The following is a 60,933-nucleotide window of genomic DNA, read 5'->3' as shown; positions in this document are numbered from 1 at the left end:
AACCATAAGAGTATTTTAAGAAATTTGCCCTATATTTTATTACTTAAATGGATTTATTGAAACATATATAACTATAGTTCAATAGTTCAAGAGCATTAAAACACGAAAGTTCAAAATATTGCAATATATTGATGTGTATTGTATGACATGTATCGGTTTTTGAACCCAGTGAAATGCAATTTATATGGATTTGGGACATGTCTTTGTATTTAAATATAGAACCCCTCTTCACATTCTTAACCCTAAAACATTAGTCTGAAAATTTAAAGATAAAAAAAAAGAATATCACCCTGTAGAAAAAACGTACTAAACACAAATTTTGACTTGGGTGAGTAACTAATTCACGTGGAGGTGAATTAGGTTGCATTTGTCTTTTCTAAGTCTTTTTCCTCTAAGGAGAAAATGTAGGTAAATTTTGTTTGGTAAATAACAACTCTCCTTATCCATCTAGGTGGGTAAAAGGAGTTTTGGTAGATAAGTTTCAAGGATTTTATGATCTTTTTTTTCCATGAAAACTCATTCAACTAAAAACATTAATAAATTTTAAAATGTCTTTAATACCCTCCTATAAATAAGTTTTCATGACCATTAAACCCTTGTAAGTGATTTTAAACTGCATGAATAACCCTAAACAATTTTAAATCACCAGATTATCCCTTGCTTTATCAAAGAACTTATTTTACCCACATTAGTACCCATTTAAAACCAACTTTATCCATAAGATGCAAAGCTTACTTATCCATATGATGATAATTCATGGATGATTTATTTCAAATGCCTTACTTGAACTATTTTTATCCATTAAAATTTATGTCTTAGCCAAGGTTCAAAATATCACAATGTGAACCTTGCAATACACATTTAGAGAGATTTAGGGTGGGAGGGGGCCTTTGTTCTTAGGCAGATCAAAGACTGAAGAATGGAAGTTTCTAATTGATGAGTTCGGATCTGTTCCTCACAGAGCGTGCCTCACACACGTTTAGCCATGCATATGTAACATCTCCGTACTTAAAATATTTATTTATGGGCAGATGTTCCCACTGCACGGCTGAAATGTGCTTTGAGGCCAGTGCACGATGTGCTCTGTGAGAAACATATCTGAACTCCTAATTGATAGGTTGGAAGAAAGGAAGTTTCCCATTTTTCTACAAAATAATCCTCCTCTAGTCCTCTCCTTCCACACAACTTGTGCACAACATTTGAAGGAGACATTAGCATTTTGCCCAGGAATTTCTAAAACAAAACTATTTTTACTTTTCTGAGCAATCCATGGAACAAGAGCTAAAAGCAACAGTAGGGAAAAAGGAAAGGAAACCAAACACAACCTAAAAGATTTGTGCAAATCTATCCAAAAGGCGAACCAATCAGCAAAAGAATTGAAGTGCTCAAAGTGCAATGATTTGCAGTTTATAACACTACCAAACCAAACCCAATGGGCATGATCACATAAAAGCATTCTTCAAGAGAAGATTGGATATATAGCAGAATAGTAAACCTTTTACTGAGTAGTGGCTCAGTTGGTATGTTAGCTAGTTTGTTCTAGTGGAATGAGGATTTGATTCCCACTACCACTGGCTTTGGGAGTATGACTAAATATCGAAAAGAAAAGGATAGGTAAACCCTCTTTTTTCAACGTTTTTCTTTAAATTATTAATGCAGTCCAATGGCATTTCAAATGAAAATTTTATTTTTTGGTGGACTTTCATTGTCCACAGCTCTATCCAATGCTCTGAATTCTTTAGATATTTCACCTCACCAACCAGATCTCTTTTGTGACCAGAGACCAACCTATTGATAGATAAACTTTCTACTTGCACTCAGTCTATCTAATAAACTTATCTTCCCACGATATTGTTGGAGGGTTTATATTTAGGATACTATTGAGTATTGACAATATCTTCCACAAAGCTGCTCCTTCTACAATCTAAGCTTATCTTCCCATATGATCCTGTTGTAAAATTGTAGTGGATATAGTTTCCATTACCTTTATATAGTCAATGCCCACAACTGAAAATTCTTTCTTTTTAATATTTTGATGGGCCTTTAGAAAGAATTTAGCCGATCAAAAAAATAAAATAAAGTTGACAAAGAGATAGGTTTAGCTAAACGTGATAGCTGTTCAACAGGCAATAGAACCAATAATAATGCTCCACACTAGTCATGGGGTTCACAAACATTCAACCCCTCATTGGGGCTTCATGTATTTCATCATTAGTGTGGTTGTCACACAGCTAAAGCGTTCAACTAATCTGGATTGCTTAGTGAAGCTTCTGATTACTCGTGTTTTAGTCAATCAATAACGACAATGTGGACCGTGGAACTAAGCATTGGGTGGTTGTGGGTCATATACACTTTATATGATTGATGTGGAATGAAATGATTGGTCCAATGATCCATCAAACCATCACATAGGAGATCGGATCTGCTCCTCACACCTAGTGCCTCACAGGGGCCTCACACGAACATCCTATCATGCATTGGGAACATTTTCCGTACTTATTAATTATAATTCACGGGAGATGTTCCCAATGCACGGTGGATGTGCCTGTGAGGCACCCATTAATGAGTAGCAGATCCCATCACATCACATAGCAAAACAAAGATTAGAAATAAATTTATAACGTATAAGGTTTTATATTATACATATTTATATTTGCATTTGCACTCTTTTGGCAAAGAAATGCAGTATCAAGATTATCTTGCTACGAGCATTGCTAGCATTACGGGTTTTATGCATTACAGAGATACCATGCAACAAAATACAAAAAAAAAATATTTTATGAATACCGGAATTAAGGATATTATTATGTCTTGTGAGTTTACATCAGCCCTGCAAAGGGGGTGCCTCACACCATCATTGGGAGATGTTTTTAATACACGACTGAGATGTATCGTGGGTGCTCATTGGGGAGACTAGATCTGCTCCTAACAATTGGCGCTTCATTGGTGCCTCACATGCACATCCTACCATGCATTGAGAACATCTCCCATACTTGTTAGTAAATATTCACGAGAGATGTTCCCAATGCATGGTGGATGTGCGTGTGAGACACCCATTTGTGAGGAGCAGATGTCGTCACCTCATTGGAGGGGCTGATGTGAATTTTGTCATTGTGATTAAAAAAATTCGTCATTCTAGCATCCACATTTTTTGGCATAGAGTGTAAATAGAGAGTTCAAATCAGCCCCCATATTGAAAACATCTACAATGATAAGTATCAGAAATGATGAGGCATCATTTGGAGATATTTCCGATACATGTGGGAATGTGCTTTGGGACATCATGGGAAACTATCTTGTGGGGGGTTTGATTTCAACTCGTAAATAGAGGGAAATTTGGATTCAGTCCTCACTAAACTGTCCGCGCGCTGTACTCACAAACTTCTATATCCGTGGATTGCGAATATCTCCATAGTTGTGAGGACGGTTTTGTGAGTACTGAATCCGAATTCAGACAGAAGGAAAGCTGTGCAGATTTGCTTGGTTTTATTCTATTTTTAAATTGCGCAAGAAAACCGGAAGGAACAGAAACACAGAACTACAGAAGGAGAGAGAGAGAGACAGTGTTAGCGCGGGTGTCATCTGGTTCAAGCCCTACGATCAGGTTTTCTTTTTTCTCTACGCATTCTACTTGCCCAATGGATTTTAGTTTCTGCCTCTTGGAATCAGGACAATTTTCTTTCTCATATTTGTTTGGGCTCGATTGGTCGGAGAAGGAGCTTGCCGATCGTACCAACTTCTTTCCCTCTTGAATTCGTCTTTGAGGCTTTCGTTCTTCTGGTCGCAGATTTAATTGACTATATATTGTATCTGATTTTTTTATGTAGTTGTCTTCTTTTAGTATCATCCAAGATGCATGTGAAGTGAAGCGATCAGGTATAGGATGTATAGCTTTTGTTTTATAAGGTTCTTAAGCAACTATAAATGTCACTCCTTTGCTAGCTATTGCTCTCTGTATTCAAATTTTCTGTTGTTCCGTTCCATGGTTTGAAAGGTTTGAGCTGGGTTGCAGTTTGGACTTATGCTTGACTTTTTCAGAGATAAAGTGTTTCTTGCAATCTTTGAATGATTGGTTTAGTATAATAGTTCATTTGGGAACTACAAATTATTGTAAGAAAGTTGCTATCGGTTGTCGTGTTTTTATAAGCCTGTATGGAAGTTAGTGCTGCATACACCAAAAGAGGTGTCAACTCATTGCATCCCATCCCTCTGATTCATCACAGAGAACTTGCAGACACAAACGCAGGGGCACACTGATCCACAGAGCTATGCTTTACAAACTGAACAATACTAAGGCTATTTTCTAAAGATCTCTTGGTTGTTGAGTTGTCTTTCATCTGGCATCTAATACATTGAAGTAAAGCAATATGCTATGTTGAAAAATCTTATGAAGGCTGTTATGTGCCTTAGGAGAACTCACCCCTAAAAGCTAGCTGTTAGAGGGAGGGAACCCAAGCACATATATACCCCACAACAGCATCCCATTCTACCGATGTGGGATACTTCAAATTAGCATCCCATACTACCAACATGGGACAAATGGATCGTAACATCCCACCACACTTCCGCAGTCCCGGTGCCCATGCAGACTGGCTTTGCACTAGTCCTCTTAGTCTCGGCCGAACACTGCAATACCGACATCACCACCTACGCCGCACGATTGCAACTGAGAGGCATAGTGTAGGCTCTGATACCATTTGTTATGTGCCTTAGGAGAACTCACCCCTAAAAGCTAGCTGTTAGAGGGAGGGAACCCAAGCACATATATACCCCACAACAGCATCCCATTCTACCGATATGGGATGCCTCACATTAGCATCCCATACTACCAACATGGGACAAATGGATCGTAACAAAGGCCATGTTACTTTTTACTGCGAGTGGGATCTGTAATTCAAAACCTTATCAGAGATACAGTATATCATAAAGGCCACTTGTCGGATTTTGAATGATTGTTACAAGAAACAATGTATTTCCTGTTTCACCATACTGTATTTCTTAAAGGGGTCATTTCTTAATTATAGTTATACTGTACGTAGATGCCATTATTGGATGTTGAGGTATACACAACAATTTCAGATTTTTTTGAATAGAATAAACTGTAATTTTTTATAGATAGAAGATGGTTCTAAACTCGGAGCTGACCACTTTTAATGCATGTGTTCAGGTACATATGGTTCTGTTTCCATCAGCTGATGCCAGCCATTGCTAATACTTTTTCGTTTGGAACTGGTAAATACATTATGCTTTCCATCCATGAAAATCAAGGGCAGTCAAAAGTCATCATAACTAATGAAGATAACAGGGTATCTCAATCTCACTCTACAATCTTACAATCCAGCCACATGGGTAGCACTAGTTGCTGGTGTACTTGTTCTTATAACTCTCTCGCTTTCAATATACCTTATATTTGAGCACCTTTCAGCATATAAGAATCCTGAGGTTTTCTTCCAACTCTTTGTTTTTTTGAGCTACACAGGGTCCTTTGTTTTATTACTTGGTTGATATTTATTTCTGCCTTTTCTTGACAGGAACAGAAGTTTCTGATTGGCGTTGTCTTAATGGTTCCTTGTTATTCCATTGAATCGGTAAGCTTTTGAGTTAAAACTGTATGATTTTTTTTATCAATAGCAGTGAAAGTTTTATTAATTGAAATTTGCAAATAAGTTAATGTACATAGAGAGTATAGGTATGGTCAACCTCCATGTGGTTATCTGTATCAAGTACAAGTGTACAACGCCCCCCTTGTTGTACCTTGCCCCAATACAATATATTCTTCGTCATCCCCTGTCTTGCCAGCCCATCTACTGTATTGCTAGCAGACCTAAGTATCCACATTATGACTGCTCCCTGTTCTTTGATTAAATCTTTTGCTTTTCTGATCTCATATCTGTGCTTCCAAGGTCCAAAATGTATGATTTGCCAAAAAAAATCAGCATATAGCACATAGATAAAAACCATGGCATGACATCTCAAGTTGGATATAAATTTCAATTTATTGGTATTCATATTATACTGAATTAATCTTTATGAATTACAAGATATGAACTTCTGGAGCTGCATACTTGAATTTGGGCCGGTACCCTACTCACTGTGCATTTGGTGGAAAAATATATTATGTTATCTGATCTGGTAATTCACTTCTACAGTTTGTCTCATTGGTCTATCCATCAATTAGTGTTGATTGTGAGATCCTACGTGATGGCTATGAGGCCTTTGCTATGTATTGCTTCGGAAGATACCTTGTTGCATGTCTGGGTATGTCTCTTCACAAAGAGTGGCTATGAATTGATATTTACCTTGCTATGCAATATTTTACTGTACATTTATGATTACTTCCTATCTTTTGTGATTAATTCCTATTGAAAATTTATTTTATTTTATTTTTTTGAACAAGAGGGAAAAGAAAGGCTAAACAACACAAGGGGCAGCTGACTCTACAGATCACAAAACAAAAGATACAATAGACCTCTACATGACACCAGAATTTCTAATCCAATGCCTCACCCTAGCTCCATTAGCAATTTTAATTCATATCATCATGATTATGGTCATCTTGGTTGCTAATAGTTCAAGATTTTGCAATCTAGTGTGATTGATAAAAATTGAAAAATGTTTCCCTCACCTTTTTATTTATGTAATTTCAAGATGATTCATATCCATTTTCACATTGTTGTTCAAGCTAGAACAAGGTCTTTTATTAGACAGGTTAAAGTGAGTCTCTTTGCAGATATGCAATGAGCTTTGTCCATCATTAACATCGTTTTCAAGGTGCCAAGGTGAGGCTAGGTGGCAAGGGGGTGCCTTGACGCCTAGTCACCTAGGCGATGGATTTTTTTTAAGTAAAAAACATATATCCTAGGGTGGTTCCCTAGGTTCCATAACCATATTTCATGTTAAAGTATAGAAAATCAACATATTCATGAGAAGAAAAAGAAGAAAGAAAAGAAAATTAAAAAAATATAGGGGCTGAACCCCTACTTTTGTTATAGGAAAAGAAGAAAAGAAAGGTTGCTAGACAAAATGTCAAGTTCTTCCTTACCTATTGGTTCAAGTTTTGAAGTCTTTTGAGGGTTCAATACAACATTTAGCAATGTCTGTGTTGATTAAACCCTAACAAATAAGAAAATAATAAAAAGAAATTAGTATATAAACACACAAAATGAATATTTTAGTTTAATAATGTCTATTTTATAATTATAATCTCAAAAAATTAAGAATATAGAAGTATTTTTGTCCCATCTTGGGGAGCATTGGTGGGGATACCAACGGTTTAGAGGGAAGAAACAGTGCAGTGCATTGAAGAGTTGGTGGGTAAATTTTCAATTATGTAAAATTGAGGAATGTACATGATGGGTTTGAATGGGTTCTCACGAATGTGTATGGGCCAGATTTATATATATAGAGAGAGAAATTTGTTTTGGCCTTTGGGATGACCGGATGAGTTAGGAGACATTAGAGGATAGTGGGAAGGACCATGGTGTTTAGGGGGAGATTTCAATATAATCAAGTTTTTGGAAGAATCAAATGGGGTAAGAGAAGGGTCACTACAAGCATGAGAAAATTTAATGAGTTCATAGAGGCCTTTGAACTGAAAGATTTCCCTCTTGGGAAATCTAGCTTTACTTGGTCTAACCTTTAGGCTAAACCGATTTGTTCTAAGCTCGACAGATTTTTAGTGTCTCTAGATTGGGAAGAGCATTGGACAGGCTTGTTGGGAAGAACTTTGCCTAGAATTACCTCAGAGGAGATTTGATAGGGGCCCGATCCCAGTCAAATTTGAAGACATGTGGTTTACCCATTTGGAGTTTAAAGATAGGGTCAAGGAGTGGTGGGATACTCAATTCCAACCACCAATTTGGGAAGGCCAAAAGTTTTTAAAAAATGGGAAAATTCCAGATTAGTACCCTGAACTTTGGGGGTAGTTTCAAGTTAGTACCCGAACTTCAAAACGTGTCACTGCAGTACCCAAACTTTCAAAACTGTCAAGTTGGTCCCTGATGTTAGTAGTCTGTCAGTTATCTATATCACGTGATGACATGTTTGACTTGAAACTTTTAAAAATGTCAAAACTACCCTTTAATAAAAGACACTGTTCATTATCTTTTACCTTAGGAATCAGAATAGACACTGTTCCATCCTCATACGGTCCCCCTGCAAACTCCACCGTAATAGATTTTAGAAAGCTGTAACTGGTATGCACATGAACCTTCAGTTCTGTGTTCAAAACCGATCTTTTCTCCAAGTTCGGGTTCCATTGAACCACCCACAGCCTCTGACTGTTGAAATTGACCAAGCCCCTCTCCAGAGTATTCACTGCCTCCGGTTTTGAGTTCAAAATAAACAAAAACTAACCACCAGACATCACTTCTGCAACACTAGGAAGAACCCCTTTGAACATTCACTTCTGCAACTCAATTTCGTGGCCCAAAGTATTAAGCGACAGGCATTATATAATAAAAAAAAGAAAAGGGAAAGAAAGGAATTCTACCTAAAAACCGAAGGGGGCAGGAAAGGAAAGAAAAATGGAAACCCCACGAAGCTAATTTAATTGCTTACCTGCTGATCAATGTCATATACATACACAATCCTTCGAATTACTTCTTATTGTTGTGCCATACTTGTTTTGTTGTTCATTTTCTGTTCCCTTGATTATAGTTATTCATTTTCTAAACTGAGAGAAACCAATTAAAGAAAGATGAGACTTAATAAAAGTAGAATGGGACAAAAGAGACATGTATAGAAGGGAGAGAAAAGAAAAAGGAAGCAAAGAAATCGAGAGAAAGCAGTTTTGATCCTACCTGTATGCTGGTATTTCCGTTGACATTGTCGTTTATAGTGTTATTATGTAGCAAAAAGTTGTTAGCATGAAGGCCACCTCTTGATCCATGGTTAACGGGGGAAGGAGGAACAAATTCTTCAACCATGGGGTTTAACTTGGGAAGAGCTCCTCCAAGTCCCTGATATCCCGCTTGTAACTCTCACCAACCTGGACCCTCCTTTTGTAGACTCCCATATTTGGAAGCCATTACCTTCGGGTTCCTTTTCTTGTGTTGTGCTCCTCTCCATTGCCTCAACCTTTTCATAACAAGGAAGTTTGGTCCAAACCTGTCCCTCCTAAAGTTGGAGCCTTTTGTTGGGAAGTCTCCCTCGAGAAAATCAATACTTTGGATGTTTTGCAAAAAAGAAGACCTAGTCTTTGTATCTCTCCTAACTGGTGCACCTTATGCAAAGCTAACGAGGAAAGTTGCTACCATATACTAATCACTTGCCCTTTTGTTGTAGGCCTTTGGGAAAAGCTTTTTGATCTTGTTGGGTGCAGGTGGATAGAACCGGTGCAAATTTGCAATCTTTTTGACCCTACAACTTTTAGGTGGCCAAAGAGAAGAGGAAGAGTTTTGTGGAGGTGTATTAGAGCTGCTTTGATGTGGACTGTGTGGGAGGAACGAAATGCTAGAATCTTTAATGACAAGGAGAGGGACCAAACATGTGTGTTAGAAAGTATCTTATGTAGGGCCATAAGTTGGGTAAAATCCTTGGATCTGTTTTCCACCAACACTTTCAATGACATAAAGAGAAATTGGGAACAACTAGCTAAAAGTTCTGCAATCAGAAGCAAGCCGGTGGTGGATTGGAAGCCTCCTGATGCAGGCGTCATTAAACTAAATTTTGATGGCAGTAATTTGGGCAACCCGGGGCCATCTGGAATAGGGGGAGTCTTCAGAAATGATGAGGGTCAGATTGTAACTCTATTTTCTGGTCCTATAGGGTGGGGAGACTCTGTAAATGCAGAACTCCACAAGAAGCAGAATATGCAAGAGAGTTGGCAGTGGAGCATTTAATGATTGAAGGTGATTCCAAATTGGTTATTGGATGGCTAAAAGAACCAAAGACGGAAGCCTGACAGTACAGGGGGATTTGAGAAGATTTAAGTGGCTGACTTCAAATATTTCAGTCACAGTTCATTGGGAAAGAAGATCGGCAAATGGGTTGGCAGACCTTCTAGCTAAACAAGGAGTACATAGGAATCAACTCTTTTGGGCTCAATTGTAAGCTTTATGATGTAGTTTGGAGGCTGCACCTCGCGCCTCTTTGTGGGGAATTGTATGATGAATACTTAGTTCTTTATTTAATAAAATTTTCATTATCATTATCTATAAAAAAGGATAAAATAAAAGAATGGAATAAACTGAATTTTAGGAGATTGGAAGAAAAGAAAAAGAAAGTAAGGTTGATGTCTCAAATTGAGGGGGTCGATAGGAAGGAGGTGGATGGATCCCTTTCTGATAGTGGTAGAGATTTGCGGTGGCCTTTGATGGTGTTGAAGATTAATCTGTTTTATTCTGTGAGTCCAAATTTTATTATGTTTTTGAGTGTTATATATGCTGTTTTATGTTTTGCCGCCCTATAAGGGCATAGTTGTCTTTGTACTATTCTATTATTTTTAGTATAAATAATAAGTGAAGGGGGCGGCTAGATTATTGCTCTCTTTTCTTTCAACTTCTCTTCTTCTCCTTCTTTCTTCCTTTTCTCTTCAAGAAACTACTTTTCTTTCATATTTTTTAATTCAGCAGATTTCTACTTGGTATCAGAGCATCGATTAGGGTTTCTTGAAGCATTCTCATGCAGCCCTAGATTAGCCGACTGCATGAAGTAGTAAAGGGCTGATCGATCTGCTATAGATTGCCCAGTTTTTGGATTTTTTGGTGGGATCTAGTCATCAGGAAGGTGATCTACTGTTTGGCATAAAAGTCAGGAAGAACTGGAGTACGGGGAAGAGTCCCAGAAAAGTTGGACTCTTTGTTTTTGATCTGATCTTGGGCGCCCAGGTATTGTTAGTTTTCTTTTGATTTTCTGAAAAGGGCGGTTTGGTTTCTGGAATTTTCTAAGCCTTCTGGAGTGATCAGTTCACTCTTCTCTCTGTCGGGAGGCGTAGGAAGGAGAGAGATTTCTCTCTAGCTAGGGTTTTCTTCTTCCGGAAGGGTTGGTTTCTATGTATGTGATATTAAATTATTTTTTGAAGGTCTCCAATCTATTTTTTTCTTACTGTAGAACTGTTTGAAGTAAGATGTAGAGTTGGAATACCGAGATGAAATTTACCGGTACTGTGGGATTGGGTGTTGGAGGTAGTAGTGATATTTTTGGGTTTGAGATCATTACTACAATAAAACTTGATGGTACAAATTATTTGGAGTGGGCATAATCAGATAAGATGGCTATTGGTGCCTGTGGAAAATTAGGGTATCTCACTAGGGAGGAGAAGACACCTGATACAGACTCTTCCCGATTGGTGTAGGAGAATTACATGGTAATGTCCTGGCTATGTAATTCTATGTTACCTCATATTGCAAAAAATTTCCTATGGGCTAATACTGCTAAGGAGATTTGGGATGGAGTGACTGAAACCTACTCTTAGAAGCAAAATGAAGACAGAGCTTATCAATTAAGAAATCAGGTGATAAGTATGAAACAGGGAGAAAAACCTTTTGCTGTGTATTTCTCCATACTGAAAACCCTATGGCAGGAAATAGATCACTTAGAAACTGTGGTATGGGAAAGTGTAAATGATGCAACAACTTATCACAGACTGGTAGAGAGGATTAGGGTTTTTGAGTTCTTAGCAAGGCAGAACCTTGAATTTGACATTGCTAGGTAGCATATTCTTTCTAGGGAGGGTGTGACACTCTCTCAGGCCTATGCCTTTGTCTCTAGAGAGGAGAGTAGGAGGAATGTAATGCTGAGACAACCTGGGATTGACCAATTAGCTATGGTTGGTACAACAAAACCTAAGCCGAATGGAGACAGGGAGAGTAGTGAGACTAGAAGGGAAGATAAGGACTTGGTGTGCGATTATTGCAAGAAGCCTAAACATACCAGGGACACTTGTTGGAAGCTGTATCCAAATCTTATGCTTGTTCGGATAAGAAACAAGAAGGGAAATGCATTTGTAGCCACTATAGGAGACTTTTCAGCTCCTCTTTCCCAAACTGATTGGGAATCCATTGCAGTAGCAGTAGTGAGAACAAAATTGGAGAGGTTTGGACAGTAGAATGCAAGAGCCAACTACACCACTTCCTTTGCACATACATGTAGTTCATATGCAACTGCGAATCTTGCATCCACTTCAGGTAAGGAGGTACATCCTTGGATTATAGACTCAGGAGCATCTGAGCACATGACTAATGCCCCTACACTTTTCAGTTCCTATCAATTGTGCTCTGGTAGAGACAGAGTCTCTATAGCAGATGGTTCACATATGCCCATTACTGGGAAGGGAATAGTTAGAGTAATCAATGATATAACTCTGTCTTCTGTTTTACATGCCCCTAGACTTCATACCAACCTACTTCTGTTAGTTCTTTGACAAAAAATTTGAATTGTTCCGTGACCTTTCTTCTTGGTAATTGTGTTTTGTAGGATTTGGAGTCAAAGAAGATGATTGGGAGTGGTCGTGAGGTGAATAAAGTCTACGTTCTGGATGAGTTTCCAAGGCATCAGGGCCATCATGTTAGCAGCAGTAGTAGTAGTGGGTCAGAGTCAGTGAACCAGATTATGCTTTGGCACAATCGCTTGGGACATCTTTCTTTTAGTTCTTTGAAATGTCTTTTCCCAAAGTTGTTTGAGTCTGTTCAGTTATCTACTTTGGAGTGTGAGAGTTGTCAGTTAGGAAAGCATTGTAGACAGTCTTTTAAACCAAGTAATAAAAGAAGTACTTCTGTTTTTAATATTGTTCACACTGATGTATGGGGGGCATATCATATCCCTTCCATGGGAGGATTCCATTACTTTCTCTTGTTTGTGGATGATTATACACGGTATTCTTGGATATATTTGATGAGATCACGTGATGAGGTTCCTAACGTGGTATGGTAGTTCCACCAGATGGTTCTCACACAATTTGGAGTGAGAACTAAGGCTTTTAGATCAGATAATGCCAGAGAGTACTTTGAGAAGGACTCGACCACGTATCTCTTAGAACATGGTGTAGTTTATTAGAGTAGTTGTGCATATACACCGCAACAGAATGGAGTTACTAAGAGGAAAAACAGACACATTGTGGAGGTGGCAAGGAGTTTTATGGTGTGTGCTTTAGTTCTTGTGCAGTTTTGGGGAGATGCAGTTCTTACAACCGTGCATTTGATTAACCGTGTTCCTTCACGGACTTTGGGGTTTAAGGAGCCATTTAGTCTTCTTTTTCTAGATGGGGAGATATTTCATATACCTCTGATGGTTTTTGGCTGTGTTTCCTTTATTCACATTTTTAGCCCTCACAAGAAATTAGATCCTAAGGCCAAGAAATGTGTTTTTCTTGGGTATGCTCAGAACCAAAAGGGGTATTGCTGTTATGACCCAGTGTCGAGGAGTAGATTTGTCACTATGGATGTTACCTTCTTTGAATCCACCTTCTTCTTCTCGAGTGGTTCCCCTCAGGGGGAGAGTTTTGGGGAGAACTCACAATCTGTTCCTCTTCTTGTTTCTTTGGTGCCTCCATCAGTTCAACTAGCACCTGCACCACCAGTTTCATTACCTGAGCCACCACGGGCAGCCTCACAGAAATATCAGTGCTGGCAGATGATGGTTGACTCCACACATCCTCAACCCACACCACTCTCTATCAGTCCTTTGAAGCTCCAGATTCGGAAGATATAGTTCCAAGTAATTCTTCTTGAGCTTGAGTCTGTTATGTTTTCTGATGATAATGTTCCTGTCCCTAACACCATTGTTGCAGTTGATCCCACTGACCTTGATCTTCCCATTGCACTTCGTAAGGGGAAGAGAAAGTGTACAACCCACTGCATTTCACACCATCTTTCCTACAGTGCCTTATCACCCTCTTACCGTGTTTTTCTTTCTTCCCTGGATTCTGTGTCTATACCCCGGAATGTTACTGAGGCTCTCTCCAAACTTGAGTGGAAAACAGCCATGCAAGATGAGATGGATGCTTTGGTCAATAACCAAACTTGGGAAATAGTTGATCTCCCCCCAGACAAGGAGACAGTCGGATGTAGATGGGTATTCACAGTGAAGTATAAGGCCGATGGCGAGATAGAGAGGTATAAGGCAAGGTTGGTAGCAAAAGGGTATACTTAGACCTATGGTGTTGATTATTTGGAAACCTTTGCACCAGTAGCTAAGATGAGTTCAGTTCGTATCCTTTTATCTCTAGTAGCCACCTTTTCATGGCCCTTATTCCAACTTGATGTCAAAAATGCCTTCCTCAATGGTGATTTACAGTAGGAGGTATATATGGACATTCCAGTAGGCTTTTATGAAAATATTGGTAAATGAAAGGTGTGCAGACTCAGAAAATCTCTGTATGGACTGAAACAGTCACATAGGGCTTGGTTTGGCAGGTTCAGAGGGGCACTCATCCGTTTTGGATACACACAGACACGGTCTAATCACACTCTCTTTGTGAAGAGGAGAGATTCTCTAGTGTCAATTCTGATTGTGTATGTGGATGATATAGTGGTGACAAAAAATGATCTGGAGGAGATTGATGATCTCAAAAAATCATTGCAGTAAGAATTTGAGATCAAAGATCTTGGTGAGCTCAAATACTTCTTGGGGATTGAAGTTGCAAGATCCAAGCATGGGATCTTCATTTCACAGAGAAAGTATGTACTTGACCTACTGCGGGTAGACCTGTTCATGGGCCGGGCCGGGCTTTCACTTGTCACTAATGAAACTATACTAGGCCCGAGCCCGAGCCCGGCCTGACCAACGGGCCTATAACTTGGGCCCGAGCCCGGCCCTGGTAAAAAGCCCGAAACCCGAGCCCGAGCCCGAAGCCTAACCTAATTGAAAAAAAAACAATTTTCCCTATTCAAATTAGAATTAAAAATTCAGATAGTATTTTTTTTTCTTTTTAAATGAACAATGGGCCTACAAGATGGTATTTTTCCCTTTCTTTTATATTTTAAAACACAATTTTACATTCTTAAATCAAAAAATTTATTCAAATGGACATAATCACATAACTAATTTTAACTTTAATATTAGGTCGGGCCGGGCTCGAGCCGTGCTATTTTGACAAAACCCGAGCCTGACTCGAATTTATTGCGGGCCGGGCTTTTTGGCCCGACTTTAAGCCCACAGGCCTATAAGCATGTTCAAGCCCGTCCGGGGGTTGGGCCGGTCCGTCGGGCCACCCGGCCCATGAACAGGTCTAACTGCGGGGGACTGGGAAGTTGGGGACCAAACCAGCAGACACTCCTATTGATCCAAATCACATAATTAATGGTGTGGATGGTGAGTTGGTAAAGGATGTGGGGAGATATCAAAGAATGGTGGGCCGACTGCTGTATTTGTGTATGACACGACTAGATATTTCTTATGCTGTCAGTGTTGTGAGTCGGTACATTCATGCACCTCGAGTTCAACACTGGGAAGCTATTGAGAGAATACTTGCATATCTTAAAAAGCAGCCTGGCAGAAGCATTCTTTTCTCAAATCATGAGAATCTGAAGCTAGGATCCTATACAGATGCAGACTGGGCAGGATGCTTAGATGACAAGAGGTCTACATTAGGAGTGTATACCTTTGTAGGGGGAAACTTGATCTCCTGGAAGAGTAAGAAGCAAGCGGTTGTGGCAAGGTCAAGTGCAGAGGCTGAGTATAGATCCATGGCTCATGGTGTCTCGGAACTTCTTTGGATTAGATCTCTTTTGAGTGAGATTGGGGTGAAAGCAGAGGAACCTATGATGTTATACTGTGACAATCAGGCTGCAATCAATATTGCCCACAATCCAATTCAGCATGATAGAACAAAAACACATTGAAGTTGATAGACACTTTATAAGAGAAAGGGTAACAACCGGAGAAGTTTGTTTGTCTTATGTCTCTTCAGAGTTGCAGCTGGCTGATGTTCTCACTAAAGGGGTGGCAAAGAACAAGCTTGAACATGACCTACACAAGTTGGGAATGTGTGACATTTACTCCCAACTTGAGGGGGAGTGTTGAAGATTAATTTGTTTTATTATGTGAGTCTACATTAGTTATGTGAGTCCAAATTTTATTATGTTTTTGAGTGTTATATATGTTGTTATATGTTTTGCCGCCCTATAAGGGCATAGTTGTCTTTGTACTGTTCTATTATTTTTAGTATAAATAATAAGTGAAGGCGGCCAGATTATTGCTCTCTTTTCTTTCAACTTCTCTTCTTCTCTTCTTCTCCTTCTCTCTTCCTTCTCTCTTCAAGAAACTACTTTTCTTTCATATTTTTTAATTCAGCAGATTTCTACTGAAGGAATTAAAGGTTACCCTGTTACAAGAGGAAATTTGTTGGAAATAGAAATCCAGAGAGAAATGGATTAAGGAAGGTGATGGTAATATGAGATTTTTTTTTCATGTCATTGAAAATGGTAGGAGGAAGAGTCTAATTACTTCCCCCTTTTTTTTATTAATGAAAGTTTTTGTTATTGATAAAAAAAGAGTCTAATCACTTTATCATGTTTGGAGGCGATTGGGATCACAGATCAAAATTAGATAGCCATGACCTTTGCGATCACTTCAGAACAATCTTTCAAGGACCACTAAATGAAAGATGATCATGTGGAGTTCCTAGAATGAAAGTTTGAGGAGGAATTAAGGATGCAATTTTTTCAATGTGTTAGAATGCTCGAGTCAGGGGTATTTTGGTCATTTTGATGTATCTTATTGAAAGTGAAATGTCTATTGTATCTGAGTTTAAGTTATGTGTCCCATCTTCTATGAGGGACAAAATTTTCTTTCTTGCAACTCAAGTTTTTCATGAATAAAAGTCAAGTGGGTCGGCTAGGAGAGGTAAGTTTGTACATCCTCTCTTCTAGTCTGGCCGAATACTTTTCTCCTCTCCTTCTTCTTCTTCTTTCTCTTTTCTTTCTTCTTTCATGGTATCAGAGCATTACACACTACACTCTAAATCGGATGCCCATGTCAATCCTTGGAAGTCAATCCCCTTTCTTCGTGTTGTTCCCCACTTTGTCTCCCTTTCCTCTCACCCCAAGAGTCTTTGGTTGTGCTTGTTTTGTTCAGCACTTGGGGCCTAGAGTAGACAAGCTAGATGCTCGGGCTACGAAGTGTATTTTTCTTGGCTACTCAAGGACTTAGAAAGGGTACAAGTGTTATAACCCTAAGTTTCATAAATCGTTTGTGTGCCCGGATGTCACCTTCTTTGAATCAGTTCCTTTTTTCTCCAATGTCGGGGTCTCTTCTTCTCCCTCTGCGGTTCCTCTTCTTGTTCCGGTTGTGGACCCCCTTCCCGTAGCTCCCACTCCTACTGCAGATGCACATCATATGCCGGTTACTACAGGGAGGCCGCCAATTACTCAAGTGTATACTCGCAGAAGTGCTCCGGCTCCTCCTCCACTTCAGCACCCGTCGACAGATCCTGCTACTGCTCCTTCTCCCTCAGATCTTCACCTCCCTATTGCTTTGTGGAAAGGTAAACGTACTTGTACTTCTCATCCCATTTCAGACTATGTTTCCACTACTCACCTTTCTGCTTCCCATTGCAAGTTTATATCATTACTCTCTTCGGTTCCCATTCCCAAGACTGTACAGGAAGCCCTTGCCTCTCCAGGGTGGCGACAAGCCATGGAAGAAGAACTCTCTGCTCTACAACATAATCATACGTGGGAACTCACCACCCTTCCTCCTGGTAAGCACACTGTTGGGTGTAAATGGGTCTATACAGTGAAGCATCTTCCTGATGGCAGTGTGGAACGATTGAAGGCACGGTTAGTGGCCAAGGGCTATTCTCTGTTATATGGTGTGGACTATATGGAGACATTCTCTCCTGTGGCTAAAATTGGTTCAGTTCGGGTGTTGATCTCATTGGCTACTATGTATGATTGGCCTCTCCTACAACTTGACATAAAAAATGCCTTCCTACATGGTGATCTTGTTGAGGAGGTGTATATGGAGCAACCACCAGGGTTTGTTGCTCAGAGGGAGGCTGGTAAGGTGTGCAGGCTCAAAAAGGCAATCTAAACAATCTCCTCGTGCATGGTTCGGCAGGTTCAGTGAAGTGGTGAAGGCCTTTGGGATGAAACAGTGTCAGGTTGATCATTCTGTGTTTAGCTATAACTCGAAAGATGGAAAAATCTTGCTAGTCGTGTATGTGGATGATATTGTCATAACTGGAAGTGACAACAATGGAATTGATAGGCTGAAAAAATTCTTACAGGACCACTTCAATACGAAAGATCTGGGGAAGCTAAAGTATTTCTTAGGAATAGAAGTTGCGAGGTCAAAACAGGGGATCGACCTATGTCAGAGGAAATATATTCTTGATCCACTTGAAGAAACAGGGTTGTTAGGTGCTAAACCAGCAGAGACTCCTATGGAACTCAATGCCAAGTTAAGTGTGGATGCAGGTGAAGAGTTTGATGATCCTGGAAGATACAGAAGGTTGGTGGGAAAGTTGAACTACCTGACCATTACCCGACCAGATATATCATTTGTTGTGAGTGTGGTGAGTCAGTTTATGCAACATCCCCGGGTTCCTCACTGGGAAGCTGTTATGAGAATTGTTAGATACCTAAAGGGTGCTCCAGGTCGTGGTTTGTTATACCAAAAAGGAGGACCTCTTGAGATAGTAGTGTACACAGATGCTGATTGGGCTGGCTCTATATCAGACAGGAGGTCAACCACAGGGTATTGTACCTTCCTAGGTGGCAATCTTGTAACTTGGAAGAGCAAGAAGCAAACAGTGGTGGCAAGAAGTAGTGCGGAAGCAGAGTACAGGGCTATTGCCCATACCATATGTGAACTAGTATGGTTGAAGAACCTACTACAGGAGATGGGTTTCTCAATTGACAAACCCATGAAACTATACTGTGATAACCAAGCTGCTATTCACATCTCATCCAATCCTGTCTTCCATGAAAGAACTAAACATATTGAGGTGGATTGTCACTTTGTGAGAGAGAAAGTGATAAGTGGGGTAATAACTACATCTCATGTGAGCTCAGGAAATCAGTGGGCAAATATCTTCACAAAAGGATTGTCTCGGGAAAGAATAGATTACATTTGTAACAAGCTGGGACTATATGATATATACTCTCCAGCTTGAGGGGGAGTGTTAGAATGCTCGAGTCAGGGGTATTTTGGTCATTCTGGTGTATCTTATTGAAAGTGAAATGTCTATTGTATCTGAGTTTAAGTTATGTGTCCCATCTTCTATGAGGGACAAAATTGTCTTTCTTGTAACTCAAGTTTTTCATGAATAAAAGTCAGGTGGATCGGCTAGGAGAGGTAAGTTTGTACATCCTCTCTTCTAGTTTGGCCGAATACTTTTCTCCTCTCCTTCTTCTTCTTTCTCTTTTCTTTCTTCTTTCTTCTTCTCTACTTTGACCTAGAAACAACTAGGGTTTATTCACACAATGGATATATCAAAAGCATTGGGCCCCAAAGTGTTTTACAGTGGCTTTCTATTAGGACTGTTGGGAGATAATCAAAGCTGATTTGATCAAAGTGTTTTGGAAAGTCCATAGAAGGGGTATAATCAGCTGAGGAATGAACTCAACTTTCATAGCTTTAATCCCTAAGAAAATTGGTGCTACTCATCCTAGGGATTTTTGACCTATCAGTCTAGTTACTAGCATCTACAAGATAATTGCTAAGGTCCTACCCCTTAGGGTTAAGAAGGTTCTCCCCTCACATATCTCTTAGTTTCAAGGGGCTTTTATTCAAGATAGACAAATTGTGGATCAGATTTTAATTGCTAATTTGTGTGTTAAGGCCCAGGAAAGATTAAGGAAGAAAGGAGTTGTGGTTAAGTTGGATATGGAGAAATCCTATGATCTTATGGATTGGGAGTTTTTAATTAATATCACGAGAAGTTGTGGTTTTGGGGAGTGGTGGTGTAAATGGATTAGAGGTTGTTTGCAATCTAGTCATACTCAATACTTTTCAATGGTTTGGTGGTTTTTTTTGAAGGGATTCAAGGTCTTAGAGAAGGTGATCCACTGTCACCTACAATTTGTAAATGATATCTTAGTTTTTTTTTTCTTTTTTTTTTTGTGATGGGGATTGCAAAGATGGGGTGGAAAATTTGAAGTTGGTAGCAAACCTCTTTGAGAGGGTCTCTAATTTGAAGATTAGCTAGAATAAAAACTTATTGGTTGGCATTAATGTGCAGGAAGATGTATTGGGGGATATGGCAGGTTATTTGGGTTGTGAGAAAGGGGATTGACCAATTAAATATTTAGGGTTACCTCTTGGTGACAACCCTAAATTTCTCAGTTTTTGGTCCCTAGTGGTGAAAAGGTTTGAGAAGATACTAGTTGGGAGAAGGTGATGAAGTTGAAGGCAGAAGAGGGGCTAGGGATTGGGAATGTTAGAAAGAAAATTTTGGCCTTATGTGAAGATTCCTGAAGTAAAGTGAAAGACTTTGGCACAAAGTGGTAGCAAGTGTTCACGGGCTGTCAAATAATGGATGGGATGTTAGTTGTCTTCAGAGCTACTTTGGCTACTCCTTGGAAAGCAATATACAGTTTTTGTTCCTGTTTTCCTCAGTCACATCAAGTATGACTTGGTCTTGGGTAAAAAAATTAGGTTCTGGGAAGATATTTGGATTGGGGAGTCCCCTTTGAAGGAGATCTTTCCCTCCCTTTATGCTCTTTCCAATCTCAAAGGTAGACTAGTGATTGAGTTTATTTGTTCCCCTTCCTCTCCTTTTGGGTTGAATTGGAACTTGGGCTTCACTAGGAATCTTAGAGAGTCTAAAATCCCTATTGTGTTTGCTTTGCTTACATTGCTGAATCCTATGATTCTTGGGGATGGGGGTGGGGATGTGGACCCTAAATCTTGTTGGGATCTTCCAGTGTTTTCAACTCGTTGTTGACCCAGCCAATCGAACCGTTTGAACCGTCACCCAGCCAGGATTTTGGGTCTGGTTCAGTCAAGACCTGCCAGATAGTAAAAAACCGTTGATTTGGTCAAAAACCATTCGACCCGACCGGTTCGACCGTTGACCCATTCGCGGGTTGCACACTCAATGCATGCAAACTTTCGGAGGCCATAACTTTGCACTCTGATGTCCGATTGAGGTGTTTTTTTTATCTTTTTTATTTTGGGTAACTTTTCGAGACCTATGCATCCCAAGGAGCCATAGGTGCCTTGCCTTTCTATTTTCATGAAAAAAGCCCTTTTTTGGCCTCAAATTGCAAATTTTAATGTTTTTTATAAATAAAAAATTAAAAACTGAACTGAAAAACATAAATTAAATATAAAAATACATATAACATATCTAAAACATATTTTTATATTATTTATTGATAAAATATATATTTATACACACACACAAGTGGGACGGTCTGGCTTGTTCAACCCGGATGGTTGAACCGATGACCTGTGACCCAGAGGCAAAAACACTTCGGCCTCCGGGTCGATTTTTAAAACATTGGACATGTTCAATCATATATAGTGAATTATCAATAAATCAGATCATTGTACATGTTCAATCATATATAGTGAATTGAACACAATTGTCTTTGAGTTTTCTTTCTTGCTCCTTGTGGATTCAGGGATTGTTTTTCTTTGATAAAGACAATGCTCTTCTTCCTAAGACCTTCGTATCTGATTGGGATACCAAATTTCTTAGTCACTTCTAGCATACATTATGGATGTGGTTTGATACATCATTGCAACACATCACCCTCAAACAGATGGACAAACGGAGGTAGCGAACAGAACATTGGGTTCTATCCTTTGGTTTCTATTAGGTAATAAACCCCAGCAGTGGGATTCTTCCTTGGATCGAGCGAAATTCTCTTTCAACACCTCTGTGAACAGAACCGCAGGCAAGTCACCATTTGAGATTGTGTATAGATGCATCCCTAGGCATGCCTTTGACTTAGTGCCACTGCCCAAGATTCCTAGAGATAAGGTACCAGCAACTCACTTAGCAGATCATATATACTCCATCCATGAAGAAGTCAAAAAGCAATGGAAGGAATCTAATGCCAAATACAAGGAAGCAGTAGACAAACATAGGCACAAGAAGGTGTTCCAAGAAGGAGATCTAGTGATGGTCCACCTCAGAAAAGAGTGACTCTTGGTACGCAAATTAAAGAATAGGAAATATGGTCCCTATAGAATAGTGAATAGGATAAACGGCAATGCCTATGTGGTAGACTTTCCAGAAGATTGGGTGATTTCACCCACTTTCAATGTTGTTGATCTATATGAGTACCATGCCTCAGATCATCCAGAGGAAAACTCAGGGATGATTTTGCTTGAAGTGGAGGGGACTAATATAGAACAAGTGGCTGAAAGGTCCTTGGAGGCCCATGAGCACAAAGAAAGGAAGAGGAGAGGCCAAAGTAGGTGTTAGCACACCAAACGGCTGTAAACAGAGTCACATCTTGGACCAGTTTTGAAGAAAAATTGCACCTAATAGTGTGGGAATTGCATGAAAAGTTATATTTCTTAGGAAAGCTCTAAGTCTACTTTCCAACACATCAAACGAAGCCGAATTTAGAGTTTCCTATGCAAAGTTCTGATCATTTTATTAAAGGTGTGCAATGTTAACCATGAGAAACATTAATTTCAAGTTTTCTTGAGTCTGAATTAGATTAGGAAGTTTCCTTTTTGATTAAATTCGATGTTTTAGGAAGTTTGTGTCCAATTAAGACTTTACTATTTTAGTTGATGAACTATCTATAAATACGACCATTGTACATGCTCAATCATATTATAGTGGATTGGTACTCTTACAAAAAGCACCCTCAAAACTCCCCACCCTGTTCACATGCCTGCTTTGTTTGTCAATTCTCTGGGAAAAAAAAAATTCTTTGGAAAAGCTTTGTTGGGACTTGGGGCTTCCTTTGGGAAGGCCAGAATAAGGAGAAGTTCCATCTCGTGACATGGAACATGTCATGTGGACATATGGTGAAGGATGGAATGGATCTAAGGTGGCTCAATACCTTAAACAAGGCTCTCTTATGCAAGTGATTGTGGAGGTTTGGCCTTGAGAATGAGCATCTATGGATGATGGTGATGGGTGGTAAATATGGGAGGGCAGCAATGGATTGGGAAGCCTTAATACCACAACAATCCTATGGTTCAGGCCTATGAAAGGGCATTATGTCATGCAGGGAGGAATTGAAATTCATCAAACTGATTTCAGGAAACGGGGAGCACATCCTTTTCTTGGAAAGATATATGATGCAGTAAGCAGCTCCTCTGTGTTACCTTCTCCGTTTTTGTTCTCCATCAGTGGCAATAAAAATGATTTTGTAATAGATCCTGTACTGTTTGGCTTCCTTGACTCAGGCATCACATGAATTATTGGGAAGTGAAGTCTTTTGGTGTTCTATTGGAGAGATTATATAACTGCCATACTCAGCCTCTCAAGTACCTGATCTAGGTTTTGGATTGGAAACAGATCAGGCAGTTGTTTTCAATCAAATCTTGCTACTTGCTGTTGTTGGACTTAAATTCCTCAGAGCTGAATCTGGAAAGAAAAGGGTCCTTCTAAGGTCACTTTCTTTTTATGGACAGCAGCATTAGACATCATTCTTACCATTGATCATGTTGTACATGAAGGGGTTGTGCTTGACAATTTATGTTTGTATGGGATGACAAAAGAATATATTAGCTACATATTATCCACTGTGGCTTTGTTTTCTAGGTGATCTAATGTCTTGAAATTTTTCTGGAGACAATGGATCTTTCCAGCTTTTACCTCAATGGGCTGCTATCATCTTGAAAGGTAAAGGGATTTAGCTCTCAAGGGAAAATCCTTTGGAACATCCTGGCTTTTGCTATCTGTTGGTCCATTTGGAAGGAGTGCAACAATCAGATATTTGAATCTAAGGAATCTATCATTGAATTTGTTATTAGAAAGAATGAGTGGGAGCTTATCCGTTGGATTGGTCTTTTTGAAGCCATTTGATGGGATAAAATTTGAGCAGTTCAAATCCCATTGGACCTCTATTATCTTTGACACAGCTCAGGTGTGACTTGTATGATTTTGTTTCGATTGTTTTCCTTTTTTAGGACATTCTCCTGAGAGTATATATCTTTCTCTGTACCCATCTCTTGTACATGCTATTGAGGGTTTCTCCCCCTTTTATGGTAATACAATTTCAGCATCATACTTGTCAAAAAATCTTACTAGACTAATCAGGCTGGAAATTATGATTCTTATGTTTAGAAGAATCCAGCTACAAATGTAGGTCATTGTTGATATGCAGCATTTGGTAGTCATCAAACAATCAATCAAGTCTTCAAGAAAAGTTTTTTTTGTTTTTTCCAGGGCTGCAACTTGGACGGGGCTGAGACAGGCGTAGGGCCAACCCTGCCCAGCCCTGAATACGAAGAGATGTGAATCAGTCTTCTAATATCAGATTTAAAATCAGTAATTAACAGTGCAAATCAGATCTGAATAATAGTGCAAGAGCTGTGTATGTCGAAGAGAAGAGGTAAGAGAAGAAGAAGTCGAATCATTCACCCTTCTCCTCTAACCCTATTTTATTAATCTCTAAAAATTAATGATGACAAGTATGCCCTCAAGTGGGCGGCCAGCTTGGCAATTACATAAAGAAAATAAAACAAGAACAAATAACAGGCCCATTAAGTGAGGCCCATCAACATAAAATAAAAGATAAAAATAAAGGATATCACACAAGCAGCTGTTAGGGCCCATTCGGCCCAGTCTCTTTACACTCCCCCTCAAGCTGAGCATAGATGTCAATCATGCCCAGCTTGCTTATATAGTGTGTCAATTTCCCTTTGGGAACTCCCTTGGTCAAGATATCAGCCAGTTGCTTTTCTGATGTGATAAATGGCAAACAAACTTCTCCTGAAGAGACTCTTTCCCTTATGAAATGCCTATCAACCTCAATGTGCTTAGTTCTGTCATGTTGAACAGGATTATGTGCAATGTTGATAGCAGCTTGGTTGTCACAATAGAGCATCATTGGTTTCTTGTAGTCCACCCCCAATTCCTCTAGAAGGGATCGTAGCCATAGTAGTTCTGACACACCATGAGCCATTGCCCTGTATTCTGCTTCAGCTGAGGATCTAGAAACTACTGATTGTTTCTTACTTCTCCAAAACACAATATTCCCAGCAACTAGAGCACAATAACCAGAGGTGGACCTTCTGTCATCAATACATCCTGCCCAATCTGCATCAGTAAAGGCTTCCAGCTTCATGTGACCATGCTTAGCAAATAGAATACCTTTCCCTAGAGTACCTTTCAAGTAGCACAGAACCCTTTCTGCAGCAACTAGATGAGTATCTCTGGGAGAATGCATAAACTGACTAATAACACTTACTGCATAGGAAATATCTGGCCGAGTCATGCAAAGGTATAACAACCTCCCAAGCAGTCTCTGAAACACTCCCTTATCAGACAAAGGTTCACCATCTGTGGCAGAAAGCTTATGATTAGGATCAATGGGAGTGGAGATAGGCTTAGCTCCAAGTTTACCCATTTCAGCAAGAAGATTAAGGACATATTTGCGCTGAGATATGAAGATACCATCCTTAGACTGAGCAACTTCAATACCCAAGAAATACCAAAGATCTCCCAAGTCTTTGATTTCAAATTCAGAGTTGAGAAATCCTTTTAGTTTACTGGCCTCTTCAATGTCATTACCCGTGACCACAATATTATCAACATAAACAATCAAGAAGGTCACTAGAGTGTTATTTCTCTTCAAGAACAATGTATGATCAGATTGTGTTTGAATGTAGCCAAAGGAGACAAGAGCAGCCCGAAATCTCTCAAACCAAGCCCGAGGAGATTGTTTGAGACCATAAATGGATTTGTGTAGTTTACACACCTTGCCTTTCATTTCTTTCCCATACACCCCTGGAGGTAGAGACATATAGACTTCTTCATGCAGATCTCCATTCAAGAAAGCATTTTTAACATCAAACTGGTGTAGGGGCCAGTCAAAGGTAGCTGCTAGAGAAAGCAAGACCCGAACTGAAGTCATCTTAGCTACAGGAGCAAAGGTCTCAAGATAGTCAATGCCATACATTTGGGTGTAACCCTTGGCAACCAACCTAGCCTTATACCTCTCAACTAAGCCATCAGAGTGATATTTAATGGTAAACACCCATTTACACCCCACTGGTTCCTTCCCTTCCGGCAAGTCCACAATATCCTAGGTATGGTTCTTATATAATGTTTCAAGTTCAGTCATCATAGCATCCCTCCATTCAGGTTGAGATAATGCTTCTGGTACAAACCTGGGTATCACATGTGAAGAAACAGAAGCAAGAAAGGAGTAGTAGGAAGGAGAGAGAAGGCTGTAAGATAAATGTTTGGAGATACAATGGGCTGTACACTTCCGCTTGCCCTTGCGAAGAGCAATAGGAAGGTCAAGGTCAGGGATGGCCGAAGCTGGGTCGATAGAGGGCTGACCTGTTTCCTCAGGAACTGTGGGTGTGGCAAGATGCTCTTCTGAAGGAGTGGAAACAACCTGCATATGTCTGAATCTCCGCCTTTGGTAACACCTTTGGAGAGTAGGAGTAGAAGCAAGAGGAGGATCAGGGGTGGGTCCAGTGGAAGAGGTGGACACCCCATGATCAGACTCACAAGGGATGGGAAGAGGAACAGCTGGAGACATAGCAAAGGGTTCATCAGATGTCTCCCCCTCAGGAGGAATACTAAAGAAAGGAGTCAACTCTGCAAAGGTGACATCCCGAGATACAAAGCGGGTGCCACGAACTGGATTAAAACAACAATAACCCTTTTGTGTAGAGGCATATCCCAGAAACACACACTTATGAGCCTTAGGTTCAAATTTATGCCTTTGGTGACTATGAATATGCACATAACAAGTACTCCCAAAGACACGGAGAGGGAGAGAAAAGAGATCCTCATCCGGGAAGAGAAGACTAAAGGGGGTTTTAAAGCCAATGACCCTGGAGGGCATACAGTTGATTAGATAGGTAGCAGTATGAACAACATCTCCCCAAAACCTTACAGGAACATGGGATGCAAATAAAAGGGATCTGGCAACCTCAACCACATGTCTGTTCTTTCTTTCCGCCACCCCGTTTTGTTGTGGAGTGTAGGAACAAGAACTTTGATGAATAACCCCAAAAGTTTCAAGATAGGTGGAGAGGGTTTTCTCAAAATACTCCTTATCATTGTCAGAGCGGAATATTTTGATATGGGTATTAAACTGGGTGAGGATGAGTTCATGAAAATTTTTCACAATAATTGGTACTTCATCCTGGGATTTCATGAGGTAAATCCAAGTATAACGAGAATAATCATCAATAAAAAGGATAAAATACTTGTAGCCCCCCATGGTTGGCATGTGATATGGCCCCCACACATTAGAGTGAACAATATGGAAAGGAGAAACAAATCTTTTATTACTGATTGAATAGGAATGTCTACAATGCTTTGCTAGCTCACATGACTCACAATGAAGACTAGATAAAGACACTCCTTTAAACATATATGGGAATAGATGACGTAAAGCAGTAAAAGACAAATGACCAAACCGAAAATGACATAACAAAATTTTGTTAACAGACTTTGACACAACTGACTCTAAAGCAACTCCATGAGGTGTTCCCAAGGCTTGATCTAGTGTGTCCAGCAGGTATATTCCGTTCGCTTCATGGCCACTCCCAATCGTCCTCTGAGACTGCAGGTCCTGAAAAACACAATGAGTGGGAAAGAAGGTTATGCTGCAGTTCATGGACTTTGTTAAGCTACTAACAGATAAAAGGTTTGTGTTAAGCTTAGGAACATGGAGAACAGAAGATAAGAACAGTGTGTCAGAGGTCTTTATGTCTCCTTTACCAGAGATGGGGGCAAGTGACCCATCGGCAAGGGATATTTTCTCTTTCCCAGAGAGGAGATGATATGAACAAAAAAGGTTAGATAGGCTGGTCATATGGTCTGAAGCACCGGAATCTATAATCCAAGGGAGTTTATGATTACCTGAAACTGAAGCATGATTTGCTGAGGCATATGTACCTGAGTGAACAAAAGCCGATGAAGAGGATGTACTGTTGGAAGGGTGGGCTGAAGAAACTGTAGCTTCCAGGTGATTTAGGAGCCTCCCATACTTCTCAAAGTCTAACTTCATTGCAGCCAACTGCTCAATGGTTGATGTTTTCTCACTCTCCTTACTTCCCCCTTCAGGTACTGTAGCAACATTAGCAGTCTTGAGTTTTCCCGCTTGATTGCCCTTCTTAGGATTGTTCTTAAACCTCTCAGAGAGTAGTCTAGGGTGAAGTTTCCAGCAGGTGTCCTTGGTATGCCGTGGTTTCTTGCAATATTCACATACCTGCTCCCCCTTTTCAGTAGGCCCCTTAGATTTCATTCCCGCATGTGCAAAATGTTCTGTAGGTGGACTTTGCAACTGAACTTGTCATCTACTTTCCTCACTACTTATCATGGCATATGCCTGTGATAGAGTAACCTTATCTCTGACCAAAATATTTTGTCTAATAATATCAAACTCAGGGTTGAGTCCAGTGAGAAACTCTAACACCCTATTTCTCTCCACCAGCTTTCTGTACATTTCAACATCCTTTTTACTCTCCCATACCACAGTTTCCATAACATCAATTTCCTGCCATAGGGATTTTAGTATAGAGTAGTAGATTGCTACACTCTTCTCTCCCTGTCTCAGGTTCTTCACATCACTTTTCAATTTGTATGCTCGGGCTACATTTAGTTTCTGTGAATAAGTCTCAGTTACACTATCCCATATCTCCTTAGCAGAAGACATCCAGAGATAGTGCTGGCTTATATGAGGTTGCATAGAGTTAACTAACCATCCTATAACGGTATAGTTCTCTTGCATCCATCTCTCAAATTCAGGATCAGTCTTTTCGGGTTTCACCTTACTACCTGTGAGATACCCAAGTTTTCCTCTACTACAAACATAAATTTTTATAGACTGTGCCCAGGCAAGATAGTTCATCCCGTCTAGCTTAATCGTGCTAACACCAGTCAAAACAGAATCTACTGGAGTAGGTCCAGAAATCGGCACCTGCTTGAACTCACTTCCATATGTCTCCATTAATCAAACGGAAATCAAAGAACTGAAATTTTAACTATGCAAACTTACTTGAAGTCAAACCAGAATGCTTGAAGAACTAGGGTTTTGCTCCATCCAGTAGATGAGAGGAAGAGAGAAGATGGTGCCGCACCAACCAGACTGACCCAAACTCTTCCTAACCTGAACCACCCTCCTTTAGCAGTCACAAGACACCTTCCAAGCACAGAGCGCCACACCCAAGCTTCACCTTTCCTGGTAACCTCGAAAATCTCTAGTTGGTTAGGGTTTCGGGCAGCAGCAAAACAGCATCACTTCTTGGCAAAATTCGGCCAGAACTTAAATCTCCAAACCCTTCTACCAACTAGGCAAGTGATTCTCTATACTATAGAGAACCTATCTCTCCATACACTCTCTTGATTTTCGAGTGTACAGGAACGAAGAAAAAGGATGAAAGAAGAACTGAACCTGGCTCTGATACCAAGATGTGAATCAGTCTTTTAATATCAGATTTAAAATCAGTAATTAACAATGCAAATCAGATCTGAATAATAGTGCAAGAGCTGTGTATGTCGAAGAGAAGAGGTAAGAGAAGAAGTCGAATCATTCACCCTTCTCCTCTAACCCTATTTTATTAATCTCTAAAAATTAATGATGACAAGTATGCCCTCAAGTGGGCGGCCAGCTTGGCAATTACATAAAGAAAATAAAACAAGAACAAATAACAGGCCCATTAAGTGAGGCCCATCAACATAAAATAAAAGATAAAAATAAAGGATATCACACAAGCAGCTGTTAGGGCCCATTCGGCCCAGTCTCTTTACACGAAGACTAGGCCCAAACATGTGACCGGCCTGACATCAAACCCAACTCTTCAGGCCCCAGCCCAACCTGACCTTCCAAAAACTTACAGCCCTATGTCAGATCAGACTTGACTTGGGCAGGTTTGTAGGGCCTTCATATTTCACAATTTTTGGGTCATAAAAGATATATTAAATTTCACTTAAATGGTTCAAGTACTGCTTACAATAGATGTGGTTTAAGGTTCAAAATCCTTTTAGATGAGTATTTTTACATTATATTTGTATTTTACATCATGTTTTTAGTATGTAACTTCGATGAAATCAAGTCAAAAATAAACCTGGGCCTACATCATGGCCAGGCTTCAGTTGGGCTCGCACTACCCAATTCCATAACCCAAGCCTGGGCTCAGGTTAGGCCCACCTAAGTTGCAACCCTACTTTTTTCAAGCTATATTGTAGTTAGGAGTTCCAAAGAGAAAAGAACCTTGTGTAAGTATGTCTTTTGGTGTGGTTGGCACTGTGTATGCTTTCTCCTCTTCTGGTTGTTCCCTGTCACCTGGCTTTGTATCACTTTTTCTTTTAATGGAATTTCTTCTTTATTATCAAAAATTTAAAATGAACTTTCTTCTCTTAAATTCATGCTTTTTAACAGTGGTTACTTTCAATAAAATGTGCATCTTTAGTTTACTTGCTTGATTTACTTTATTTTTTTGTTTAGGTGGGGAGGAGAGGACAATTGAGTTTATGGAGAGGCAGGGGCGTATTGGTCCTAAAACTCCACTATTGGAGCATGGTTCTGAAAGGGGAATCGTAAAGCATCCTTTTCCAATGAATTATTTATTAAACCCATGGAAACTTGGTCGGTGGTTTTACCAAGTTATCAAGTTTGGAATTGTTCAATATGTATGTCTCCTTTCATCCAGAAAACTATCTTATTTTTCCTTTTACCTCCACTGGAAAGAAAATAGTTTAATGCTTACTACTTATGCTATTGATATTATTGTTTTTTGCAGATGATAATAAAGACTTTTAGTGCCATTTTAGCCGTCATTCTTGAAGCTTTTCAGGTGTATTGTGAAGGGGAATTTAAATGGGGTTGTGGGTGAGATAATGTCCAATTCCATTATAGATTTCTTGTCCTTTATACTTAAATATGTCATTTACTAGCCTTTACCTGTACTAATTGGTTTGCCGTTTTTGATGTGTCTCTTCATTCTTTGAGTTGTTACATTAATACGTTGTTGTGGTAATAAATGAGTTTACAAGACCTCCTATTGCATGTGGCATGGAGCAACATCATGGGGGAATGTTATCATCTGCTTATCCCACCCAAGTGGAGTCAATAGCACAAATCATGTTCCTCCATTTGGCTACATTCTGTTCAATAATTATCTGATCTCACTACTTCAACCTAGGTCCATTTCGCTTTCTCCTTTTCCTTTTTGACCTTCAGCATTCTTAAAACGCAGATAAAAATCACAGGAAAAGTCAATTTGAAAGGAATAGTAGCATATTAGAAAATGCACATAAGAATCTAATGTAGGAGTTAATACTGATAAGAAATTACTAGAGTGGTAGAAAGAATAACAAAAGCATAGAGAATAAGATAGGGTATAAGAGCAACCAAAGCAGTGTGTGGGATAAAAAAAGTGGCTATTCAGGAGACACCTTGCTTAGCTGTTCAGGTTCACCCGGCAAAATAATTTCTTCAAGATCTGAATTTTTCTCTCTCCTCCATGGTCTAAAGCTAACCTACTCTCCCAGTTGGGCTGGTTTTATTGTCAAGTAGTGATTGGATGGGTTTCATCAAAAGTAGGTGGCACTTGGTCTCTTAGGTATCTGCTATGAGATGTTAAGGCCTTATCAACCACAAGGAATTGCTTGTTTGGGGAAAGGGGATTAAACTTGAAATAATGGCTTTGTTTATGATTAAGAAGTAATGGTTTATTTTCTCTTTAGACAGTTGTTGCTAAAAGAAGTGAAACGTGTATCTGATGAAGGGGAGGGGTCCAAGGTGAGATTTGGATATTGGCTGATCCATTTGGACTTTTGGTATGTTTCTGTAGAGGAAGGCATCAAGTCCAATGGATCATGATACTTGGCTTGCCACTACATCTTGTAGTCACTCCATTTTGTAATTGATGGGGATGTATGTGGTGGATTTTGCAACTAGACAAGTTTGAAAAGGTGAAGATAATTAGACAATGGGCTTAAATTGAAGATGTAACAAAATAAGAATTTCTGACAAGTATGAAGATAGTTATCTATAATATTGTGTATGTCAGTGTAAGATAACAATTTGGTTGGAGATCCTCCTGTTATTGATTTTCACAGGGAAGGAGTAGCTAGAAAAGGCCTATTAGTTGACCATCATGAATGTACATACAAGCCTGTAATTGAAGGAATAGTCAGCCGTATTTTGCATGACATTTGATATCTCTGAACAAGTGATTGTTTCATTACATTTTGCATACCATTCATTATTTCAATCCTAATTCATGAATGCCATTCAGGTAGTAAATGTTTAGTGCTGAGCATAGTTTTCAAGGCGTCTAGGCGATTCTGGGCAACACTGGGGCACCTAGTCACCTAGGAGATAAAAAGTTTATAATATAAGAACTGACTTTTGGTTAGTTTCCTAGTTTTGTATACCATTCGGCATGTATGTTAATTGAAAAAATAGCAATTCTCTTTATTAAGAACATCAAATTTCCTCTAAAAATGTGGCAAATCATCACATCTAAAAGATAAAAATCTTTTACATATATTAATTTCATTATTTTCAAAAATAATACTACTATAATAAGTATTTAATAGAGTAAATTCATATTAATTAGCAGCTAAAGAAGGTTATTAACTTTATATGATAAATACTCAAGATGGAAAGTAAAATAGAAAAAAAAACAAGGATGGAGTTTCTGTTTTATTTAATTAGAGAGAATAGAAAAAAAAAAGAACTTTATTATTCTATTCTTTCTTTCCTCTTTCTTTTCTTTCTTTCTTTCTTTTTCTCTCCTCAAAACCCTTTGATCTTTTAAATTTCAATAGTAAAACATTAAAACAAAGTATAATCAATATATATAGCATATGATAAAATGTATTAACACATGCATTAATAAGACACAGCAATATAAATGATATCATAAAAGGTGCCCGCCTTGTCATTTTTATCGCCTAGGCGGGTGCCTAGTCGCCTAGTTGCTAAAAGTCAAGGTGTTTGGGCGAGGCGTCCAACCAAAGGGCGCCTAGTCGCCTAGGCAATGCCTAGGTGGGTGCCTTGACAACTATGGTGCTGAGTTGCAGTTTATGATTTGAGTTTTAAATTAGAGATTATGATACCCTGATTCCTTTACAAATTTTTCTCTTCCTTGATTAATGAAGGTTGCAGTTGTTGATAAAAAAAAAAAGGTAAGAGACAAATCTTGGAAAATGACACATAGCTTCAAAAGTTAGAGAAGGTAGCTCCACATTCCTATATCCATGTTTGTGTCCGTTTCCTTGTATGGGCATCATAGATTAGAGAAGGTAGCTCCACATTTTTGTATGCAAGGCAATGCATGCTGGTATTTGATAAAACTAAATGTCATTGTAACATGTCACGGAGAATGTTATTATTTAGTTGATTATTTACATTAAACAAACAACTACTGAATAATGAAATTTTTATAGGGTTCATTTTGATAAAGTATCTCTTATTGTCTTAGCCTACTTTCCCAGGTATCCTTACATGGCCGTTGTACTCAATTTCAGTCAATCATGGGCATTGTACTGCTTAGTTCAATTCTATACTGCTACAAAGGATGAATTGGCACACATAAAGCCATTGGCCAAGTTTCTGACATTTAAGTCAATTGTCTTTCTGACCTGGTGGCAAGGTGTGGGGATTGCACTCCTGTATACCCTTGGTATATTCAAAACCTCTTCATCCCTAGGATTTCCATCTAAATCAAGCATTCAGGACTTCATCATTTGTATAGAGGTATTTTATTTTACTTGTTTTTCAGTTGGATCCATTTGATACTTATGTTGTATTTTGTGTGTTGTGTTGCTGTGCTCTCCCTTTCTCACTTTTCCTCTTAACAAAGGTCACTGTAGCATTTGTATTACTTGTTAGCAAAATTAGAGTACAAGAGGATCTTCAGGAATACATAAATTTGGGTAGTCCTAACTACAACAAAATTTATTCAGTCAACGGCCCTTAATTATACAAAAAGCTCTGCCAATCCCTGACATGGCTAATCCATCAGCTGTGGAATTTAACTCTCCATGAATCCATTTGATATAAGTGAAAAAGCAATGCAAGGTGCTATCTACATTATGCCGTTTATCATGGAACAAGGCAACTGAAAGCTAAATTACTGTAGCCGAAGTAGCAGAAAAGAGAAGAAGAAGAAGAAGAGATGCAGGAATGTCGAACACTCTACTCAGTCGACAGTACTATTATTTATATTATGGTGTAGTACAATGATACAGGAAGTTACTAGAATGCCCCTGATTAGTGATGGGACACCCAGACAACTTAAAACATTAAACAGGATTAGACCCATTAACAAAGGCCCAGTACAGGACAACTTAAACTTAAGTATAGGCTAATAAGAACTCTTATCAGCCGAATACTCATACATACAAAGACTTCAATCCAACACTCCCCCTCAAGCTAAGCATGGATATCAATCATGTTTAGCTTGCCAAGCATGTCCCTAAATTTTGCTGCTGCCAGCCCTTTAGTCAGTACATCCGCAATTTGCATCTCAGATGGAGTATAAGGCACACAGAGTTCACCCGAGACAATTCTTTCTCTAACAAAGTGCCGATCAATCTCAATATGTTTTGTCCTGTCATGCTGCACGGGATTGTTGGCAATGTTGATGGCAGCTTTATTGTCACAATACAGCCTGAGAGGACCTTCAGCCTTAATGCCAAGTTCATTAAGAAGAGTTCTGAGCCATAAGAGTTCAGCAACCCCGTGGGCCATAGCTCGATACTCTGCTTCTGCACTTGATCTAGCCACTACATTCTGCTTCTTACTGCGCCATGTGACCAGGTTTCCTCCCACAAATGTACAGTAACTCGAGGTTGACTTCCTGTCTCCAACAGACCCAGCCCAATCTGCATCAGTGTAGGCTTCAATTTCAATTCTATTGTTTTTCTTGAAGAGAATTCCCTTCCCTGGGCAAGTCTTCAAGTACCTGAGAATCCTTTCAACTGCTTTCATATGAGGAATCTTTGGAGAGTGCATAAATTGACTGACAACATGCACAGCATAAGCAATATCTGGCCGAGTGAGGGATAAGTATATCAGCTTCCCTACCAATTTTTGGTATCTCTCTTTATCATAGTAGTCCTCCCCTACTGATTCCTGCAGGCCATGGTTCTGTTCCGTTGGAGTATCTGCTGGCCTACACCCCATCATGCCTGTTTCCTCTAGGAGGTCAAGAACATACTTCCGTTGACATATGTAGATTCCCTCTCTTGACCTGGCAACTTCAATCCCAAGAAAATATCTCAAATGACCCAAGTCTTTGATCTCAAATTCAGAAGCTAGAAACTCCTTCAGTCTTTTTATCTCTTCCAAGTCATTCCCGGTAATTACCATATCATCCACATAAACAATGAGTGCAGTAAGTTTGCTATCCTGTCTCCTTATGAACAAGGTATGGTCTGCACCACTCTGAGTGTACCCCACTTTCTTCATGGCCCCACAGAGCCTCTCAAACCATGCACGGGGAGATTGCTTCAACCCATATAATGCTTTCCTCAATTTGCACACCTTTCTACTAAAGTCATAGCCTGGTGGAGGTTCCATAAATACCTCTTCATGAAGGTCACCATTTAAGAAGGCATTCTTCACATCCAGCTGATGAAGTTCCCATGAAAAATTTGCTACTAGTGACAATAGAACCCGAATTGTGTTGAGCTTTGCTACCGGGGCAAAGGTTTCTTTGTAGTCAATCCCTTCTTTCTGAGTAAACCCCTTTGCCACAAGTCTGGCCTTGTACCTTTCAATGGACCCGTCCTCCCTGTGCTTTACAGTAAACACCCACTTGCACCCAACAGTGGTCTTCCCCTCTGGCAGATCCACTAATTCCCAAGTTCTTGCTTTCATTAGGGCTTTCATCTCTTCATTCATAGCTTCTTTCCACCTTGGATCAGACACAGCCTCTGAGTACCTAGAAGGAACACGCACAGAGGAAAGAGCAGACACAAAGGAGTGATAGGCAGGAGATAAATGTGAGTAAGAAACAAAATCAACAATGGGGTGTCGGGTGGTGCAAGAGCGGATAGGCTTACGGAGAGCAATAGGAAGATCCAAATCAGAAGTATGAGAGTTGAAATTACCTTGGATTGTAGAGACAGATTGATCCGAGTCCAACTGGTTGCTGTCATGAGGTTGAGGACCCCTTTTCCTTCTGTTGTATGTAAGTATCTCTTTTTGTTGCCTACTGGAGCCTTCAAGAACATCTGCAGCATCAGGAGAGGTAACCGGCACAGTGGGAGCCTCACTGGGTTGACCCGGAATGTCACAACAAGGAGTAGGAGGAGAGGATGGAAGACCCGAGGTAGATAGGGGAACAAAAAAGGAGGGAGAATGAGAATCCTCTTCCATCCCACTAGTCTCCCCCTGAAGAGGATTCTGAGAAGACTGAAAATAGGGTTGAGACTCAAAGAACACCACATCTCTGGTGACATACTTTCTCTTTGAGACAGGGTCATAACACTTGTAACCCTTTTGTGTAGGAGAGTACCCCAAGAATATTCCCTTTGTAGCCTTAGGATCTAGCTTAGTCTTCTTTGGATCCTTCACATGTATGAAACATATACAGCCAAAGACCCGAGGAGGAAGGGGAAAGTCTGGAAGAGTGGGGCACAAAACAGAGAAAGGGGTTTTCATACCCAACACCTTAGATGGCATCCGGTTTATCAGATATGATGCAGAAAGTACAGCTTGAGACCAGTATTGCTTGGGGACTTTGTGTTGGAATAGTAAGGCTCGAGCTGTCTCCAATAGATGTCTATTCTTGCGCTCAGCAACTCCATTCTGCTGAGGAGTATAAGCACAGGATGACTGATGTAGTATGCCAGCATCTTCCAGGAATAAGTTCAAGGATTTTTCAAAGTATTCAGCAGCATTGTCTGACCTGAATTGCTTAATCTTCTTATTAAACTGTGTTTCAATCATCTTGCAAAATGCCATGGTTATCCGTGGTACTTCATCCCGTCCTTTTAACAGGTAGATCCATGTACAACGAGAGTAGTGGTCAATAAAACTGATAAAGTACCGGAAGCCATCAAAGGAAACAATGGGTGAAGGGCCCCAGACATCAGAATGAACCAAATCAAAAGGAGCACAAATTTCATTGCTGGAAATTGGATACACAGTTCTACATTGTTTTGACATTTGACATACTTCACAGGTTAGACTCTGACTTGGAATGCCCTTAAACAATTCGGGAAACAACATTTCTAATGAGGAGAAAGACACATGACCTAGCCTAGCATGCCAAAGATGCAGCTTAGCTATTGACTCCACACTTTCCGGATTACTAGCAGCAGATGCTTGTAAGGTTGAGCCGATGTCTGCATCAAGGTAGTAGAGGCCTCCATACTCATGACCGCACCCAATCGTTCTCCTTGTCAATCTGTCCTGGAAGACACAATGAGTAGGAAAAAAGGTTATACTACAGTTCAAATTTTTGGTAAGTTTTGAAACAGACAAGAGATTTGAGGTAAGACTGGGAACATGTAAAACTGATTTAAGAGAGAGGTCCTTGCTTAGGTCAACAATTCCCTTTCCAGAGATAGTGGAGAAAGACCCGTCAGCAACTCTCATCTTATCCTGACCAGACAACAAATGATATGAAGAGAATAGGGAAGACATATGTGTCATATGGTCAGTAACACTGGAATCAATAACCCAAGAAGTAGAGTCAATAGAGCCAGTGGCACTGAAGGCAGAGGCTGTACCTGATCTAGCAAGAGATGTAGAAGCAAAAGAATTATTTCTTAGACGGGCGAATGCCCTACTAAGGATCTCAACCTCACTAGCAGAGAAGCCCAATGTACCAGTTCCAGAGGAATCAACAACCTGTCCCATAGGAGAAGAAGACACTCTTGGTGTATTTTGTGAGTTGTCATCATTGTTGCTGGTGACAAAATTCCCACTTGCCGCAGGCCTGTTATCTCTAGAAGAAACATCTCTGGGTATTGAAGACATCTTGACTGCAGCCACTGTGTAGGTGACACTGATTGAGACTAGTCGAAGCAGTTCTGAAGGTTCTGAACCAGTTCTGGAGCAGATCTGATTAGCTGAAATGACCACAGCAGGTTTTGACAGCACTCGACACAGTTTCAGACTTGCCGAGACTGTCACAGTTCTGAAACAGTTCAGTTACAACAGCAAGCAAGGAGTTCTGGGCTGGTAACCAACCCGAAGCTAAGGGTTCTCAACTATTGTGCTATGCAGACTCCACTTGAACTTTGAGTACTGCAACTGTAAAGAGAGTGCCCTTCCTTGCGGCCAATACTAGGACTGCTGACATCAGTCCTCAACTAGGGTTCACAGTGCTGAACAATCTGGAGCTGGCAGCTCCCTAGGTAATCTCACAGCAGTGGTGAGTGGTTTCGGACTGATAACCACCCTGAACTTGGAGCTGTTTGCCACATTGCTATGATGGTAGAAGTGTTCACAGTGCTGGTAGAACACTAGATAGACTTCACTTGGGCTGAACCAAAAACTGCAACAGTTCGGGTGCAGTAGTGAGTGAACAGTTCGAGGCCGCAACAGTAGCAAGTGAACAGTGGGCTCTGTAGAAGAAGCTAAGTCTGTGCGAGTCTTGCTGGAGCACCGAAGCTGTAACTGTAGAAGTAGCTAAGCCCCTTTCGGCTAGTGCTAGGACTGCTGAAATCAGTCCTCAACTAGGTCTGTCCTACACAGACCTCTCTTAGTAGCCAAATAGCTACTATTTGCTGGAAATAACCTAGTAGGACATCTACTTCTGGGTCTTACTTCCCTTGAGTCCCACAACCAAGAGAAACCCTAGGTTCGAACTTGCTTTACTCTTACACCCCTAGGTCTTCTCTACAGCAACCCAGAAAAGGGAGAGAGAAGATGAAAAGACAACAAGAGAAGAGAGTGTGTGCCGGCTGAAACCAGGAAGAAGCTAATGCTCTGATACCATGAAAGCTAAATTACTATAGCCGAAGTAGCAGAAAAGAGAAGAAGAAGAAGAAGAGATGCAGGAATGTCGAACACTCTACTTAGTCGACAGTACTATTATTTATATTATGGTGTAGTACAATGATACAGGAAGTTACTAGAATGCCCCTGATTAGTGATGGGACACCCAGACAACTTAAAACATTAAACAGGATTAGGCCCATTAACAAAGGCCCAGTACAGGACAACTTAAACTTAAGTAATGGCTAATAAGAACTCTTATCAGCCGAATACTCATACATACAAAGACTTCAATCCAACAGCAACAAGCCACCTTACATCTGTATGTTGTGCTAACATTTGAGAAAACTAGCACCCAGTAACTTCTTGATTTTTCAGTTTATATTGTTCTGCTGCCACCACATACTCACATGTCCTGGGTTCTCATTCGTTTTCTCTTTCTGTACACATGGTTCTATATGTTTGGTTGCTTTATTTGAGCTTTTAGTTGGACGGTTGTTTTGATCACATGCTTCCTCTCTTTGATTCTCTGTTAGTGTGCAGTGAAGACTAGGTGATGTTTGATAACTGTTGGAATAGGCCAAACTGGAATAAAGAAAAGATCCCAAATTTAAAACTATCTTAATTCCAGGGTTATTATTGGTATAGGGTGAAATTTTAAAGGTAAAATAATCACACAATGTCCACTCTTCATCATTTCACAAAACAAGTGACAAATGGGGTGTTTTTAAATTTGGAACCTTTTTGCATTCCACTCGGTGCCCATTTCAATTACCAAACACTGCCACTGTCCATGTTCTGATCCTTATGTAGGTATACATGTTTTCCCAGCACAGATGGGAATTGCTGCTGCTGTTCACCTTTATGTATTCCCTGCAAAACCATATGCACTAATGGGAGACCGCTTTCCTGGGAGTGTTTCTGTTCTTGGAGACTATGCATCTGTGGACCCCCTAGATCCTGAAGAGGTTAGGGACAGTGAGCGCCCCACAAAACTACGATTGCCCCAGCCTGACATTGATGTCAAGAGTGGAATGACCATCAGAGAAAGCGTCCGAGATGTTGTCATTGGTGGTGGTGGATATGTAAGTTTTCTGTATTCCTTTATCTTGTGCGTTAAAATTTATCATCAAAACTGCAATTACTGTACACTTGTCAGGAAAAAACTACAAGTTACTAGAAAAACTGCAATTACTGAACACTTGAGGAATTAGCATTAAGGGTTGAAGTCTTGAATTATTGATGGCATATATTATAATGTTTTTTGATAGTTATGGCATATTTTATAAAGTTACTAGAAAAACATAGCTAAAAATGGAGAACGGGGGGGGGGGGGGGGGGGGGGGGGGGGCGGGATTTCTTGCCATACTAACTTTCTCAAGTTCCATACTTTCTGGCCATGATGTAGGACCTTTTTCTGGGGTTTTAACATGTAGATGTTGAAATTTTTAATGAATTAGGATTGGCAATTTTATATTCCATTGTTACCAATAAAAGAACTAGGTTTAGGTAGGATATAAGGTTTCTCAACTCTCTAGAATTTGAAGAGGGATACAAACTACGTTCTGTTAACGAACTGTGTTTGAGGATGGAATAGATATATTGTTGAGGGAGAATAAGAAATCTTTAAAAAGAAAGAGAACAAAGTACAGCTATTTTTGTGTACTAAAGTCTATGTCTAGCAAAGAGATATGGAGAGGAGAATTAGCTTGTAACCTTCTAGGAAATGGTTCTGAAGAGAGTTACTACACCTATGAAGCCTGCATATCTGCTAATGCTTAGCTAACCGGTATCAGACATGATTCATACCCAATATGACACCTGATACTGCATGAACACTTGTACAGTATGCTTTATAGTGTGAATGCTTCTAGAGTATGTCTTAACAAATCATACTAAAAATAAATAAACAAATCTGTAGTTGGCCCAGGTTTAATTAAATTTGGCAAGATATAAGTATTGAGAAATAAAACTCAGATTCAAAACTAGATAAAGCATTATGTAAGCATATTAAATTGGATATCTTTACCTATATATATGTCCTGGATCTTGGGAATTGGAGAGTTGTATCCCCATTTGCACATCCATTCCATGTTGGTGTCACTGTCTGGGCAACATTCCATGTTGGTATCAAACTCAACCTACAATTCCAAAAGGTGGTGCTCCTAAATTTTAAGACTACAAAGTAATAACAGAGATGCTGAACGTACAGCCCTATAAAGGCAAAAGCTTGGGTCTACATCACAGTCCCCACACAACATATGGGGACCCTAATTTGCAAAACTTTCTCAATGCAGAAACTGAAGATTGATCATCCAATTGGTCCTACCATGGAATTCTGTTGAGATGGAAATCCGCTCAAAACATGACATCAACTTTAGATTCATTAATTAACTCTTACAAAATTGAAGCTTACTGAAACTTGTGCATCAGGATTATATGCACAGCACACCTGGGCTGTCTGTGTTGTTCTGCAGTGTCTGGAGGAATGTGCATATCCTTTTTGGTTTCTGCACCTTCCCCTGCCTCAGTGATGCTTCACCGTAAGATAATACTGGCAACATATTTAGCATGCCATTTGGCCTCAAGGTGGTTTGGTTAGTTGATCCATTGTTTCATGTCCTGTATTTGTTGAAAGATAAATTCTAGCAAGCAACACTATGGTCATCAACCAACTTTAGCGCTGCTAAATGACATGTTGACCTACTTCAGTTTTCTGATGGTGCCTGCTAGTGGTGCTGAAATTTTCATTCTTAAAATAATCAGCTAAACATGTCTAGATTTGTGATTTTACAGATCGTGAATGATGTGAGGTTCACCGTGAACCAAGCTGTGGAGCCTGTGGAGAGGGGGATCACACGGTTTAATGAGAAACTACACAAGATCTCCCAAAACATAAAGAGGCATGATAAAGAGAGGAGGAGAATTAAAGATGACAGTTACATTGCATCATCATCAACACGAAGAGTGATCCATGGAATAGATGACCCCCTCTTGAATGGGAGCTTCAGTGATAGTGGGGTATCAAGGTCAAAGAGACGCCGTAGAAAATCAGGGTATACCAGTGCAGAGAGTGGGGGAGAAAGTTGCAGTGACCAAAGCTATGGCGAGTATCAAATCCGGGGCCACAGATGGGTTACAAAAGATTAGTTAGAGGAACTGGTAACAATAAACCATGAATCATGCATGCTGGATCAGTCATGACCTGGGAATTAGACGTTTGTCATATTTCAGGTACTGAGTGCACGAAATCTGAATGGATGAACCTGTTCTGCTTCACAATGGGGTTGAATTAAACATGTATATTTTTCTCTTTTTCTTTGGAGGGAACATGTAAATATCTTTATGATCCCGACCCCTTTTCTTTTTGGGTAGAAGCTGCAGTTAGATTGTCATGAAGGCTCTGAATTAGAGTCGTGCACTTGTGTATTATACTATTACCATGCCCATAAATTTTAAGCATGACTAGGTGTCACGGGGGTAATCGTTGGGGCCCCGTGCGGCACTCGAAATGGGCGAGTAAGCCTACGAAACAAAGCAAACACACACACAAAGGCAACAAGAAGGCACACGAATTAGCAAAATGCTACTTGTATTGCATTAATCAGTGGTAAGCACAAGCACACAGTACAGTGTCGAGGGGATCTCGTGCTTAACCTTTACACGCTTATGAGCTCACTCGACTACCTACCTCCCCTCAAAGAGTACGTTAAGCTTTTGGGGGAGTGACAATAGGAAACATCAAAATGATGGAAAAGCATACTAAGTAATTACAATAACGCCATTGGCGGTCCCCCTTACAAAATACAAGTAAAGCCCACCCATGATACACATGTTGACACCATGAAGGCACGCGGTTGGCACTCGGATGGTTCACTGTAGGTGCTTGATGGCGCGGCGAAGGAGTCACTTGTGACATTCTCCCCCACTCAATTCGATCTACGTCCTCGGAGATCGGCTTCGGCTGGTCCCTTAGAGTCACTGTTGCGGAAGGAGGGTTCTTCTGCTGCTCCCCGAACCGGCTGTCGTCCAAGGCCGAGGTGTATATTTTGGTGGCATGGTCGGGTTGGCTCATTCTGTAGGGGTTTCCTATGGCTAAGTCCTTTCCTGGCAGCCTCAAGGTATGTTAGTGGCTGGTTCTGTTTGGCTAAGGGGTAGATTTGGGCCAGGTAAGGATCAAAATGGTGTTTTGGATTATTAAGGTGTGGATTCCCATGCATTTTTCCCCAAGGGTATCTCATCGGGTTACTACGGGAACTAGCCTTTGGGATGACGTGAATGTGGTCCCTGAATGGCTTGGGTGGCACTCGCTCTCCCCGGTGGTTGTGGTAGTAGATGTGGGCAAGGTTTGACACGGCCTTGGGTCTTCTTCTGTTGGGCCCACCAGTTGCGGGCACTTGTGGTTTCTGCTGCAAAGTCGACTTCTGCTGATGTGGTTGGCGCTGAAGTTGATGCTGCTGCTGGTGTTGACTTGGGCGCTGGCATCGGTGTTGGCGCTGAAAATGGAACTGTCTTGGGGGTGACTTCTTCCTGTGACGACTTCCCAACCAGTTCCAGTGTCGATGAGAGGTACTTGACAGGGGTTCTTCCTTGCTGACGCAGAGCTGTCTTCATGGCTGATAGTTTCTTGGTACAACTGCAAGGCTGAAAGCTGCTTCCCAAGTATCTGCACGGCTGATGAGACAGGAACCATGCAAGGGGAGTGTTCGTCCAGAATAAGCAAACTGTTGATGTGTGGCATAAGTGCTGCTTCCGCCTGCTTGAGGAACTCCACTCCAAGAACCACCTGAAAATCATCCAAGGGAACCACAGATAGATTGATGGGTCATTTCCATGGTCCAACTCGGAGTTCTACTCCACGGGCCGTGTCCTCTACTGCTTTGGCCCCGGAGTTGACAGCCTTGACCCACCCAGTTTGTTTGGTGGTGGTCAAGCCGAGTCGCTTTGCCTCCGCAAGCGAAATGAAGTTATGGGTGGCCCCAGTGTCCACCAAGGCTTGGGTCGGCCTCCCGCCGAGGGTGATGTCTACATAACTCAGCCCTTTGTGGGCTTTGGTGGGCCGCTTTGATGTGGCCTCTTTCTTGACCATGGCATTGATGAGTTGGAGGGCGCCTACTCTGGGCGCCGCTGTGGGTTTCTCCTCATCACTCTCTTCACTATCGCTGAGTTTGGCGATGAGGGTAGTTATTTTCTTTCGGGTTGGACAGTCACTCGTCCAATGCTTCCCGTTGCAAAGGTAACACGGTGCAGGAGGAGGTCTTCTAGTGGATTGGTGGCCCTGGTAGCTTGGGCCTCCTTGTGGCTTCTTCCCTTGTTGGTAAGTGTAGGGCTTGTTCACGGGCACTGGCTTCTCCTTTGTAGGGGTTGATTGTGGATCTCCCCCACTCAAACTCATGGTACCTGGGCTGGATGGTCTTTGCACATCTTCTTTAGGTGTTCTCAGATCAACAAGCTGTTCAGCTATGGCCATGGCGGTGGCGAGGTCCTCAACCCCGCGTCGCTGGAGTTCGAGCTCAGCCCATGGCCTGAGACCATCCATAAAATTGAACAGAAGATCCTTGTCTGACATGTCCGTGATCTCCAGCGCCAAGGCCGAAAACTCCTTGACATAGTCATGTAGTGATTCTTGATGTCTGAGATTCTTCATTCTTCGGCGCGCCAAGTACTCCACGTTTTCTGGGTAGAACTGCCGCTTGATCTCACGCTTGAATCCAACCCAAGTGTCGATGGTACGGGTTCCACGTTCAATGTCTTGGCAACACCTACGCCACCATAACATTGCTATATCAGTCAAATACATAGCAGCTGTACGTACCTGAGTTTGGTTGTCAATGATGCCAGTGGCAGAGAAATATTGCTCCAGTTGCCATAAGAAGTTGTCAAGCTCCCTAGCATCCCGGGCACCCGAGTAAGGCGTTGGCTCTCGGATCTTGATGTTCATGGAAGCTAGGGTGGAGGGAGTGCTTGGTGTGTTGGCCACTGCCCTCTTTAAGAGAGTCATCTCATCTCTCATCTCATCCAATTGCGCTTGGAATTTGTCTAGCAAGCCCTGTAGGCTGCTTTGGGAAGGCCCAGCTCCCGAATTCTGTATGGTGGTGTGCATGTCTCTGAAGGCGCCATTGAAACGTCATTCTAGTTCCACCACTGCATTCTCAACCGTCTCTAGGTTGAGGTGGAGTTCATCAACCCGATCTCGGGTTTCTCCCACTGTCACCTCGCAACGTAGGAGGCGCATGTCCACGGTAGCTAGTTGGTCGACTGATTTGTCGTGCTTGCTAGCTTTGGTTGTACGCCCCTTTGGGGCTTGTGTCTTGGTAGGTTCGTCAAGTGGAGCTTCGTCGGTGTCGTGGGCTTGAGTCCGCCCATGTGGTGTGTCATCGGAAACGCCCCGATTGCTCTTCATTGGGTTGATGTAGGGACGAAGACGGTCCAGAGTATTTGTAGGAGCACCTGCTCTGATACCAACTGTCACGGGGGTAATCGTTGGGGCCCCGTGCGGCACTCGAAATGGGCGAGTAAGCCTACGAAACAAAGCAAACACACACACAAAGGCAACAAGAAGGCACACGAATTAGCAAAAGGCTACTTGTATTGCATTAATCAGTGGTAAGCACAAGCACACAGTACAGTGTCGAGGGGATCTCGTGCTTAACCTTTACACGCTTATGAGCTCACTCGACTACCTACCTCCCCTCAAAGAGTACGTTAAGCTTTTGGGGGAGTGACAATAGGAAACATCAAAATGATGGAAAAGCATACTAAGTAATTACAATAACGCCATTGGCGGTCCCCCTTACAAAATACAAGTAAAGCCCACCCATGACACACATGTTGACACCATGAAGGCACGCGGTTGGCACTCGGATGGTTCACTGTAGGTGCTTGATGGCGCGGCGAAGGAGTCACTTGTGACATAGGGGCACAAATGGGGTTCCTTGATTTGACGAATTTCAACTTTATTGGTCTCAGGTTCAGGCTCCAATAGTCCAATCTATTTAATTTTTAAGAATTTCTCAATCCAATCTGATCCAAGTTGCACGCCCATGCATGACTGGTTGGAGCCCTTTCAGATGCATTTCTCATCACAGACTGCTTTGTTCTTTTCTGCCTCTATCTTTCAATATTATCAGCTACATCCCCAAGAGGTTGATTTGGTACTAAAATCCAGTAACTTGCTTTAAATACAGCCTCCTACTCAAACTAGATGGAGGCAGCGTATGATTTTCCACTCCTGTGCCCCCCTTCAAAGCTTAAACAATATTGACATACTTACTTTAGAGGACTCTATCACAGTGGAAAATACACCTCTATCACATTTGTCGATGCCTACAAATGCAAGGCCTAATTCCATGTTCCCACTGGCCCCCTTTTTTCTGTTTAAAATTTCTTTTGCCTGTTCAAACTTCAAACTGAATGAAAAGGCCAAATAACTTTGGATGTGGCCTCCTCAGCATGATTTGCCAGCTCGTTGGCTCAGGAGAGACATCTTCCGTTGTTTCAATGGACTCAACACATGTTACAGGTTGGTGCCATGTAACGTATGGGTGACCCTTGATTGATATCTGTTCGGTTGATTTTCTTAATAACCACTAAGGACGCTGACTCCGTTCTTGGTATATGAAGATGTTCAGCAATAAGCACTCTGTGCATCTGTGTAGCATTATGACAAGTTTTGTCCAAGGCAAGGTTCTAAATATTGATACGGACGTATCGGACAGTATCAGTTTTTTACTTTTTTTTTTTATTTTTTTCAAAACTGGTTCAGGGGAGGCGGTTTAAGGTTCCTCCACCCCTGAACCAGTCAGAACCCCGATACACCCTCTGTAGAGATGTATCGGGGTGCTCCCGATATGATATGTATTGGCTGATACATGTCAATTTTGAACTTTGGTCCTGCGTGGAGCTCAGATATCCTGCCTGCCCACATTCTGTTCGTCACGACTTTTCGTAAGAAAAGTATTATCATCATCATTTGGATGGTTTTAGAACCTTTGATCAGCTGGTAACCATTCGACGAAATGTCTCACAGCACACGCGTCAATTCCCAAGCTGAAGTTGTCATTCGAACCTCCATTGAAAGGGTCCTCTACAAAATGGAAGAAACCCTTCACCATAATAAACTTCTTTCCAGGGAAATCATGCTCCAAAGTATTGATACCGCCGTGTATATATATATTTCAAAATTTGGCTTTTGGGTAGGTTTTTATATGTATTGTTTACGATACGATATTGAAATTTTGATTTAAGGGCAACCTGACTCCACTATCCAACACATTGTATATATATTGGCATCTCCGTGCAAAGCTGGGGGGGAAAGAAATCGCACGTAAGGAGTCCGGATCTTCAGTTCACCCAATCACACGTAAACACGTGTTCTGATGATTGGTTACCTAGTATAGCGAATCACAAATGACACGTAGGAAGGGCACTTGATATGTGTCAAAGTCATTTTTAGTAAGGTTTAAGTTTGGGTGTGCTTAAGCACTTATTTGAAAAGCCCAAATATGGGGTTATTTTTAAGTGCTTATTTCCTTTCTTTCGGGCCAATCTTGGCCCATCATATCATTTTTAAAATACATATATTACCACTGCTTAAAATAAACGTTTTTTTATTCACCAAATGCTCACAAGTGCTCATTAGAATAATGACTTGTTTTTGAGCACTCAAGTAATCAATCACTCTCAAACTTTGCCCTAAATTATATTATGAACTTTTGGAGGTAACGGTGGTTCACTATTCAATACAATTGCTTAATAGTGTTCCCGGCGGTACCAGAGTACGGATTCAGTCCACAAAACTGATCTCATAAACATGCACAAGGAACATCTCCGTGTTTATGTTTTATTCATGGGGAGATATTTTCAATACACAGCTGCAAGTGATTGAACACGGTCGTTGATTCATATCTTGCGCTGGGTGAAATGGTCAGGGTACTTATTTGTCCAGGAAAAATGGATGCTCAATGGAACGCTCAAGCTCGTTGGATCATACATTTTGTCTATTTCCTAGTTTGGCATGCCATATAATACATCAAGTTCAGAATGCCATAACTCCAAAACTAAAAATCTAACAAACGGTGATTGCCATGGCTAATTGACTAGCCAAGCCGAATTCCCTGAGCTTAAAACCAGTCAACCCTGAGAGTCACATTTCATGGGATACAAAGAGAAGCAACTGAAACAGGACATCTGAACCACATGCCAACCTTTTGACCTTGAACATTTCATCCAGTTTGTCTTAAGAGGTTCTCTGTCCAATTGTTATCAACCATTTCTTTAAAGAAATGGGGAAAAAATAAAAAAAAACTATTGAGATAACCATGAAGCCTAGCTTGTTCTGTTGAGAATGCGGACATATAAAAACCAAAATGACAAAAAACAGTAAACCCCCCAGACATCCAGGCAATAACAAATATGCTAGTAACCAAGCACTTAAGCACAGAAGGGCGGACATCTGGGAGAACCAGCTCAGTCTATGGCCTATGCATATTAATGGTACATGAACAAAACAAAAATCATCGGCACAAAATTAGACAGTCTAGAAATTGAGAAATGGAAATCTAACATTAACTAAGAAGAAACCATTTACTTACACCACCTTTTTTTTTCTTAAGAGTTTACAAGAAAAATCATTGCAAGAACATCCCAAGCCCTTTGTGAGAGAAATCCCACTAAAATTAATTGGCAAGAAATCCTTTCACGGGATAGATTACCTACGTACAGGTGGCACAACACCCCTACCAGGTGCAGCACCACGACCAGCAGCTTGAGCCTGCATGGATGACAAGGGGGAAGGCAAATAATCCATGTCAAAATGCCATCTTCGTTGTAAAAAGACTAATAATAGGTGACCTACGTTCTCAAAAGATATTCACATTTTTTGGTGCTTTATTATCCACTTTCATGGTGAAGGCTTTCGCCTTCCTGTTTCCCAATGGAGCCAATAAATATTATCCAAACATGCTAATGAAAAATCCAATTGCACTTGCACTCCCCCGCCCGCCCCAATAAAACAGAAAGAGAATCTTTTTTTGTCCTCTCAAAACATCTTGTGATTGTGACTACCAGTACCATTTTTTTTTTTTTATTATAGCTGGATAGTCTTTGGGACTTGTGCACTGCGAATCCCAAAGACTACCTAAATGCAGGAAGTAAAAATGAGAACTTACTCTAGCCCGCATTGCAACAGCACGACCACGGCCAACTCCAAGGGATGAGCCTTTACCCTTCAAGAAGAAATATATAAAATTAAGCAGATCTATACAAAAATCTTGGAAAATAAGAGTAGGCATAAGCATGACATTCTTACCTTGATTTTAGCATCCAGACGCTTGAACATTGGAGCATTCTTTAGCATATCTGGTATGACCATAAACCTGAAGGAAACCGTGGTTGCCATTAGGAAACAGATGCAATTAATTACTAATAAATAAATATTCCCAACTAGTAGATCTTAAGGCTGCATTAAGTAAGAGTGTAGAACTGAAGCGCATTTCCATTCTACTGGAAATGAATGCATATTTGTTTTTTCAACTGTTATTGCACTTAAAATGAGAGCACAGTTTTTTCAAAAAAGGAAGCAAACTTTGAACTCAAAGTTGGTCATTGTAGAATAGATTGGTTCCAGCATTGAGATTCGTATTTGCACCCATCACAACCAAACAAGACATTATAAATTTATGAGTGCAAAACTGAACAGGGTTTGCATCCTTCTTATTGAATAAATTTGCATTCATACTAACCAAATACAGCCCAACAAATAAAATTGCAAACATTAGTAGTGGCAGTTGAATAACAAGAACAATAACATTTAGCTACCTGACTTTGCTACCTCGGACGAAAACATGCTCGAGCTGTGAGACCTTCCCATCCTATGGATGAGATAATAGCATTAGCTACAAATGTAAAGCCATAACATAGATTAAACAAAGAATAACTGAATATCAAGGCTGACATAAAGAATTATACTCAAATAACAAAAAGAAAAGTATGACCAAGTATTTCTTCTTGCCCTTTTTTCTTTTGTTTTTTTATCATTTCCTCTCCTTTTTGGAAGGGGGCCAAGGGGCTGTAGGTTAAAATAAGAGGTGTTTGTATAGGTAGCTCTCACAAATCATAGTGTACCAGTTAATACTAGGGGAAACCTCATTTACCCTCACCACATAAATTTTTACTTTTTTGTACAGTTGGGAACAGTGAAGGTGGGGTATTGATGCCAATTCAAGGGGGGATGTGGTGGGTTAGGTGGGGGTATTGGAAGTTTTGAAATGTTGTGAGTGTTAGGTGGTGTTATAATTTATGGGGTGGGTTTCAGTCAAGTTTTCCCTTAATACTATCACTTATCAGTTGAAGATTAATGTGTTGGAATAAAAAAATTAATAGTAAGTAGTGACCAAACTAGTCATGTGCTTCTTTTTTGTGTCTTAATTCTTAAACGGTTGTGGATTCCCATCATACTCAACGGATCCAACAACTCCATCCTTGTGATTCCCTCAGAGAGAGGGGAATAAACAAAGCATTCACAAAGTTCATAAAATAATATTAATTTGAAACTATGGTAAAAAAAAAAAATTGCAGCAGATACAACTTAATAATGTAATATGCCCATCAAAGTACTAGTACAAAATTGAATAGCAGAGAGGGGGGGGATATTAAAATTAGCAGTTAGCTCCATATGATTAAACTTTGTCAGGACTCCAAATAATGTATCCCCGGGTCCTATGTTCACCAAGATTTTTCATTGAATACCAAATTGCTTATTCTAATCTAATTTTGAAGTTCTAATAATGCGTCCTTGGGGCCAATGGCATAAAAGGCAGGGTCAGAATGGTATCCTCCCCAGTCCCCATGACCAAGTAAAATATGTTTCATCAACATTTATCACCAAATACCGATTTTTTGTCATGATCTTTTTTTTTTATCAATATTTTTTTTTTGTCATGATCTAATTCTTCATTCCCAGTTTATGTACTCCCTTGTAGACCAGCAAAGTAAGTCCTGAAATCCACACCAATACAAAAAATAAATACATGTACTGTACCAATTGCTATCTGACATTAGAGTTCGAGGTACTTGGGAGTTCAGTGTCTTCGGCTGTAGTTTGAATCTCCATTTTAGTCAGCTCTCCTCAGGGTGCAACGAATTTTTCTTTAGTCAAAAACCGCATAACAATGCCTTAGGGTTTTGGATAGGGTTGTTAAGGTGATTTAGGGTTTATCAGGCTTCAAGTATATAGAAATTCTCAAAGATATAAAGCAAATGGGCGATTCATTAAGAAGGAATTAGGACAAGGCCAATGACGAATACCAATAATCGATGTTCTTAATTTCTTATTTCTCATAAGGTCCTAAGTCCTAAGGTCTAAGGTTTACACATTCGAATCAGAAAACCTGAGACCATATAACTATACCAATTTATAAAGAGAAGATAACCAGAAAACAAGCAACAGCATCGAAACTTTTAGAAACCGAAGAAAGAACAAGCAGGAAGAAGAGAATACTTTCGCAGTAAAGGTGATATTTTCTAGTTGGCAGTTCCAGTTGTCTTCGCATTCAATCATGGTGCCTCTGTAAAGCTCCCCGCTCTTTAGTTCCACGGTCACTACATGCCCTGCTGCTTCGTGCAGAAGCTTTACTGGTATCCCCAAGCTCCTGCTCATAGCTGCTTCTCCCTGCCCGAGTGGTTTTTCCTCTGTTTTCTGTCCGACTGTCGCCTGAAAAACCCTAATAGCGCCCGTTCCCAATACCAATTAAAATGTTTTAAATCCCAAACGAGAGATCGATCCGGCTATTGAGTTCTGAGTTCTCCGACCCGATCAAGGTTTTAATACTGATCCTGGCCTCCTGGGTCCTGGATCAACCCGATTGTCATTACTCAGTATTTACTTGTTTATATTTTCTGGCCATTTTTGCCATGTATCCCGTGTTTGGAGCGACACCTACCATCGAATGGACACCAGTTATGGGGTTAAAGTCATCTCATCTAGAATTTCCAAACTGACAAGATTAACAGTTCAGGAAAACACCCGACTAGTAAAACCCAGCCGAGCAAGATAATGCGCCGTGTTAAGGGCCTAAGGCTGCAATCAAGTCGGATTCGGAAGAGATCCGAAAATCCAAAATATTGGATTTGGATTTAATCGGGCTCTACTTCATTGTGAATAAGATAAAGAAAATATATATATATATATATAGCAGGCGTTCGGTTTTATCACCGTTATTCGGAAAATGGTGCCACGTCAGATCTAGTTCGGCACTGGCCTTTTTTTTTTCGAAAAGTTGTTTGGTTTACGTGTTTTTTGAATAAATGCCGAAGTTGTCGAGATAGGATCTTGTCCTATTAATCAAGTGAAAGCTTGGGTTGGCTGGGCTCTCAAATTCCGTCAATTAATGGTCATTATTGAAGGCGATTTGTAGTTGGTGATTTATGTTCTCAGATTTGAGGTGTCTCGAATTAAGATCGTAGTACACTAAGATTGTGAAATCAAGAAAAAAATTAGAGGCCTAAGGAATTGTTTCTCTCGAGCAGGCATTCTAACGCTCAAGTCAGTGATATGAAAGACAGGTGGTCGGACCGAGTAGATGAGAATAATGTTGATCCAAGCAAAGGAGGCAAAGTAATAGTCTAGGGAGTCAAAAGTCCCTTACCTTGAGTGGAGGTTATTTATTTATAGTCGAAGATCCATGTCCAATTCGGATGAGACTTCCAGGGTTGTTAGGATGAGGTTATCCGTCGAAGTCTTCGGGACAAGTCCTCTTCCCCGGCGGAGTTATCTTCCTTATCCGTACGGGGCTCCGCTTCTTAGCCACGCTTATCCGTTCTGCATGGTGCCGACGTGGCTAGGGAGATAAGACAACCACGGAGGCTACCATGCGGCACCTGGCCTCCGTGGCCAGCTTAACCATAACCCAAACACCAATCCCCCAGTTCTGAAGTCGATGAGTGTAGTGCTCAACCGTGGTGTGACGTGGAAAAGCTCTGCAGTTCTCAGTTGAGGAACTTGAACTTTGGCTGAGCATGCTCTCCGAGCTGAGTGGCCCGAGGTAAAGCCGGTTTGTTGGGTGAACTGGCCAGTTCGACACATGTCATTTCTGAGATGGGTTGGCGGGTGCATCATTTCATTCCCTCGAGCTATCAAAGGGCGGCGTTGAATCGACATCACTGATCTGTCTTGGTCTGGGCCATTGGGTGTCCTATAAAAGGGAAATGGAGAGCCATTTCACTTTGTCATTTGCGAAGAGTCTTCTCTTTGGAGTTCGGCGAAAAGTAGTCCTCAGCTAGTGCTTCGATCTTCTATAGTGTAATCTTCATTATCCGATAAAGATGTATTTTTCCTTATCCTTTGATTCTTCTTGCTTGTCTTCCTCTTTTGGTTTAAGTAGTGAGTCCGAGCAGAGGTTTCTTGTCGAGGCTACTGCACTCATGGTCCGTGAGGCCGATGGCCAAGGGGTCGAGGTCGACAAATTCGGGGGTGAGAATGCGGAGCTAGAGGAGGTCGTGATCTGGGGAGACGAGGCCGACGAGGCCGAGGTAGAGTTAGTGTCCGAGGAGGGGCCCAATGTCCCTTTGTGGCTTGGCAGCTGCTTCGAGTCTACTCCTTGTTGTTTGACTCCTGGAAATCTGGCCCGAATCAAGGTTCTATATTGCATTCCCAAGGAGTACAAGTTGAGATGTCCAAGTGTTGGTGAGCAAGACACCTCGGCTCAGCCTGGCGAACTTCGCGTCTACAAGCATAGTTTAATGGTTGGGCTAAGATTCCCATTGAGCGAGGGTATAATTGTAGTATTAAGGTGGTACCGTGTCCAGCCAATCCAATTGATGCCCAATTCCTTTAGGTACTTAGTCGGCCACCTCTACTACTGTTCGGTCCACAACCTTGAGGTTACCTTGCCGATTTTTGTCTACTTTCTACAACTGAAGAAGCACTAGCAGGGCTATTACTATTTCTCGGCTCGACAGCATAACAAGGTGCTCGTCGGGGCTCCGTCTTCGATGAAGTGCTAGAAGGAGAGATTCTTCTTCGTGTGTTGCCCTGGAGGATGGTCGTTTCCCATTGATCTTCTTAAGCCGAGAACCAAAGTGAAGGCACCAATTGAGGTTGATCTTTTCGAGGAGGAGTTGGCGTCTATAAGGCAAATAGAGAGGATAGACGTGCTCGAGTACACGTCATTCTCGATGTTGATTCGTGCTGAGCTGATGAGTGACATGACCGAGCACTACCAGTCCAGTTCGTAGGTTATACTAGGTCTTCTCCTTCGCTTTCCAAGATTTTTTCCTTGTACTGATTCCATGCTGGCTTGTGCAGGTACTGACATGGCTAGTTTTGAGGAGATGGCCTAGTGCATAAGGGCTACGACGGAGAGGACACAACCAGCCAGGACTCTGGGTGCACATCCATGGCCTCGACAGGCAAAGAGGCCGGGGCTTCCAGAGGAGGTAGTGGTCATCAATTTGGAAGAGGCCGCACCTCAGTCTGATCACCAATCGCCGCTGAGGGAGTGCGAGCCATAGTGTACTGTGGCAGGGAACTCGGTGAGCGTATACATACCATGATGGAGTGTCCAGATGGAGGATAGCCTCGAGACGAAGGGGGTCCCCGAGCAGCTCATCCAGGGTCTGATGCTCCTCGTCACCAGACAGGATATCAACAGTCTAACCAGCAGCTCTCTAGAGAGTGTGACCCTACGCCAGATAGCGGCAGTAAGTTCTTTCCCCTTCTCTTTGGTTGTTCACTACTTCTTCGCACGCTGCAACACCTTTGTGAGGCGCGAGAGGTAGAATTCGAGCAAGTGAAGGCAGAAAAATGCTGAGCCGAAGGCAGAGCTGTCTGAGCTAAAGCACAGCGTAGAAGAAAGGGATGACAATATTCGCAAGCTGAAGAGTCGCGTCCATGAACTGAAGGAGGTGTGGAACACGCTAAGGAAAGAGCTCAGGATGCCAAGGTGAAGGTAGCTCGGGTAGAGGAAGAGGGGATCTCTAAGTACAAGGCCTTAGAAGCCTATCAGAATGCCCCGGATGACTTTGCCACCGAGTCTTAGTAGTAGGGGTTTGCTTTTTGCCAGTAGAGGACCATGTGCTGCTTTTCGAAGGTGGCTGAGGCTGTTCAAGGGTTTGGCCCTTTTGACCCCCTACGCCTGGTAGAGAGGACGTTGTTTCTGAGTTCCAAGAGCGAACCGAGGAGCCCCCTGTCGTTGATTGAAGTTTTCGTCTTTGTTTTTGTTATGATGTACACGGCTCGGTATGCCGAGCCTTTTGACTTGTAATTATTTTTGCCAATTAATGAAAGATCAAGTTTTTTTGTCTTGAGCATTGTGTTCATTCTTTCCTTTCTGTTATACTTAGTAAACGGATCGATCATAGGCCTCGCTCTTGCCTTGGCTAAAGTGTTGGGTAGCCAAGATCATGTAGTTCATGTCTTCGGCTTTGCGTTGGTCGAGGGGATTCCGAGCTCTTGACGTCTTGGGGATGCTTGGTGGTGCTTGGTCTTGGGGAGCCTTGTGCTCTCTTTGGGCTATTTGTGTTCCTCGGCTAGCTTTTCTCTAACGGTTTGTCAGTTGGGTGTGCGGAGTTCAGTGGCTGCCCTCTCGCCCTTGGGGCCAGGAGTGTTGTTTCCATTTTGGGCTTTAACCGTTCGAGGTCGGCCAAGTCTGTTAGCCGTTTTAGGTTGGCTTTGCGCTGTCCGGGTATGAAGGTGTGTGTGGTGATGTGTGCGTGCTGTGCGCGGGCACCTCAGCCGTTAGAGTTCGGTTGGGTGGTTTGTGCAGTGCACGCTAGTGTGCTATGCTTTGGTACCTTAGCCATTAGAGTTCGGATGGGTGGTGTGTACTACCCAGTTGGATGAAAACAGAGCACTTAATTAACTGAGCTATTGATAGTGCATCCTTAGGTTGACTGTGCTCCAGCTCCTCAGAATGGGCTTTCCGTCGAGGTCTTCTAGTTTGTAGGTGCTTAGGCCGGGGACCCTGATTACTCTGTACAACCCCTCCTAGTTTGGTTCGACTTTCCTTATCCTAGTGCCTATACTATGACTTTGTAGAGGACGAGGTCACCTGTCTTGAATTCCCTTCTTTGGACTTTAGAGTTGTAGTACTTGGCCATCCGGTGTTGCTGCGCTGCGATTCTGAGGTGTGCTCAGTTGTGGGTTTCTTCAACTAGGTCGAGTTCTGCACGAAGATCTTCACTGTTCTGCTTGTTGTTATAGAGCTCGGTCCGAGTAGGTTAGCCAATCTCTATGGGGATCATTGCTTCAAACCCGTATACTAGGCTGAACAGTGTCTCTCCGATAGTTGTTTGTGGTGTGGTCCTGTACGCCCAAAGGATGCTAGGCAGCTCTTCGACCTACCTTCCCTTGGCCTTGTTAAGTCTGGTTTTCAGGCCATGGAGTAGGGTTCGGTTGGTTACTTCAGTTTGTTCGTTACTTCAATGATGAGGACCCAAGGAATACCAAAACAACAAATGATGCTCTACCATAAGAAATTTCGGGCATTCTACGCGGTGATGTGTGCCAAGTGCTCGACCTCCACCCACTTGGTGAAATAGTCTACCGCGACTAGGAAGAACTTCTTCTGCCTAGCTGCGGTAGGGAAGGCTCCGAGGATGTCCATTCCCCATTGGGCGTAGGGCCACAGACTAGTGATGGGCGTTAGGGGAGTGTTGGCCGATGGTGGAGATTTGAATGTCTCTGACAGTGACCACACTTCTTAACGAGTTGAGCTGCATCCTGCTTCATGGTGGGCTAGAAGTATCCTTGTCAAAGTGCCTTGTGAGCCAAGGTTCAGGCGTCAGGATGGTCTCCACAGATACCCTCGTGTATCTCCCTAAGGACGTAGTCGGCCTCTATTGGGGGGAGACACCTTAGGTAGGGGGGAGTGTGTGACCGACGGTAGAGTTGTCCCTAGATGAGGCAGTACCAGGCTAACCTATGTATGAGCCTCTTCACTTCGGTTCAATCAGCTAGCAGAGTACCGTCCTATAGGTACTGAGTTATGGGGTTTATCCACGATGGCTCTTTCTAAACAAGGAGGACGAGTGGGGTTGCCTCTGAAATGCTAAGTTGTGCAAGGGTGTCCATCCAGACTGTCGGGTCGAGGTCTGTGCGTGAAGAGCTAGCGAGCTTTGAGAGTGCACCAACTTGTATGTTCACGGCTTGGGGGATTTGTTGTATAGTGATGAGCCCTTGCACCTTTTGCAGGTAGCTCACCATGGTCGGCACTCTTGCTTTAAATTGGTCAAGGAATTAGTTGACTACCAGTTGGAAGTTGTTGAAAGCCTCAACTCGCCTAATCACCGAGGTCTAGGGCGAGCCAAAGTCTAAGAGATTCATACTCAACTTCGTTGTTAGATGCTTTGAATTTGAACATGAGGGCGTGCTCTAGTACGGTGTTATCCGGACCGAGGAGGATGAGCCTGGCTCCACTGCCATGATGGCTGGATGAGTCGTCCACATGGAGGGTCTAAGATGGTGGGACATCGGCTGGTAGGAAGTTGGCTAATGCTTAGGCTTTGATGGCGGGTCGATGCAAATAGTCAATGTTGAATTCACTCAGCTCCACACTCCATTTGACTAGGCGGCTAAATGCCTCCAACCTCTACAGGACTTGCTTGAAAGGCGCTTTCTTACCGAGGTGACTAGGGCCAGGGTGACATTCCAAATTTGAGTACCGAGTCTATGCGCTTGTGAGTATCTTGCTGGTGTAGTAGATCGGCCTCTGTGTCTGACCTTCCTCCTTTACCAAGACTGAGCTGACCACCTCGTCTCTAGCCAAGAGGTAAAGTAGGAGTAAATCCCCTAGGCTTGACTTTGTGAGTAGGGGTGGTGAACTCAGGTACCTTTTAAGCTCTTGGAAGGACCGTTCACATTCCTTGGCCCACCGGAAATCTTTCAACTTCTTCAATGCCTTGAAGAAGAGTAAGCATCGGTCCGCAGAATTCGACATGAACCTACTAAGCACGGCTATCCATTCGGTCAGGCGCTGCACTTCTTTGTAAGTCTGAGGTGACTGCATGTCGAGAATGGCCTTGATCTTTTTGGATTGGCCGCAATCCCCCTCTACGTAACCTTGAACCCCAAGAATTTTCCAAAGTCGAAGCCGAAGGCACACTTCGTCGGGTATATCTTCATTCAATAATTCCTAAGGGTGCTGAAGACTTCATTTAGGTCAGCTAGGTGCTGCTCGACCTTCTTGCTCTTCACCATCATGTCATCCACGTAAGCTTCCACGTGTCGGCCGAGCTGGTCCTTGAATACTTGGTTCACCAGCCACTGATATGTAGTGCCAGTGTTCTTCAGACCAAAGGACATTACCTTGTAGCAGTATAGTCCTTGGTCGATTATAAAGGCAGTTTTCTCATGGTCATTCGGATGCATATGAATTTGGTTATAGCCTGAGAATGCATCCATGAAGCTTAGGAGTTCATGCCCCACCGTTGCATCGACGAGTTGGTTGATCCTCGGCAGGGGAGACTATCTTTGGGACAGGCCCTATTCAGATTAGTGAAGTCCATGCAGATCCTTCACTTTCCATTGGCCTTCTTGACCTTTACCACATTCGCCAGCCAATCTGGGTAGGTCACTTCTTGGATGAAGCCATCATCGAGCAATTTCTGGACTTCCTCATTGATCACCTGCCACCATTCTGAGACAAAGCTCCTTTTTTTCTACCTGATGGGTCGGTAGCGTGGGTCAACATTTAGGCGGTGGGTGATAACCTTGGGGTCAATCCTTGGAATGTCCACCGCCGACCAGGCGAACACGCCGACATTGTCCCTCAATAGCTGCACTATGTCATCCTGAAGACGGCCGTCCAAGAGGGATCCAAACTAGACCGTCTTCTCGGAGTCTTCATCGGAGAACAACACTTGGTTGAGGTCTTCGATGGGCTAGCAACATTGTGTTTGCAACTCTTCTCTCAAGTCCATGTTCTCCGCGCTGAGTGTCTTAGTGGCATGGAGCCTTCCTCGGTAAGCTATTAGGCAGCATTGTCGTACGGTCCTTTGTTTCCGTGGGCTATGCCTACTCCGTATGGGATCGAAAACTTGATCGCTAGGTGATAGGTGGAAATTGAAGCCCATAGAGCATTCAAGGACGGCCGGCCGTGGATGGCATTGTAAGGAGAGAGGACTCGGACGACGATGAAGTCAACCATCGCTGTGGTGGTGATGTCGTCGTCCCTAATCAGCAAAGGTAGGGTGATCTTCCCCTAGGGCATGAAAGAGTCCTCGGAAAAGCTGACCAAAGGAGTTTTGATGGGAGTGAGATGGTCCCTGCTGATGCCGAGCTGTTCGAACGCTTCTTCGAAGAGGATGTCAACAGAGCTTCCTATGTCCACCAAGATGAGCTTAACTTTGAAGTTAGCCACTTCAGTGGTTATCACGAGGGCATCATCATGCGGGGTCTGGACCCCCCTGAGGTCGTCTTCGGTGAATGTGATCGGATCATCTTGCCTCCATTTTTTCTGCTCCTTGTCTTCGACCTAGTGTAGTCAACTAGTCATGCATATGCCTTGCGGGCCGAGCTACTCTCTCCCCAAGAGGTCATTCCATTGGAGATTACCACAATGATTCCTACTGGGGGAGGTCGGGCTGGAGGTCCATCGGGCCGACATGCTTCCTCCTTCTGCTTATGCTCCTTAATGTCCACGAACCCACTGAGGTACCCGTGCTTGACGAGGTCTTCAAGGTGGTAGTGTAGATCGCGATAGCTCTCCATTTTGTGGTCATGGTCTCGATGGAAGTCATAGTATTTGTCTCAACTTCTTTTGTTATTTTTGACCATTTTCTTGGGCCATCTAACAAAATTGCAATTGCAAATCTGCATTAGTATCTTGGACCAAGGTGCATTTAGAGGAGTGAAGTTTCTATAAGTTGGAGGCAGGGTCCTAGGTCTTCAGTCAGATTGTCGGTCCTGTCTCTTGCTCTCTTCCTCCGACTTGTGCTCTTCATGGTCTCTCCTCTTCCAAATCCTACTGCTCTTCCTCGCTCTTCTGCAGTGCCTGGGCTTCCTTAACATTCATGTACTTTTGTGCATGTTTCATAAGTGTCGTTAGGTTGGGAGGAGGGTTCTTCTACAAGGAGAAACTGAACACTGAAGATCGCAGGCTGCTCATGATGGCTATCACTACTATGGACTGGTTCAAAGCTTAGACTTGTAGGGCCTTGGCGTTGAATCTCACCAAGTACTCTCTTAGGGCTTCCCCCTTCCTTTGTCGCACCTGCATGAGACTAGTCGAAGTCTTTCGATGTCTTTGGCTGGTCATGAACTACGCCAAGAACTGGGTCTCCAACTGTTCCCAATAATATATGGACCGTAAAGGAAGGGAAGCATACCATGTCCTGGCGACTCAATGGAGGGTGGCAACGAAGGCCTTGCACATCAACCCCTCGGATAGGGGTGGCAACGAGCCGAGCTTGAGCCTACTAGAGCTCGGCTCGTGAGGCTCGCGAGCCAGATTGAATATGTATATATATAATAAAAAATCATAGAAAATAATATATATAATAAAAATATTATAATTCATAATTTTTCAAATATCAAATAAAAAATATTTTATATAATTTTTTATTTTTATAAAACATTTTTTCTCAAAATCGAGGTCAAGCTTATGAATTTTTTACTCGAGCCAAGCTCAAGCTTAAGGTTTTGTCTCGAACTGAGCTCGAGCCTTGTACTATTCGACTCAGCTCAGCTCGAATCCACCCCTACCCTCGGATGACCCGTGCAACATCATCACAATCTTGAACCCTTCAACGTGGTCATTGAGGTCCGAGGCTCCATCATACTTCTTGAACTGTAGAGTTGCCAACCAGTCAGTGGATGTTTGTCTACAATTTCTTGGACGAAGACCGGTTCTTTCGCAAGCTGGTTGTGGTGTTCTACGGGCTGGGCTGTCTGAGGAGCCGCGCTTCTGTTTGCTTGGCTACATTCTAGTTTGACCAAGTGTTCCTTTAATTCCCTGATTTCAGCATCCTTGTCGGCTAGGGC

The 60,933-nt window shown here is 41.6% G+C and overlaps 2 protein-coding genes across 7 annotated transcripts; one reads left to right on the top strand and one right to left on the bottom strand.

Moving 5' to 3' along the window:
• The first annotated feature begins 3,451 nt into the window (after nucleotides 1-3,451).
• LOC104587115 (protein LAZ1) lies at nucleotides 3,452-42,414 on the top strand. 6 transcript variants are annotated; one of them, XM_010244582.3, is made up of 11 exons: nucleotides 3,502-3,604; nucleotides 3,828-3,876; nucleotides 5,168-5,232; nucleotides 5,342-5,442; nucleotides 5,532-5,588; nucleotides 6,150-6,258; nucleotides 30,495-30,679; nucleotides 30,790-30,878; nucleotides 33,494-33,755; nucleotides 39,791-40,039; nucleotides 41,751-42,414. In XM_010244582.3, exons 3-11 carry the CDS (start codon nucleotides 5,196-5,198, stop codon nucleotides 42,102-42,104), a joined length of 1,443 nt encoding a protein of 480 aa, XP_010242884.1. In that variant the 5' UTR covers nucleotides 3,502-3,604; nucleotides 3,828-3,876; nucleotides 5,168-5,195; the 3' UTR covers nucleotides 42,105-42,414. The 6 variants fall into 6 exon arrangements, with proteins under 6 accessions (XP_010242880.1, XP_010242883.1, XP_010242884.1 ...); XM_088889467.1 differs by having other exon boundaries at nucleotides 5,306-5,442; nucleotides 33,527-33,755; XM_010244579.3 differs by having other exon boundaries at nucleotides 5,306-5,442.
• A 6,085-nt stretch (nucleotides 42,415-48,499) lies between these two features.
• LOC104587114 (small nuclear ribonucleoprotein SmD3b-like) lies at nucleotides 48,500-51,737 on the bottom strand. Its single transcript, XM_010244577.3, has 5 exons — nucleotides 51,454-51,737; nucleotides 49,773-49,825; nucleotides 49,264-49,330; nucleotides 49,124-49,180; nucleotides 48,500-48,726 (listed from the first exon to the last, which is right to left on the bottom strand). Exons 1-5 carry the CDS (start codon nucleotides 51,610-51,612, stop codon nucleotides 48,664-48,666), a joined length of 399 nt encoding a protein of 132 aa, XP_010242879.1. The 5' UTR covers nucleotides 51,613-51,737; the 3' UTR covers nucleotides 48,500-48,663.
• Between the last annotated feature and the right edge of the window lie 9,196 nt (nucleotides 51,738-60,933).

Source organism: Nelumbo nucifera, chromosome 6 (assembly GCF_055504915.1).
Source record: "Nelumbo nucifera cultivar China Antique chromosome 6, China Antique-T2T, whole genome shotgun sequence".
Classification (NCBI taxonomy): domain Eukaryota; kingdom Viridiplantae; phylum Streptophyta; class Magnoliopsida; order Proteales; family Nelumbonaceae; genus Nelumbo; species Nelumbo nucifera.
This window is presented reverse-complemented; position numbering and strand designations above follow the sequence as displayed.

Excerpts from the sequence above, each read along its gene's own strand:
- LOC104587114 (XM_010244577.3), bottom strand. The coding sequence starts at position 51,612 with ATGAGCAGGAGCTTGGGGATACCAGTAAAGCTTCTGCACGAAGCAGCA. Across the intron at positions 49,826-51,453 it reads ATATCACCTTTACTGCGAAA|GATGGGAAGGTCTCACAGCT; the intron begins GTATTCTCTTCT and ends TCTCATCCATAG. Across the intron at positions 49,331-49,772 it reads GTCCGAGGTAGCAAAGTCAG|GTTTATGGTCATACCAGATA; the intron begins GTAGCTAAATGT and ends GGTTTCCTTCAG.
- LOC104587115 (XM_010244578.3), top strand. The coding sequence starts at position 5,196 with ATGCCAGCCATTGCTAATACTTTTTCGTTTGGAACTG. Across the intron at positions 5,589-6,149 it reads CTTGTTATTCCATTGAATCG|TTTGTCTCATTGGTCTATCC; the intron begins GTAAGCTTTTGA and ends TCACTTCTACAG. Across the intron at positions 40,040-41,750 it reads TCATTGGTGGTGGTGGATAT|ATCGTGAATGATGTGAGGTT; the intron begins GTAAGTTTTCTG and ends GTGATTTTACAG.